The sequence below is a fragment of the Ranitomeya imitator genome, chromosome 2 (assembly GCF_032444005.1).
Source record: "Ranitomeya imitator isolate aRanImi1 chromosome 2, aRanImi1.pri, whole genome shotgun sequence".
NCBI lineage: Eukaryota > Metazoa > Chordata > Amphibia > Anura > Dendrobatidae > Ranitomeya > Ranitomeya imitator.
The window spans coordinates 340048481-340120569 of NC_091283.1; the positions used below are offsets into that span (position 1 = coordinate 340048481).

Sequence of the window (72089 nt, forward strand, 5' to 3'; positions counted from 1 at the left end):
TCCAGATCAGGACTAGCCTCCCTGGCACTCTTCCCTCTAACCCGCTTCCTAACTGTCACTCAGCTTGCTACTTCATCGTCCTGCAGCTCCATCCTACCATCCCCCCCCCCTCATCTATCCCATTGAGCGTCTGCTCAGTGAGCAGAAGACTCCTCTCCATATTGTCTATGGATCTCAGTGTTGCCAGCTGCACATTTAGATTCAGAATCTGGGTTTCCAAATGCACAACGTGTTCACATCTCGCACAGCAGTATGCACCCTCGATCGGCTGCTCAAGGATTGTATACATGTGGCAAGATGTGCACTGGATGGCATTAGCAATAGTGGAGCACAGTTCCTAATGGGGATTGCACCAGACAGAAAAGTTAAATAAAAAAATACAAAGTATTAATAAAAAACAGACAGCAATTCAGTAATTCCTCCCTTGGAAACTCCCTGACTCCAAAGTCACTGAATCACAAGTCACACTTATGCTCAGCTCAAACTCGCCATGTTGAAGATTTATAGATTTTTTTTTCTCTAGTTCCCCTTAACAGCAATTCACCTTGCTGTTCAAATGCTCTTCCAAAAAGCATGTTAGCTTACTGACTGAGCACTCCTCCCATCACCATGTAGTTTTTAATTACATCTATTCACACTTGGTTCCGGCCAACCCATATGTAGGCCTTGCTGACAGAGGTGTCCACATTCACCCAGGCATACAGACATTGGCCTTCGTTAAGTGTTCACATTTGGACAGGGAGGTCAAGGACCCATCAGTTTTAATGAGACCACCTTGACGATGGTTGATGGGCTCACACTATTTGATCAAATTCTGTGTAAAGAGTCTCTCAAATATTTTCCTAATGTTCAAAAGCCATTTTGCTATTCATATTTCATGTATTCCATATTAGACATGCTTTGGCACGATAGAGTGCAACCTTTTTTTGTACATAGGTGGACCAGCTTTATAGTGCCAGGTGACCGCCGCCACCTATTACCGGCCATAGTATTCTCTAAGGGAGAGGCAGACTGGATTATGCTTCAATGCCTCTCCCTCTGCCCACGCACAGAGCCTACCAACCCCGGAATCGTGGAGTCGGGGAGGGAAGAAACCACCAGATCCGAGGCAGGGCTCCCCGCTGCCTAGATCGGCCCGATGGACCCCCGGCATCCCACGACAATCACGTATGCTTCCCTGTCAGGGACAGGAAACCGAACTGATGTGGGAGAGAGGTACCGCCTTTTTCACCTGTATGTTTCCTGTCCCTGAGGGCGGATCCCTCTCTCCATTGTGCAGTCATGGGTGAAAGAGAAAAATAGTAATAAGATTACATTTACCTTCCCGCACTCCCTCGCAGCATCTTGTTCCGATGCCAGCAGCTGCTTTATGCTGGTAAGCAGAGAATGGCAGGGATGTCATGTTCTGCTTGCAAGCCGAAGGACTCACTGCTCTGCACGCCAAAACTGTTCGTGGAGTGCAGAGAGTATTCATTGCTCTTCAGTAGCGTGCAGTGTCAGCCACCGGCTTTCTGTTGTTGCCGGGTAGTCACGTGTGCCGCTACTTAAGAGAAATGAATTTTAACCTCTTTCCATGCCCAGATAGGTGAATATTCATTTCTCTTAAGTAGGGCACACTTGACCGCCGGCAGCAGCAGAAAGGCTCTGGCTGACACTGTGCGCTACTGAAGAGCAATGAATACTCACTTATCTCTGTGCACACAGTTGCGGCGTGCAGAGCAGTGAGTATTCCGGCAGCTGTCCTCTGCTTGTGAGCAGAGCATGATGTCCCTACCATTCCTTGCTTACAAGCATAATGCAACTGCTGGCACCGGAACAAGATGCTGCAAGGGGGTGCCGGGAAGGTAAGTGTAATGATTTGTTTTTTTTTTTTTAATGTTTTCTGATGGGGCCATGCATACCAGAAAGGGTGGGTGGGGCCAATCATAAGGACAAGGGCCAATCATACCAGAATAAGAATGGGGACATGCATACTAGGATGAGATGGGGGCCCTGCATACCAGGATAACGATGGGGCCATGGATACAATGACGAGATGGAGGCCCTGCATACCAGGATAGAGTTGGGGCCATGCACACTAGAACGAGATTTGCCCTGTATACCAGGATAAGGATTGGGGCCATGCATACTAGGACGAAATGGGGGCCATGCATACCAGGATAAAGATGGGGGTCATGCATACTAGGACGAGATGGGGGACCTGCATACACTGATAGGGATGGGCCATGCATACAAGGATTGGAATGAGGGGGCCATGCATACAAGGATAGGAATGAGGGGGCCATGCCTACAAGGATAGGGATGGGGGGCCCTGAATACCAGGATAAGGATGGGAGCCATGCATACTAGGATAAGATGGGGGCCCTGCATACCAGGATAGAGTTGGGGGCCATGCATACCAGGATAGGAATGAGGGCGATCATTCCTGCCAGGATAGGGATGGGAGGGACCATTCCTACCAGGATAGGGATGAGGGGGCTATGCATACCATGATAGGGATGAGGGATCCATGCAAACCAAGAAAGGGATGAGGGGGCCATGCACACCAGGGTAGGGATGGGGGGAACATGTGTATCAGGAAGGGGATGAGGGGACCATATGTACCAGGATAGGGGACATTAAGTAAAAAATTTACCACATTTTTTTGCTTCAATTTTTTTCCTTAATATCCTCCTCTAAAACCTAGGTGTGTCTTTTAGTCCGAAAAATATGGCCTTTCATGCAATAAAATGCAATTTAATTATGCAAAAATCATACAATGCGATTTCCTGGTTTTTATTTTTAGATTCTGTCTCTCACAGTTGAAGCGTACCTACAAAAAGAAATAAAAAATTTACAGACTTCTTAATTCTTTGTAATTGGAAAAACCTTGCAAGATCGGCATACTATCAAATACTTGTTTTCCCCATTGTATATATTTTCTCCAGGTCAGAGCTATTTTTGACAGTCAACAAAATACAATTTTCAAGTAATTCATTCTTTACACTCTAGGTATGATAATGACTTCTCGCTGTTTGGGATTTTTTTTAATGTTTAAAAGGGTTGTTCTCTACTTGGACAATCTGTTCTCAATCCTTATGTCTGGTCCTATTAAAATAAAAATAACTATTCAAACCTTCCATGATGATGCAGTTCCAGCAGTGTCAGCACTTGCGTTCACGAAGCTCATGTGAGTTTGTTATGTCATGTGAGCCCTGCACCCAATCAGCGCTGATGTCACTGTCCCCAACTTCAAATTGAACAATAGGAGGAAGTCAGAGAGCAGCCACAGCTCTAGTTTCCTGTTTATGTTCAATACTTCCGAAGGCTGAGTCAGTGAAGGCGGCACTGATTGTGCGCAGTGCTTGTATACTGTAACAACCTCACAAGTCCAGACACTGCTGAATTGGCACTGGCAAGGGAGCTGAGTATCAGTATTTTTGTTTCAACGAGGCCAAACATAGGGAATGACAAGGTGTTGTCCAAGTAGACAACTGTTTTAAGAAGTTACAATTTTTGGTTAAAATATTTCCAACATTCTGAGCATGAAAAACCCTTCTTCCCTGTCCCACTTCTCTGATGTTTATTAAAGAGTTGAATTCCATGTAAAACATTCCCACATTAGGAACAGGAAAAAGGCTTCTCCCTTGTGTGGGTTTTCTGGTGCGTAACCAAAACGGATTTCTGTCTAAAACATTTCCCACATTCTAAACACGAAAAAGGCTTCTCCCCTGTGTGGGTTTTCTGGTGCGTAACCAAAACGGATTTCTGGTTAAAACATTTCCCACATTCTGAACAAGAAAAAGGCTTCTCCCCTGTGTGGATTCTCTGGTGGCTATTAAGCTGCGCTTTCCGGTTAAAACATTTCCCACATTCTGAACATGAAAAAGGCTTCTCACTTGTGTGGGTTCTCTGATGCTTAATCAAATCCGATTTCTGGTTAAAACATTTCCCACATTCTGAACAGAAAAAAGGCTTCTCCCCTGTATGGGTTTTCTGGTGCGCAACCAAAACTGATTTCTGGTTAAAACATTTCCCACATTCTGAACAAGAAAAAGGCTTCTCCCCTGTGTGGGTTCTTTGGTGCCTAACAAGATCTGATTTCCGATTGAAGCATTTCCCACATTCTGAACACGAAAAAGGCTTCTCCCCTGTGTGGGTTTTCTGGTGCATAACCAAACCTGATTTCTGGTTAAAACATTTCCCACATTCTGAACAAGAAAAAGGCTTCTCCCCTGTGTGGGTTCTTCGGTGCCTAACAAGATCTGATTTCCGATTAAAACATTTCCCACATTCTGAACACGAAAAAGGCTTCTCTTCTGTGTGGGTTCTCAAGTGGCTATCAAGATGCGCCATCAAGATAAAACATTTACCACATTCTGAACATGAAAAAGGCTTCTCCCCTGTGTGGATTCTCTGGTGGCCATTAAGATATGCTTTCCGGTTAAAACATTTCCCACACTCTGAACATGAAAAAGGCTTCTCCCCTGTGTGGATTCTCTGGTGGATATTAAGATGTGCTTTCCAGAAAAAACATTTCCCACATTCTGAACAGGAAAAAGGCTTCTCCCCTGTGTGAGTTCTCTGATGCTTAACAAAATTTGATTTGTGTGTAAAATATTTACCACATTCTGAACATGAAAATGTTTTCTCCCCGCTGTGACTTTTCTGGTGACTAACAAAATTTGACTTCTGGTTAAAACATCTCCCAAACGTGGGACAAGAAAATCTATTCTCTGCTGTGTCAAATTTTTGATGCTTAACAAAATATTCTTTGAGTGGAAAACTATTTCCATATTCTAAAAGTGAAAATGTCTTCTTTACCTTAGGAGCAATTGTTTTTTTAATGCTTATTTTGTGACTTTGATTTTCCTTAGTAGTCAGTAATGAATCAGAAGACAGGACCCGTTTCAAAAGATCATATGATAGATCTTTCCTGTAAAGGGATGATGGTTTATCTGGAGTAATGGCATTGACTTCAATTGTATCCTGTGGGATCTCAGAATTATCCCATTTAAAAACTGAAGATGTCAGCTGTCCCTCTGATCTCCTTCTGCAGTCATCTGTTAAAAATAAAACTAATTAGTTTTCATAAAAAAATCCTTGAATGCTACATATGTTAACATTTCTACGTAAACTGTCCATATCATGACAAGTTATGTTACATACGTAATTATTCACCAAGACAATGTGTGCTTTAAATAGACAAAAACAAATCATATCTCGGCGCTAATGCGATCACCTGACAAACAAACAATGTTAACGTTCATAAACAAGATGCGTTCACATTTTAACCAGAAAAGAGTGACAGAATAAAAATGTTATTGTTACATGGTATTAATTTTCTTTTTTGTTTTCTTGTAGCAACAGAATTAAAAAATAAAAATAGAACAATAAAATTGGTGCGGAGATTTGAATTTTTTGTCTATTTAAAAATGCAATGTGTCTGTACTTGTATCCCTGATGAAAAAGTCATAGAACTTCGAAACGCGTAGAATAAGGCACACTTCTTTATGTGAACACATCCGGACTTTCAGTTATTCAGAGGTGCAGATTATACCCATGCTCACCCATGTGTTTTCCATTGTCTGGTCTTTTTTGGACCTGTGGTTCTGCTGCAGTGGATAATCCTATATGCTATAATAGCAGCTCTTTCTGGTGAGAACAATCTACCGTATATACTCGAGTATAAGCCGAGATTTTCAGCCCATTTTTTTGGGCTGAAAGTCCCCCTCTCGGCTTATACTCGAGTCATATACCCGGGTGTCAGCAGGGGAGGGGGAGCGGGGGCTGTGTAGTCATACTTACCTGCTCCCAGCGCGGTCCCTGCAGTCCCTGGCTTCTTCGGCGCTGCAGATTCTTCCTGCACTGAGCGGTCACATGGCACCGCTCATTACAGAAATGAATAGGCAGCTCCACCCCCATAGGGGAGGAGCCGCATATTCATTGCTGTAAATGATCGGTGCCATGTGACCGCTCAATTACAGGAAGAAGCTGCAGCGCCGGAGAAGCCAGGGACTGCAGGGACCGCGCCGCAGCAGGTAAGGGGAGCGCAGCGCTATAATTACCTGCTCCTCGCTCCGGCTCCGTCTGCAGCGTCCTCTAGCAATGACGCTCAGGTTAGAGGGCGCTGTGACGTAGTCAGTGCGCGCCCTCTGCTGAGCGTCAGTGCTGGAGACGGAGCCGCAGAGGAGCAGGTAATTATTGAAAGCGCCGGCGTCCTGAGAAGAGAGGTGAGTATGTGATTCTTTTTTTTTTTATGGCAGCACCAGCAACATTCTAAGGAGCACCTATGGGGCCATAAAGGTGCAGAGCATATAATGGGCACAGCATTATAAGGAGCACCTATGGGGCCATAAAGGTGCAGAGCATATAAGGGGCACAGCATTATAAGGAGCACCTATGGGGCCATAAAGGTGCAGAGCATATATGGGGCACAGCATTATAAGGAGCACCTATGGGGCCATAAAGGTGCAGAGCATATAAGGGGCACAGCATTATAAGGAGCACCTATGGGGCCATAAAGGTGCAGAGCATATATGGGGCACAGCATTATAAGGAGCACCTATGGGGCCATAAAGGTGCAGAGCATATAAGGGGCACAGCATTATAAGGAGCACCTATGGGGCCATAAAGGTGCAGAGCATATACAGGTCCTTCTCAAAAAATTAGCATATAGTGTTAAATTTCATTATTTACCATAATGTAATGATTACAATTAAACTTTCATATATTATAGATTCATTATCCACCAACTGAAATTTGTCAGGTCTTTTATTGTTTTAATACTGATGATTTTGGCATACAACTCCTGATAACCCAAAAAACCTGTCTCAATAAATTAGCATATCAAGAAAAGGTTCTCTAAACGACCTATTACCCTAATCTTCTGAATCAACTAATTAACTCTAAACACATGCAAAAGATACCTGAGGCTTTTATAAACTCCCTGCCTGGTTCATTACTCAAAACCCCCATCATGGGTAAGACTAGCGACCTGACAGATGTCAAGAAGGCCATCATTGACACCCTCAAGCAAGAGGGTAAGACCCAGAAAGAAATTTCTCAACAAATAGGCTGTTCCCAGAGTGCTGTATCAAGGCACCTCAATGGTAAGTCTGTTGGAAGGAAACAATGTGGCAGAAAACGCTGTACAACGAGAAGAGGAGACCGGACCCTGAGGAAGATTGTGGAGAAGGACCGATTCCAGACCTTGGGGAACCTGAGGAAGCAGTGGACTGAGTCTGGTGTGGAAACATCCAGAGCCACCGTGCACAGGCGTGTGCAGGAAATGGGCTACAGGTGCCGCATTCCCCAGGTAAAGCCACTTTTGAACCATAAACAGAGGCAGAGGCGCCTGACCTGGGCTACAGAGAAGCAGCACTGGACTGTTGCTAAGTGGTCCCAAGTACTTTTTTCTGATGAAAGCAAATTTTGCATGTCATTCGGAAATCAAGGTGCCAGAGTCTGGAGGAAGACTGGGGAGAAGGAAATGCCAAAATGCCTGAAGTCCAGTGTCAAGTACCCACAGTCAGTGATGGTGTGGGGTGCCATGTCAGCTGCTGGTGTTGGTCCACTGTGTTTCATCAAGGGCAGGGTCAATGCAGCTAGCTATCAGGAGATTTTGGAGCACTTCATGCTTCCATCGGCTGAAATGCTTTATGGAGATGAAGATTTCATTTTTCAGCACGACCTGGCACCTGCTCACAGTGCCAAAACCACTGGTAAATGGTTTACTGACCATGGTATTACTGTGCTCAATTGGCCTGCCAACTCTCCTGACCTGAACCCCATAGAGAATCTGTGGGATATTGTGAAGAGAAAGTTGAGAGACGCAAGACCCAACACTCTGGATGAGCTTAAGGCCGCTATTGAAGCATCCTGGGCCTCCATAACATCTCAGCAGTGTCACAGGCTGATTGCCTCCATGCCACGCCGCATTGAAGCAGTCATTTCTGCCAAAGGATTCCTGACCAAGTATTGAGTGCATAACTGAACATTATTATTTGTTGGTTTTTTTGTTTGTTATTAAAAAACACTTTTATTTGATTGGATGGGTGAAATATGCTAATTTATTGAGACAGGTTTTTTGGGTTATCAGGAGTTGTATGCCAAAATCATCAGTATTAAAACAATAAAAGACCTGACAAATTTCAGTTGGTGGATAATTAATCTATAATATATGAAAGTTTAATTGTAATCATTACATTATGGTAAATAATGAAATTTAACACTATATGCTAATTTTTTGAGAAGGACCTGTATGGGGCACAGCATTATAAGGAGCACCTATGGGGCCATAAAGGTGCAGAGCATAAATGGGGCACAGCATTATAAGGAGCACCTATGGGGCCATAATCAAAGGTGCAGAGCATATATGGCACAGCATTATAAGGAGCATCTATGGGGCCATAATCAACGGTGCAGAGCATTCTATATAGCACAGTTGTATATGGAGCATCTATGGGGCAATAATGAACGGTATGGAGCATCTATTTTTATTTTTGAAATTCACCGGTAAATGCTGCATTTTCTACCCTAGGCTTATACTCGAGTCAATAAGTTTTCCCAGTTTTTTGTGGCAAAATTAGGGGGGTCGGCTTATACTCGGGTCGGCTTATACTCGAGTATATACGGTAATTGTATTAACCTTAGTTGTGTTGGATAAGACGCTATTTTGCGCTATTGTCTCCAGAATTATTCATAAGAAGAAATATTACACATTCAAAGAATTTTTTTTATAATACAGTAGTGTAGAGCTGTCAAAGTTTGGATGGAGGAGAATGCTGAGGTCTAGAGGCAAAATGGTGATCACACGATTGTGATATGGCTGGACTACACCACCTACGAAGCAGCCACAGCCGGTGACTGAGAAGAATCTGTGACTTCTCTGCATTTAGTGGTTACTACTCACCCGGGTAGTCATATGTAGGAATCTCCTCTTTACATCGCTCATCACCCCTCACATATGTCTCTGTAGTATTAATATGGGTCAGACCTTCACCCTGAAAAAAAATATTGTAAAAGTTACAGACAGATAGAGAAGTCACATCTATGATCAGCTCTAATCCTGCCATCCGAGCATTACTGCCCTTACTGGCGCATAGGGCCTGATGAGCAGAGGAGGCCGGCAGCAGGCTGCCTTTCCTCTGCGGGTCCCAGCGGCTCAACTGATCATGTGTCATCAGACATACGGCCAGTTAAAATCTGTTGCCTTGCGGGAGATAACAAGCTGGCAACTGATGTCAGTGGGCACGTTGCCGGTGTATGACGTCACTCTCATACAGCGGTACGTGACTCAGATGTATCAAGTGGAGGACATGGCAGGACCTCAGCCAGGTAAGGATATATTATTTTTGTAAAGCCGCAGTGTGAGGCTGCATTATCCTACTATGGGGTACATTATACTACGGAGTGCATTATACTACAATAGGACTGCATTATACTATGAGGAGCATTATACCACTGTGGGGGTGTATTATACTGCTATGTGGCTGCATTATGCAACTATATATGACAATGGGCTGCATTATAGTCTATCCTTAATGCAGCAGCCAGGGTTGTCCATCTGGCTAGTCATTACTCAGATGCATCCGCTCTTCGCCAGTCGTTACACTGGCTGCCCATTCATTACAGGATACAATTCAAAGTACTTGTTCTCACCCACAAAGCTCTCCACAGTGCAGCACCCCCTTACATCTCCTCCCTCATTTCAGTCTATCAGCCTAGCCGACCGCTGCGCTCTGCAAATGACTTTCGACTAACCTCTGCACTAATCCGTACCTCCCACTTCCGACTCCAAGACTTCTCCCGCGCTACGCCAATCCTCTGGAATGCTCTACTCCAAGATCTTAGGACCATCCACAATTTGCATAGTTTTAGGCGCTCTCTCGAAACACATTTGTTCAGAACGGCCTATCACGGTTACTAATCAAAGTCATTTTATGTTTGTGTGTGTGTATCCCATTCACTATTTCCATCTATCCCCCACCCCCTGAAGATGGCTGGACCATCATTGTAAATACACACCTGTACTTTGTATCTCCCCCACCTCATTGTAGATTGTAAGCTCTCACGAGCAGGGTCGTTTTATTTTGCTTTAATTATTGTATTGTTAACATTGTTGCTTATGACTGTTGTGTTTGAAACTGTGTTTCTCATGATTGCATACACCTGGCTATGAAGTTCAAAGCTCAATGAGGGTAGAAAACCAAAAAAAGTGCTTTATTAAGTCAGTAAAAAGTAGGTAGGAGTATTTAAAACAAGAAAATGATAAGGGTGCCCATACTTATGCACCTGTCAAATTTTGTTTGAATGCAGATTGCACATTTTCTGTTAGTACAATGAACCTCATTTCAAGGCAGAAACATTACTGTGTCCAACAGTTATTAGATATATGAAACTGAAATAGCAAACAAAAACAATTTTTATAAAACATTAAGCTTAAGATTAATAGGGGTGCCCAAACATTTTCATATAACTGTATATATGACAATGGAATGCAATATACAGATGTGGAGTTTTTCTATGAGTGGTCAAATGGGACTGTGGAAGGTTCGAGGGTTGGAGGCGGAGCTGGGGTGTTGCCTGGTGAAGTCCCAAGGGGGCCCGAAAGTTTTGCCAGTATGAGGCCCCGAAATTCCTAGTGGCAGCCCTGCCTGCCATCTGCATTGTTCTCATTACATATAAAACATATAATACTGGTGAATAAAACAAGACTGAGCACAAGACCTTCACAGCCGTCTACACATCATAGGCGAGATCTCATGACACCTTCTCTCCATCTACCTGATGATCCTGAGGAACATTGGGATCTTCTTGATTACACTCCTGTGAAAGAAGAGGATGGGGACATCTCTCTGGTGTTGTCCTCTTACTGGATAGATCTGGAGGAAACACATACAGGGACTGAATTCATTCTTTACATACAGATAATTATAAGCCGTGTGAATTTAGTCCTGTCTATTACCTGGTGATGTGAGGGGCTGGGGAACCTCCATCATGAAGTCCTTGTACAGATCTTTGTGTCCTTCTAAATACTCCCACTCCTCCATGGAGAAATAGACAGCGACATCCTGACACCTTACAGGAACCTGAGACATACAATGACAACGTGATCCCCCGAACCTTTCATAGTGTCCCAGCATTCCCAGCAGTGTCACCTCTCCAGACAGCAGCTCAATCATCTTGTAGGCGAGTTCTAGGATCTTCTGGTCATTGATGTCCTCATTTATCAGGGGGTGAGGTGGAGGCCCTGCGATTAAATTCAGGGGTTTTTCGCATTCCTCAGACACAGGGTCCTGGCAGCGCTCACTAGAGGTCTTCTTCACTACTGTGTAATCCTGGTTATGGAGAGACACATTAATAAAGCTCATTACAGACATTTCTGGAGTCCTCACCTCTCCAGTTCTGTCCATCGGTTATTCCCATAGATAAGAATGATGTAATGTGACATCATCAGAATCTCTCACCTCTCCAGTAAGCCGGAAGAGGATCTCTAGGGTGAGGTGTAATATCCTCTCCACCATCTTGTCTCTGTCCATATCCATCTGTGATGAGTAAATCAGGAAAATTCTCCTATATAGAAGATCTTCACTGAGAGGATCCGATATTGTAGAGACCTGAATGAGAAGATGAGCCGATGTAACATCATAAAAATCCTGTGTAATAATACAAATACTGGAGATAATAAGGGAAACATAGGAGATTTATTATTTTACAGTATTTAGTTTTCTGCTTTACATCTATTAATAAATCCTATATATTTTAGGCCACAGACAACAAGCAGTTTCCTCCTCGGAGTCGGCAGCTGAATACGTTTCTCATAGACTCATCTTCCATAACGCTAATTCTCCTCTCATTTACCGACACTGGAATCGGCATTAGCAATACTGCAGGAGATATTCATTACACGTGACAGGAGAAATAACTACTTCATGATGAAGACGACATCTTCATCTTCTACTACGGCACTAGAAACATATTTGTCCAGAGTCCATCACTGACTCCATCACCACCGGCCATCTATATGAATGTTTCCCGTCTTCCCCGCACTGTACTCATCTATCACGTTGGGCTACTTTCACACTAGCAATAATTCCCATAGTCCTATTTCAGACAGGCTGAAGTCACTTCAAATATCCATAACTCACATATTCCTTTATGGAAAAAAATATATCCCAAAGGAAAAACGAAGTGAAGAGAAAGAAATGTAATTAAAAAATATGTTTATTAATAATAATTAAAAAGCTTAACAGTCAGAAGCACAAAGTGTGAATACAAAACAGGGGGGATATTTCATCACCAGACAAAATCTGGGGAGACGGACCTGCTCCGTGTTGGCACAGTTAGATAGAATAATAGTAAAACCTAGAGTATCACATATGGTGGTGTTAAATGGTGACACAAATGTATATATGAGGCTAGGTAACACAATACTGCACAATAATAGTAAATGACTCTAGGCAATCAGAAATTAGCTAATATATATGGCCACTGAAGAGTATTCTCCTAATAAACTGGCACAAAGAAACTGAAATATATCCAGTAGTGCAAATGATTATGCTAACAGACTGGAGAGAAAGATTCATATAAGAAGCCAGGATAAGAGAGGTCCCTACTAATAGGTAGCAAGAGAACTCATACAGGTGGTCACAGGGTTAATTACCTCGATATAGATGAAAGTGCAGAGAAGTGCCTTGTACCAATGGCAGGAGGCAGGTGCGGATCCCCGGCGCAGAACAAGCGCTGTTTCGCCGTAGCTTCTTCCAGTGGGGGCGAGGACAAGTTAACAAGGTATAGTGAGGGTTTAAGTAAGGAGCGTTGTATGACGCCGGATCCGGGGGTGTCACAGGAAGTCTCCTGGCTGCGCGCGCTGAAGTGTCGTCCCACCTTACTAAAGGGACTTCCGGGATAGCGCACCGTGACACGCAGTGGAACGCACTGCGGTCACGTGGGTCGGCGCCTCCCGGAGGTCAGAGGGGGTATACGGACACCGCGCGTGCGCAGTTAGATTTCCAGACAGGCGGACCACGGCTGATAGAAAGGAGACGCGCAGGCGTACTAGGATGCCGAGCGGAAAGTGAATGTGTCATAGACCGCTAAGTGAAAATACAAGGAAAAGAAAGATGCGACTACAGCTGTAATGATCCTAATGACAGGTGTGGAGGCTATGAATTATAAACGAGAAATATGGAGTGAGGGGCGGAGTTTTACAGCCAGATTGTGAGAGGGACAGTGGGCCAAGGGAAAGAGTGGTAAAAAATATTTATGTTGGTGAATAAGTCTCTATATGAAAAAAAGAGGGAAGGGCACCAAAAAAGTAATGTAAGTAAAAATGTGTTAATAGGGGAGATGGTCAGTGGTGGGAAATAAGGTGAAATCAAATGGCATGAATTTCGTACAAAGACTCGGAACAGTATAAAACAATATAGACTGCTGTGACAATGCAGTGGGGGATGAAAAATATATTAATATGCAGATCCATATGACATAGCATAGTACGGTGGGGGATGGAAGTATATTAATACCAGATGTGTATTAAAGCAGTGAGTACTGAGTGTATGAAAAAGATGATTTAATCATGATATAACAAAAAATAATAAGTAGGTAATAAATAATATAATAAAAAGGGGGGGGGGGGGGAGAAAAAGAAACCGATAATAAGGGATGCCTAGATAAACTAATGTATCGTGCTATCTAATAGTGACCAAAAGAAAAAGTGGCAGAAAATACCTGAAAATACAGACAATAGCCTTGCTGTATTATCATACTGTAAAAGGAATTATTCCTACAAAATATATAGTGATAAATGCATCAAAATGTAATGATGGTGTGGAACTAAAAGTGAAGATGCTATACCATATAGCGCTGCACTAACAACTAACGGAAATTGAGGGGAAATTTACTCTATGTCTCTAGAGACAATAACCTTGCTGAATTATCACACTGTAAAAGGAATTATTCCTGAAAAATATATATAGTGGTAAATGTATCAAAATGTAATGATGGTGTAGAGCTAAAGGTGACGATGCTATAGCATATAGTGCTGCACTAACAACTAACGGAGATTGAGGGGAAATTTAATCTATGTCTCTAGAGACCCCTAAAAAAATAAATAAAAGAAAAAAAAGGTATAAATATACACATAGCATATAAAAACATAATATAATTTCAGAAGTCCATTGCTTAAAGTGTAATTTTCAAACTATTTCTTGTGAAGTTGCAGGGCATCCGATGTGCCAGGAAGCCTGAAGACGCCTGTAGTGATCCTATAGTGATCCAGCATAGCCGTGGGAGAAGAAGGAGAAGACACCAGACACAACAACCGGAAAGTGCATCATACAGGTATGTGAATCTAAAAATAAAATGTTATAATTATTATATGTACAATAACAAGATTAAAACTAGGAAGGAAATAAATAAGAGTTAAAAAACAAGAAAACAACACCTTAAAATCTGGTCCCAATTTTGAAGGGGTAGTTACAAGAATGAATTGAAGCCAAAGCTTTCATTGAGGCCACGTGGGGTGATTGTACCAAGTCGGTAAATCCATTTACTTTCAAGTTGTGCTAGAGACTTGGCCAAATCACCGCCACGTGACCCCAAATTGACCTGATCGATAGCTTTAAAGAGAAGTCCTTTCGGGTTACAGTCATGCTTGATTTTAAATCAATTTAACTACCCCTTCAAAATTGGGACCAGTTTTTAAAGGTGTTGTTTTCTTGTTTTTTTAACTCTCTTATTTATTTCCTTCCTGGTTTTAATCTTCTTATTTTACATATAATAATTATAACATTTTATTTTTAGATTCACATACCTGTATGACGCACTTTCCGGTTGTTGTGTCTGGTGTCTTCTCCTTCTTCTCCCACGGCTATGCTGGATCACTATAGGATCACTACAGGCGTCTTCAGGCTTCCTGGCACATCGGATGCCCTGCAACGTCACAAGAAATAGTTTGAAAATTACACTTTAAGCAGTGGACTTCTGAGATTATATTGTTTTTATATGCTATGTGTATATTTATACCTTTTTTTCTTTTCTTTTTTTTTTTTTAGGGGTCTCTAGAGACATAGATTAAATTTCCCCTCAATCTCCGTTAGTTGTTAGTGCAGCACTATATGCTATAGCATCGTCACCTTTAGCTCTACACCATCATTACATTTTGATGCATTTACCACTATATATATTTTTCAGGAATAATTCCTTTTACAGTATGATAATACAGCAAGGTTATTGTCCCTAGAGACAGAGTAAATTTCCCCTCAATTTCCGTTAGTTGTTAGTGCAGCGCTATATGGTATAGCATCTTCACTTTTAGTTCTACACCATCATTACATTTTGATGCATTTATCACTATATATTTTGTAGGAATAATTCCTTTTACAGTATGATAATACAGCAAGGCTATTGTCTGTATTCTCAGGTATTTTCTGCCACTTTTTCTTTTGGTCACTATTAGATAGCACGATACATTAGTTTATCTAGGCATCCCTTATTATCGGTTTCTTTCCCCCCCCCCTTTTTTTATTATATTATTTATTACCTACTTATTATTCTTTGTTATATCATGATTAAATCATCTTTTTCATACACTCAGTACTCACTGCTTTAATACACATCTGGTATTAATATACTTCCATCCCCCACCGTACTATGCTATGTCATATGGATCTGCATATTAATATATTTTTCATCCCCCACTGCATTGTCACAGCAGTCTATATTGTTTTATACTGTTCCGAGTCTTTGTACGAAATTCATGCCATTTGACTTCACCTTATTTCCCACCACTGACCATCTCCCCTATTAACACATTTTTACTTACATTACTCTTTTGGTGCCCTTCCCTCTTTTTTTCATACAGAGACTTATTCACCAACATAAATATTTTTTACCACTCTTTCCCTTGGCCCACTGTCCCTCTCACAATCTGGCTGTAAAACTCCGCCCCTCACTCCATATTTCTCGTTTATAATTCATAGCCTCCACACCTGTCATTAGGATCATTACAGCTGTAGTCGCATCTTTCTTTTCCTTGTATTTTCACTTAGCGGTCTATGACACATTCCCTTTCCGCTCTGCATCCTAGTACGCCTGCGCGTCTCCTTTCTATCAGCCGTGGTCCGCCTGTCTGGAAATCTAACTGCGCACGCGCGGTGTCCGCATACCCCCTCTGACCTCCGGGAGGCGCCGACCCACGTGACCGCAGTGCGTTCCACTGCGTGTCACGGTGCGCAATCCCGGAAGTCCCTTTAGTAAGGTGGGACGGCACTTCAGCGCACGCAGCCAGAAGACTTCCTGTGACACCCCTGGATCCGGCGTCATACAACGCTCCTTACTTAAACCCTCACTATACCTTAACTTGTCCTCGCCCCCACTGGAAGAAGCTACGGCGAAACAGCGCTTGTCGGGCGCCGGGGATCCGCACCTGCCTCCTGCCATTGGTACAAGGCACTTCTCTGCACTTTCATCTATATCGAGGTAATTAACCCTGTGACCACCTGTATGAGTTCTCTTGCTACCTATTAGTAGGGACCTCTCTTATCCTGGCTTCTTATATGAATCTTTCTCTCCAGTCTGTTAGCATAATCATTTGCACTACTGGATATATTTCAGTTTCTTTGTGCCAGTTTATTAGGAGAATACTCTTCACAGTGGCCATATATATTAGTTAATTTCTGATTGCCTAGAGTCATTTACTATTATTGTGCAGTATTGTGTTACCTAGCCTCATATATACATTTGTGTCACCATTAATGTGATATAAATATTTCTATCATGTAGATCTCACTTGCATGTATATTCCTTTAAATCACATATACTTACACAAAGCAAATATATATATATATATCTATCTACTCAGCTACTTTATAATCAATTGCTTAAAATGGCTGACATAAACTAATATAAGCCAGACAGACTGATCGGTGTTTTCCACCCAAAAAGCAGAAGAACTCCAGATGTATTAAGTGCTGATGAGTTGTCTCAACTGAGTCCTGGTCAGATGCCTCAACTTTGCCCTACATACCGAGAGCTACATTTTAGTTGCATAATCAGCAGTCATATGCGCATTAATCACAATATTCCATATATATCAGATAACCAATAACTGAATTGTATGTTAATTAACTAACCGCCCAAACCACACCTTTCTATATGCTATTATAAAAACTATGTATCAGGAAATAAATGTCCAGTCTTGGATTGAATGTCAAGCTGTCACCACGTGTCAGACTCATTCTTTAAGGGCTCAGAAATAATTGGGAGCGGCCGCAGCACACACGGGTAGATTTATCCAACCCAAATTTCCATATCAAATGGCGCCCAATGGCTCAGACGAAGATATCACAGGAGGGGATCCGGCTGACCGCACAGACGAGGGTGCGGGCCACGGCCTTGGCCCACGGGACGGAGACTGCAGCTCCATCAGAGTAAGGTAAGAAAATTCTATCATCTTACCTGAATGTCCCCTGTGCCCAGTCCGGGTCTGTACCTTTAGCCGGTCAGGTGTGGTCACCACCGCATTCCCAGGTAGTGTAAAAAGTCCGAGCCTGAACCTAAACCCTGGGATATAAGTCGAGGTGTCTCCTGTGTGCCGTGTATATGTTCTGTGTTTGTGTAACATCCGGGAGAAGCAAGGAACAGTGACTGTTTGTGGTTGCTGGGTAACAGACCGCAGGAGGTCAAATCGCTCGATAAGTTATTGCAGGATTCCCGTGCATAGGAGGGATAGTTAATCCCGGGGCAGCTGACCCCAGGCTCCAGGCACGGGTAGTGATAACTTAGAGGGCTACTGCAGATTCCCGTAGTGCCGACTATCTAGTTAGATAGGTTGGAACGGGGTGGTAGAAATCCCACCTGTTGTGTTTCTCACTCAGGTGGCCCGGGCATAGGTGTGCTCAGTGCGATTGGCAGTAGTCTATTTCCCAAAGCTTCCTACACGTGTCACAAAATAATAATAAAGAGGGTGTCGAATCTCCTGGATGTCAATGTTCTTTGTCTGTTAATGTCACGTACTGTCGCTTAACTGCGTAGAATCGAAAAAGAAGTTTTTTTTTCTCTTCTCTCTCCCCGTCTGTTCTCTATTTAGAACTTCCCCTCCTCCATGCAGTTAGGAGAAATATATGCATTGTAAATCACACGGTCAGAACCGTTTTTTTTTTTTGTCTTTTTTTTTCTATTTTTTTTTGTTGCTAAGTTTTCTGTTTTTGCATACATATGACATTTATTTGAAGAGGTGAAACTAAATGATATCTATCATTTTTGCTGTGACATACGTGATTTTTGGTATAACAGCAGCTGCTGATAAAAAGGGGAAGTGTGTCTCTGACTGCATTTGAGCGCAGCGTACAGAAAAAAAAAAAAAAAGGGAGGGGGGAGAGGAGAAGCAGTTTTAATTTTATTTTCTGTTTTTTTGTTGCATTTTTTAAGTTTTTAGACTTTTAAGTTTTTCAAAGTCTCTTATCTTTTCTGCCTCTTCATTTTTTTGTTTAAAAGGGGTTTTTATGTATTTATTTTTCTTCCTCCTCTGTGAAGATCCTGAGTTTTGTATCGTGTACCCAGTTTTTTTATGGTTCTTTTATGTTTTGATTTCAACATCTTGCATCAATTTTTTGAAAGCTCCCTTTTTCTTCTACTTTTCGTGTTTTTATATACTTACCTACTTGAGATTTTTATTGTTGTGTTTTTTATTTCTCTTTTTGCAATGGGGAATAATTTGGCCAAGCAACAGGAGAGCCTTTTGCTTCCTGATGAGAAAACGGCTCCTCAAATAGTAGCGGAGCATGAAGGTGTCAGATATGTGAAGAATTACAGGCAGCTCATGAAAGTATGTGAAATCCATCAGGGAGGCAGACTTAGAGCTGCAGAGTGGCATGATGTCTTAAAAAGAAAGAAAGAAAGGAAAGCTAGTTGATACTAACTTGCTGCCCACTGCAACAGCATGGTATAAGGTGGCTACAGACTTACAACGTCTAGGGAGCACTGAAAGATATGTGAAGGAGTCAGGAAGTGATTTTTATGTGTACAAAGTAGGGAAAGGTGTTAAACCATCAGCACCTCCCCCATATGGGGATGAAAAATATTGGGTGTGTGCAGTCTGCACCCAGCAGAATCCATTGTACAGGGAGACTTGCTCAGCATGTGGTGCGCCCCGCCCAAACTTGGTACAGGGAGATGGCACTGTTACTCTGACAATGCCGGCACGGGCTGCATCAAAGAAGAAGGAATTCTCTTCTTGTCTTTCTCCTCCATCTTTTTCCTCTCCGTCTTCTGCACTGCCCTCTCCTCCTCCTCTTTCATCTCCACCTCTTTTTCCTCCTCTTTCTCTTCCCCACCCTCCTACACCACACCCACCTCCTTCTTCTTCACCTCCTCCTCCTACACCACACCCACCTCCTTCACACTTTTCATCTCCTTCTCTCTCTCTCTCTCTCTCAAGCACTCCCCCCTTCCTCTAACTCACCCATCTTTTCCTTACTCTGTGACACACTCTCCTTCTCCTGATCTGCTGCCTGTCAGGCAGGTGCCGAGCCCAGGCAGTGTGGTGTCTCTGTATCCAGTGCTCACAGCACAAGGCACATTCTATGTTCCCAATACGGCCCAGCCTCTGACAGTCATGGTATCGGGGGAGGAGGGTGGAGATCCCCCAGTAGAAGGCACCCCCCAAGCCACAGCAGGCTTCCCCCAGGCAAACCCGGCAGCAGGCAGCTCAGGTCCGGGGACGGGGGGGGGGGGGGGGGAGACAGGCATCACCATCAGATGGTGATCAGTATCCCCGGTCAGAGCAGCCAACATTCACACCACAATGGAACTATAATCCTCCACAGCCTCAGCAGGGTGGGGACACATCCTCTCACAAAAAGACAATATCCAAGACCGCTTATCAGCCACTGCAGGACCCCAGTGCACTCTATCACAACTATTCCTCTGATGAGGATGAAGAGGGGACTTCATACATGCTACCCAGTACTAGAAAGAAAAACCCACGGGCACCTAGGAGACAGGGGCAGATAGAAGCACCACCATTACACTATGTGCACTTCACCCCAAGTCAGGTGACCAGTATCCTCAACAATCTTCCAGATCCAGAGATGCACCCCATGCCATTCTACAGAAGAATGCAGCAGAACCAGCGCACATATGCAGCCACCTGGAATGATCTGTGGGCAGTGATGGAGATAAAGGCAGGTGATGCCTTCTGGCCAATCATGAAAGAACACTTCAAGCTTTCAGCAGACTTAGACGTACATGCCTGGGAGTCAGGGCCGAAGATGATTGGCCCACTCTGAGTTGTTCAAAGGCAGGCTGGCCGGACAGGCCCTCAGCTTACATGACATGAGTCAGGAGAAGACAGAGACTGTGGAGAAGTTTCATGGCAGAGTAATGCAGGTTTTCCAGGACCTGGGCTTCACCATTCATGATCAGATACACAGGCAGATGTTGGCACAGGCCTTTGTGCATGGACTCAGAGAACCAATCAAGAAAGCCACTGATAGTGGCTAGACCCGAGTACAGGTCAATAGCAATGGACACCCTGCTCACCGTAGCCAAAGGGATTGAGTCCCAACCAGGAGTGCAGAAGAAAACACCCCTTATGGCGGCCATAGACTCTGAAGAGCCACCGCAATACCGAGACAGAAGGAACGTCAGATGTTTCAACTGCGGCAAATTGGGTCATTATCAGAGCCGGTGCAGAGCTCCACCACAACCCAAGACCCTACCCAGAGGAGCAAGCCGAGGAGCAGACAAGGTGGACAGTGAAGCGCCCCATCCATAGGACAGGGGCAAGCCAGGTCCGCAAGACACCACGCTCCTGACATGCAAAACCCCTTCAGCAGGACCAACCCCTCAAATTACCCTGAAAGTGGATGGCGTTGTCAGGTCTTTTCTTGTGGACACTGGTGCAGCCAGAAGTGTGATGAGACATGTGGAACTCCCTGACCCTACCTGCCTATCAGAATCCTCTGTGTCTTGCGTAGGCATCGACAGTCAAGTCAGAAATTCTCAGCTTACAAAGCCTCTGAGCGTGTGCACTCAGCCAGGACACTCTATCCTATCCCAGTTTGTGGTGTCAAGAACCTGCCCACTCAACCTACTGGGGGCAGACCTACAGAAACTAAAAGCAACCATAGTGTTCCAGGAAGATGGGACCGTGACCCTTTCTTCACCTCTGACCCAGGAAGAGTCAGTCATGCTGGCAGCCTTACAGGAACCTCAAACAACCCATGAAGGCCTACCCAAGGAGGTACTGGACGTAGTACCAGAAAGTCTTTGGTCTAAGGGACCCCAAGATGTGGGAAAACTTCAAGTTGCCCCGGTGCGGGTATCACTCAAGCCAGGTACCCCATATCCTCGTAAGGCCCAGTATCCCTTATCCATCGCACAGAGTCAAGCCGTCTCAGACCAATTGAAGGTGTTCCTGGAAATAGGGGTCGTTGTCCCCTGCACCTCTCCTTGCAATACGCCGCTTTTCCCTGTCAAGAAAAAGACTGTAAAAGGAGAGCCAGCCAAGTTCAGAATGGTACATGACCCAAGAGCGGTGAATGACGCTACAGTATTTGAAACTCCAATTGTGCCAAATCCACACACCCTGCTCTCAAATGTGCCTTCCACAGCAACAGTGTTCACGGTGATCGACCTGGCAAATGCTTTCTTCAGTGTTCCCCTCCATCCAGATGACCAGTTCCTGTTTGCCTTCACGCATCAGGGGGCACAGTACACATGGGCGGTGATGCCCCAGGGGGCCCAGAACAGCCCCTCGCAATTCACCAAAGCAATGTCCACAGTTCTCGCCAACTGGATCACAGAACATGCAGAAGTGACCCTGCTACAATACGTGGATGATCTACTCCTTTGTGCAGTTGACTTTGACACGTGTAAAGCACATTCCGTGTCTCTCCTACTCTACCTGGCGAAACAACACTGCAAGGTCTCGAAGAACAAAGATCAGTGGTGTCTGAAGCGAGTTACGTTCCTTGGGCACTGCATTGCTCACCAGACTAAACACCTGACAGATGACCGGAAGACCACAGTGGAGAGGATGGCTCCCCCAACATCTCCAAAGGCACTACAAGCTTTTCTTGGTCTCGTATCGTACTGCAGAACCTGGATCCCTGATGCCTCAGTCCTAATGCAACCTCTGTATGACTGCGTTAACGTAACCCCGTTCCTGCTAGCAGATGTGGCCTTCAGTTCGTTCAAGAAGCTAAAAGACTCAGTAGTCTCAGCGCCAGCGCTAGGCCTACCTGACTACGAGAAGCCATTCCGTCTCTACCTGATGGAGAAAGAAGGCCATGCTACTGGAGTCCTGACACAGACTCACGGGGGAAGACAGAGACCTCTAGGCTATTTTTCAGCTCGCCTGGATCCAGTCGCAAGGGGAGCCCCCTCCTGCATGAGAGCAGTATTTGCAGCACACGCCCTCCTGGACAAAACAGCTGACATCATTCTTGGACATCCACTGGAAATCCTGGCTCCACATGACATCTCAGAAATTCTCAATCAAACCCAGCCAAAACATCTCTCCACAGCAAGACATCTTCATCTACAGTGCTCACTACTACTGCCTGACAACGTCACCATCTCCAGATGTACAGTCCTCAATCCGGCCACTCTACTCCCACTCCCAAGGGGGGATACAGATATGGACCCTCCAGATCAAAATCTGCATGATACCTTCCACAAGGATCTGGATTTGCTCCGACCAGATGATCATGATTGTTTCAGCATCATGCAACAGGAAACAGCAGGACTACCCAATGTGGCAGAAGAGCCACTGGCCAACCCAGAGTTGATCCTCTATGTAGATGGCTCCAGATTTGCAGATGATGAAGGAAGATTTCACACGGGATGTGCAGTGGCCAGCAATCAAGAAATCCTGTGGTCCAGGAGTCTGCCACCTAGCCTGTCAGCCCAAGAAGCAGAACTGATAGCGCTGACGAAGGCTTGCCAGATTGCAGAAGGCAAAACTGCAAACATTTACACCGATTCAAGGTATTCGCATGGCATAGCACACGACTTCGGACCCATCTGGGCTGCAAGAGACTTCATCACAGCAAGTGGAACAACCGTAAAGCATCATGGAGCTATTAAAGACCTACTGAGCGCACTCCAACTCCCAAAAATGGTGGCAGTACTGAAGGTCAAAGCACATGGAAAACTGAACACAGTAGAGGCACAGGGCAACAACATGGCAGATCTGGCAGCCAAAGAAGCCGCCAAAGGAAGACAGTATGGAGAAATGGGAGAGGTCGTAGAGCCGGACGGCTACTACGTGGCAACTGAGGACAAGACACCAGATGAGATGACGTCTTGGGATCTATTCAAGAAGTTGCAAGAACAAGCCCCAAAGGAGGAGGAGAATTGGATGCGGAAGGGTGCAACACATCAAGAAGGAAGAGTATACTCAATGGACTACAAACCCTGTTTACCCCGAAGCATGTACCCTATGGTGGTCCAGTGGGCACATGGGCCCACGCACAGATCAAAGACACAGATGAATGATCTGATTGGTGCTTACTGGTTCGCTCCAGGGATCTCCACCCTGGCAGCCGGGTTCGCTGGCGGCTGTCTGGCCTGCGGGGGGTGCGGCCCTGGAGGAGTGGAGAGGGTTCCCGCACATCGTCTCGCCAGACCGCTGTACCCCTTCCAGAGGATCCAGATAGACCACATCCAGATGCCGCCAAGTGGAGGATTCGAATATGCCCTTGTGGTCGTGTTTTCAGGATGGCCAGAAGCTTTCCCAGTGAGGAATCAGTCAGCAAAGACTACTGCAAAGAAGCTACTCTCAGAGATCGTGTGCAGATACGGGGTCCCAGAAGTGATAGTGATCAGGGGCACGCATTCACAGCAAACCTCACAAGGGAGATCTGGTCAGCAGTAGGGTCAGATTTAGGCCTACACACTCCCTACCACCCCCAGAGTAGCGGGAAAGTAGAAAGACTGAATGGGACACTCAAAAACAGGATGTTAAAAGTTGCCCAAGAGACACGCAAACCATGGCATGAAACACTCCCCATCGCACTGTTTAGTGTCAGGCACACTCCCCGGGGCCCAGAAAAGTTGTCACCTCATGAGATTCTGTTTGGGTCCAGCCCTCGGTTAGGGGTATTCTTCCCCCAGCAGTTGACAATGCAATATGATACTTTGTCTGCTTATGTAATTGAACTCACCAAGAAACTTGCTAACATCCATTCTCGAGTTTTCTCTTCATTACCAGATCCAGGATTGGTACCCGGTTCACACTCCCTGAAACCAGGAGACTGGGTGTTGGTGAAGAAGTTTGTGAGGAGAACGTTCGACCCCAGATTTGATGGTCCCTTCCAAGTGCTGCTGACGACACCAACCTCTGTGAAACTAGAGGGAAGGCCCACTTGGATCCACGCATCGCACTGCAAGAAGGCTCCCGTACCAGAAGATACGCCTAAGCCAGAATGATCCTGATGATGGAAAAGACAGTCAAGGAAATAACAAACCTGATGCCGCATCTCCTATCCGAATTCAGATTCACCCACCTGATGGCTCCTCCAATCCTGATGACGACGAATATGTGGAACTGATCGCACAGAGTCGCCAATATGAGACCATGCATGTTTCTACCCCCGTTTAGGGACAGATCTCCTGATCGCTCATTGCGAAAGACTGTACGGTGTGAAGGTGTAGACACTAGGTTTGCGTCGGATCGCCGGCAGCACAAAAGAGTTGCAGCGCTTTGGGACAGGAGGCTAGGCTTAGGGCAAGTGATATCTAAGGGGGGCTTGTGATAGAAATATTTATATCATGTAGATCTCACTTGCATGTATATTCCTTTAAATCACATATACTTACACAAAGCAAATATATATATCTATCTACTCAGCTACTTTATAATCAATTGCTTAAAATGGCTGACATAAACTAATATAAGCCAGACAGACTGATCGGTGTTTTCCACCCAAAAAGCAGAAGAACTCCAGATGTATTAAGTGCTGATGAGTTGTCTCAACTGAGTCCTGGTCAGATGCCTCAACTTTGCCCTACATACCGAGAGCTACATTTTAGTTGCATAATCAGCAGTCATATGCGCATTAATCACAATATTCCATATATATCAGATAACCAATAACTGAATTGTATGTTAATTAACTAACCGCCCAAACCACACCTTTCTATATGCTATTATAAAAACTATGTATCAGGAAATAAATGTCCAGTCTTGGATTGAATGTCAAGCTGTCACCACGTGTCAGACTCATTCTTTAAGGGCTCAGAAATAATTGGGAGCGGCCGCAGCACACACGGGTAGATTTATCCAACCCAAATTTCCATATCATTAACACCACCATATGTGATACTCTAGGTTTTACTATTATTCTATTTAACTGTGCCAACACGGAGCAGGTCCGTCTCCCCAGATTTTGTCTGGTGATGAAATATCCCCCGTTTTTTATTCACACTTTGTGCTTCTGACTGTTAAGCTTTTTAATTATTGTTAATAAACATTATATTTTTTAATTACATTTCTTTCTCTTCACTTCGTTTTTCCTTTGGGATATATTTTTTCCATAAAGGAATATATGCGAGTTACTTTCACACTAGCGTTGTTTGCTGTACGTCGCAATGCGTCATTTTGGAGAAAAAACGCATCCTGCAAATGTGCTTGCAGGATGCGTTTTTTCTCCATAGACTTGCATTAGTGACGCATTGAGACGTATGGCCACATGTCGCATCCATCGTGTGACGGATGCGTCGTGTTTTGGCAGACCGTGGGCACAAAAAAAGTTGCATGTAACTCCGCCCCCTCCTCCCCAGACCTTACAATGGGGCAGCGGATGCATTGTAAAACTGCATCCGCTGCCCCCCGTTGTTCATTTTTTTTCGCAGTTTGCGTCGGTACATCGGGCCGACGCTAGTGTGAAAGTAGCCTTAGATCTCAGGTCTGATTCACACACAGAAGTTTGAGGCTTTTAGAAAAGCTTGTTTGTAAGAACCAAGACAAGAGATATTTGATGCCAAAGTCTCTATGTACAGTGTTTTTTTCAATCTGCATATGATTTTTTTTAGCATTTTCCAGTAGGCTTCCATATATTAAATGAAAAACAACAAAAACACCGGATTACTTACCGGTAATGCTCTTTTATAGAGCCATGACAGCACCCACTGAGAGAGGGGATCCGCCCCTAGGAACAGGAAACCCTACGGAAAGATAAAAGGGGCGGTCCCCCTCGCTCCCACAGTTTGGGTTACAGAGATTACGAGGAACCACCCACCAGTTTTAGTAGGCAATTCCATATCATCATTTATCTTAACTTAATTACGTATAACTACAAGAACCAATCACCCTTAACAGTGCTCATATGCAAACTAATATATTTGGGAGGGAAGTGAAGGGGTGCTGTCGTGGCTCTATAAAAGAGCATTACCGGTAAGTAATCCAGTGTTTTCTCTTTGCCACGACAGCACCCACTGAGAGACTTTCAGAGATAGTTATTTGGGGGGGATTATCGTGTTAAGAACTGATCTACCGAAACACAAGTCAGTGGAGGCAGATAGATCCAGTCTATAGTGACTATAGAAGGTAGTAGGAGAAGACCAGGTTGCGGCCTTACATATGAGTTCTATTGGAACTTCTGCTCGTTCAGCCCAAGATGATGCTATCGGTGGAATGTGCCTTTACAGTCTCAGGTGGATTCTCCCCTTTGGACGAATAGGCCAGATATATCGCCTCCCGAATCCATCGGGATAATGTGCCTTTTGTAACACCAGCTCCTTTTCTTTGACCCTGGAAGGAAACAAAGAGAGCCCTGCTCTTCCTCCAGGCGCTAGTTCTATCTAGATAAGCTATAACAGCCCTTCTCACATCTAATGTATGGTACCTTTCCTCTTCCTGATTTGTAGGGTTATTATAGAAAGAAGGAAGAAGAATTTCTTGAGATCTGTGAAATTTAGTACACATTTTAGGTAGGTAGGAAGGGTCTGTTTCCAGGACAATTCTATCTGGAAATACTGACAGAAAAGAAGGATCTACTGATAATGCCTGTATGTCACTTACCCTTCTTGCCGACACTAAAGCAACAAGAAGAGCAGTTTTGAGGGAAACGTGTTTAATGTGAGACGAGTGTAATGGCTCAAATGGGTGACTTGTCAAGGCTTCAAGGACTAAAGTAACATCCCAAGGAGGTATGTGGGAAATTTGAACTGGTTCTGATCTCTGGCAGGCTGAAATAAATCTGGCTATCCACCTATTACCTGCAACATTGTGACTATACAAGGCCCCTAGAGCAGAAACTTGTACTTTTAAAGTACTAACTGAAAGGCCTAAATCACGTCCTTTCTGGAGAAATTCTAAAATAGTAGAGACAGGAATTTCACTCGACAAGGCCGATGGATAGAGACTTAGAAATTTCTTCCACACTCTCACATATATAGATGTAGTGGATTTTTTCCTACTTGACAATAAGGTATTAATCACTTTATCAGAGAAGCCTCTTAGTTTTAACAGCTGCCTCTCAAATTCCAGGCTGTCAACCGTAGACCCTTCACATGAGGGTGGTTGCTGTAGCACCCCTAATCAAGGGTATAGAGGATATCAACTTGTCTCTAGAGAGACCTCCTTTTAGCTCTTCCTCCAAGTCATTTCGGCAGACTAACATGGACCTAGCAGTGCAAGTAGCCGATATAGCCGGTCTAAAAGCTCCTGTACACGACTCCCAGGCTCTTTTTAAGAGAGAAGTAGCAATAGTACACACGGCACTCAGGGCTTCTTGGCGGTGCTCAAGTTAGGTATCCAACCCGTCAAATGTAAGTAATAAATTACTTGGCACTCAGGAGATTTTGTTGCAAGATAAGAAATCAGTTTATTCAGTGCATCCAGTTCCAACTTTTTAAACGTTTTCGGTCTTAACAACAGACCTTCATCAGAAATAGCCTGGAGGAACCCTGCGACCTCTGCAGCTCAGCGCCGTTGTCATCTGAGAACCCAGCGCTACTGCCCCTGCGAGCATCTTGCCCCGTACAGCGCTCTCTCCTCTCCTCCTCCTCCAGACTCTCAGGCGCTTTCTGGTCCCGGTACCTACCTGACGCTGGCTCCTCTGATTGCCTTCATATATTCTATTACGTCTTCCAGTATTCCATAAAAACTATTTCTGATGAAGGTCTGTTGTTAAGACCGAAAACGTTTAAAAAGTTGGAACTGGATGCACTGAATAAACTGATTTCTTATCTTGCAACAAAATCTCCTGAGTGCCAAGTAATTTATTACTTTCTTTTTAAGAGAGAGTCGGCTTTACGGTCCAGTGGGTCTTGCAATGAACCCGAATCTTCCACAGGCAGCAAGGATTTTTTGGATGTGGATGCCACTGCTGCGTCTACTTTCGGAGCTTTTGACCTTGCTGCGAACTCTTCATCATTGAAGGGATAACGCCTTTTTGAGGATGGCGGTAATCCCCTTTGCCCCTGGCTTTCCCATTCCTTTTTGCCTAGATTTTTTACTGCTGCTATTACCGGAAAGGAGGGTCTTTTCCTTTCTGATAGACCAGCAAACATTATGTCTTGCTGCGTTCTGGGGATCTTAGAATCCTCGATGCCCATGGTGTTGCAAACGGACTTCACAAGGTTATCAATACTATCTGTGGGAAAGCATGTATCCTGATCCTCATCTGAGGAAAGATATTCCTGGGACATATCAGAGTTTGCATTATCCATCTCAGAATACTGGTCAGATATAGGGGAAACGTATCCTCTCTTATCCTTAGTATGCGGTGCCCTGTCTGAACTATGCAGGGCTCGTAATTCCTCCCTAATCATAACTCTAATGTCTTCTGATTTTACTGAGGCTTCTTCTCGTAAAGTAGAATCAATGCACTGATTACAAAGTCTCTTTTTGTGACCATCCAGAAGGGCCTGGAGACATAACGCACACTGCCTGTGTTTCGTTTTTTCAGTTCTTTTTGCCTAGGGTGTATAGAGGGAGAGGGAACAATAATCAGCTTAATAGGGTAGATGCACACTCACCCCAGTGAAGCTCTCTGCTAAGGTACCGGCTGACGAGGAGGAGACTGAGGCACAGGCTGAGGAGTAGCTCGGTCCGGCTTGCTCTTCCTAGAAGATCCACTCTGCTTAGAGCGGCTGCTGCTGGCATGGCTGCGTGGCGTGGTTGCGGTGACTACGATGGAAGACATCGCTGGGTCCTGCGCAGAATCCATATTGGACACCGGAGTGTTAGCGCCGGCGTCCTTTTCACATGGGGGCCGCCATTTTCTTCCTGTTGAACCTGGAAGTGCTAATCACCTCCGGGTCGTGGCCATACTCTATGCGCCTGTGCTGCCTCCGGTATCAGCGCAGGCGCCGTCTACCTCCTTCATGTTCCCGGAAGCTTTTACTTCCGGGGAAAAAACACACTGGGGCTCCACGCTGCATGTGCGCCCACCGGGGACGGCGCGACGCTACTACCTGAGCGCTTGCTCCCCGCAGACGACCCGAATGGATCCTTGTGAGCCAGACAACTCCTCCAGCTCTGGAGCCCTTGCCATCCTCAAAGGTAAACTGCGCAAGTGGCATCCAGGCTGGGCATCCTCTTCTCTCCGCGTGGATTCCCGTAGGAACAGGAAACCAAACTGTGGGAGCGAGGGGGACCGCCCCTTTTATCTCTCCGTAGGGTTTCCTGTTCCTAGGGGCGGATCCCCTCTCTCAGTGGGTGCTGTCGTGGCAAAGAGAACACAGGTATTTAAAAGTAAAAAAATAAAACTGAAGATGGCAGAACTATGGGAATATTATACTGTGTGGGGTCCCATACTATGAGAGTAATACATGTTTCCTTGGTTCCCGTCTTTCATAGTTGGGTCTTTTGTATCTATCAGCGGAAAAGGAACAAAACCTCCACCCGCAGAGCCGCACTCCACATAGAGAATAATGGAGCCTTCAGCACCGACCTCCACCCACAGAGCCGCACTCCACATAGAGAATAATGGGGCCTCCAGCACCGACCTCCACCCGCAGAGCCGCACTCCACATAGAGAATAATGTGGCCTCCAGCACCGACCTCCACCCACAGAGCCGCACTCCACATAGAGAATAATGGAGCCTCCAGCACCGACCTCCACCCGCAGAGCCGCACTCCACATAGAGAATAATGGAGCCTCCAGCACCGACCTCCACCCACAGAGCCGCACTCCACATAGAGAATAATGGGGCCTCCAGCACCGACCTCCACCCGCAGAGCCGCACTCCACAGAGAATAATGGAGCCTCCAGCACCGACCTCCACCCGCAGAGCCGCACTCCACATAGAGAATAATGGAGCCTCCAGCACCGACTTCCACCCGCAGAGCCGCACTCCACATAGAGAATAATGGAGCCTTCAGCACCGACCTCCACCCGCAGAGCCGCACTCCACATAGAGAATAATGGGGCCTCCAGCACCGACCTCCACCCGCAGAGCCGCACTCCACATAGAGAATAATGTGGCCTCCAGCACCGACCTCCACCCACAGAGCCGAACTCCACATAGAGAATAATGGAGCCTCCAGCACCGACCTCCACCCGCAGAGCCGCACTCCACATAGAGAATAATGGAGCCTCCAGCACCGACCTCCACCCACAGAGCCGCACTCCACATAGAGAATAATGGGGCCTCCAGCACCGACCTCCACCCGCAGAGCCGCACTCCACATAGAGAATAATGGAGCCTCCGGCACCGACCTCCACCCGCAGAGCCGCACTCCACATAAAGAATAATGGAGCCTCCGGCACCGACCTCCACCCGCAGAGCCGCACTCCAGATAGAGAATAATGGAGCCTCCGGCACCGACCTCCACCCGCAGAGCCGCCCTCCACATTGAGAATAATGGAGCCTCCAGCACCGACCTCCACCCGCAGAGCCACACTCCACATTGAGAATAATGGAGCCTCCGGCACCGACCTCCACCCGCAGAGCCGCACTCCACATAGAGAATAATGTGGCCTCCAGCACCGACCTCCACCAGCAGAGCCGCACTCCACATAGAGAATAATGGAACCTCCAGCACCGACCTCCACCCGCAGAGCCGCACTCCACATAGAGAATAATGAAGCCTCCAGCACCGACCTCCACCCGCAGAGCCGCACTCCACATAGAGAATGGAGCCTCCAGCACCGACCTCCACCCACAGAGCCGCACTCCACATAGAGAATAATGGAGCCTCCAGCACCGACCTCCACCCGCAGAGCCGCACTCCACATAGAGAATAATGGAGCCTCCAGCACCGACCTCCACCCGCAGAGCCGCACTCCACATAGAGAATAATGGAGCCTCCAGCACCGACCTCCACCCACAGAGCCGCACTCCACATAGAGAATAATGGGGCCTCCAGCACCGACCTCCACCCGCAGAGCCGCACTCCACATAGAGAATAATGGAGCCTCCGGCACCGACCTCCACCCGCAGAGCCGCACTCCACATAAAGAATAATGGAGCCTCCGGCACCGACCTCCACCCGCAGAGCCGCCCTCCACATTGAGAATAATGGAGCCTCCGGCACCGACCTCCACCCGCAGAGCCGCACTCCACATAAAGAATAATGGAGCCTCCGGCACCGACCTCCACCCGCAGAGCCGCACTCCAGATAGAGAATAATGGAGCCTCCGGCACCGACCTCCACCCGCAGAGCCGCCCTCCACATTGAGAATAATGGAGCCTCCGGCACCGACCTCCACCCGCAGAGCCACACTCCACATTGAGAATAATGGAGCCTCCGGCACCGACCTCCAGCCGCAGAGCCACACTCCACATAGAGAATAATGGAGCCTCCGGCACCGACCTCCACCCGCAGAGCCGCACTCCACATAGAGAATAATGGAGCCTCCGGCACCGACCTCCACCCGCAGAGCCGCCCTCCACATTGAGAATAATGGAGCCTCCAGCACCGACCTCCACCCGCAGAGCCACACTCCACATAGAGAATAATGGAGCCTCCGGCACCGACCTCCACCCGCAGAGCCGCACTCCACATAAAGAATAATGGAGCCTCCGGCACCGACCTCCACCCGCAGAGCCGCACTCCAGATAGAGAATAATGGAGCCTCCGGCACCGACCTCCACCAGCAGAGCCACACTCCACATTGAGAATAATGGAGCCTCCGGCACCGACCTCCAGCCGCAGAGCCACACTCCACATAGAGAATAATGGAGCCTCCGGCACCGACCTCCACCCGCAGAGCCGCACTCCACATAGAGAATAATGGAGCCTCCGGCACCGACCTCCACCCGCAGAGCCGCCCTCCACATAAAGAATAATGGAGCCTCCGGCACCGACCTCCACCCGCAGAGCCGCACTCCAGATAGAGAATAATGGAGCCTCCGGCACCGACCTCCACCCGCAGAGCCACACTCCACATTGAGAATAATGGAGCCTCCGGCACCGACCTCCAGCCGCAGAGCCACACTCCACATAGAGAATAATGGAGCCTCCGGCACCGACCTCCACCCGCAGAGCCGCACTCCACATAGAGAATAATGGAGCCTCCGGCACCGACCTCCACCCGCAGAGCCGCCCTCCACATTGAGAATAATGGAGCCTCCGGCACCGACCTCCACCCGCAGAGCCGCACTCCACATAGAGAATAATGGAGCCTCCGGCACCGACCTCCACCCGCAGAGCCGCACTCCACATAGAGAATAATGGAGCCTCCGGCACCGACCTCCACCCGCAGAGCCGCACTCCACATAGAGAATAATGGAGCCTCCGGCACCGACCTCCACCCGCAGAGCCGCACTCCACATAGAGAATAATGGAGCCTCCGGCACCGACCTCCACCCGCAGAGCCGCACTCCACATAGAGAATAATGGAGCCTCCGGCACCGACCTCCACCCGCAGAGCCGCACTCCACATAGAGAATAATGGAGCCTCCGGCACCGACCTCCACCCGCAGAGCCGCACTCCACATAGAGAATAATGGAGCCTCCGGCACCGACCTCCACCCGCAGAGCCGCACTCCACATAGAGAATAATGGAGCCTCCGGCACCGACCTCCACCCGCAGAGCCGCACTCCAGATAGAGAATAATGGAGCCTCCGGCACCGACCTCCACCCGCAGAGCCGCCCTCCACATTGAGAATAATGGAGCCTCCGGCACCGACCTCCACCCGCAGAGCCACACTCCACATTGAGAATAATGGAGCCTCCGGCACCGACCTCCAGCCGCAGAGCCACACTCCACATAGAGAATAATGGAGCCTCCGGCACCGACCTCCACCCGCAGAGCCGCACTCCACATAGAGAATAATGGAGCCTCCGGCACCGACCTCCACCCGCAGAGCCGCCCTCCACATTGAGAATAATGGAGCCTCCAGCACCGACCTCCACCCGCAGAGCCACACTCCACATAGAGAATAATGGAGCCTCCGGCACCGACCTCCACCCGCAGAGCCGCACTCCACATAAAGAATAATGGAGCCTCCGGCACCGACCTCCACCCGCAGAGCCGCACTCCAGATAGAGAATAATGGAGCCTCCGGCACCGACCTCCACCCGCAGAGCCACACTCCACATTGAGAATAATGGAGCCTCCGGCACCGACCTCCAGCCGCAGAGCCACACTCCACATAGAGAATAATGGAGCCTCCGGCACCGACCTCCACCCGCAGAGCCGCACTCCACATAGAGAATAATGGAGCCTCCGGCACCGACCTCCACCCGCAGAGCCGCCCTCCACATAAAGAATAATGGAGCCTCCGGCACCGACCTCCACCCGCAGAGCCGCACTCCAGATAGAGAATAATGGAGCCTCCGGCACCGACCTCCACCCGCAGAGCCACACTCCACATTGAGAATAATGGAGCCTCCGGCACCGACCTCCAGCCGCAGAGCCACACTCCACATAGAGAATAATGGAGCCTCCGGCACCGACCTCCACCCGCAGAGCCGCACTCCACATAAAGAATAATGGAGCCTCCGGCACCGACCTCCACCCGCAGAGCCGCACTCCAGATAGAGAATAATGGAGCCTCCGGCACCGACCTCCACCCGCAGAGCCACACTCCACATTGAGAATAATGGAGCCTCCGGCACCGACCTCCAGCCGCAGAGCCACACTCCACATAGAGAATAATGGAGCCTCCGGCACCGACCTCCACCCGCAGAGCCGCACTCCACATAGAGAATAATGGAGCCTCCGGCACCGACCTCCACCCGCAGAGCCGCCCTCCACATAAAGAATAATGGAGCCTCCGGCACCGACCTCCACCCGCAGAGCCGCACTCCAGATAGAGAATAATGGAGCCTCCGGCACCGACCTCCACCCGCAGAGCCACACTCCACATTGAGAATAATGGAGCCTCCGGCACCAACCTCCACCCGCAGAGCCGCACTCCACATAAAGAATAATGGAGCCTCCGGCACCGACCTCCACCCGCAGAGCCGCACTCCAGATAGAGAATAATGGAGCCTCCGGCACCGACCTCCACCCGCAGAGCCACACTCCACATTGAGAATAATGGAGCCTCCGGCACCGACCTCCAGCCGCAGAGCCACACTCCACATAGAGAATAATGGAGCCTCCGGCACCGACCTCCACCCGCAGAGCCGCACTCCACATAGAGAATAATGGAGCCTCCGGCACCGACCTCCACCCGCAGAGCCGCCCTCCACATAAAGAATAATGGAGCCTCCGGCACCGACCTCCACCCGCAGAGCCGCACTCCAGATAGAGAATAATGGAGCCTCCGGCACCGACCTCCACCCGCAGAGCCACACTCCACATTGAGAATAATGGAGCCTCCGGCACCGACCTCCAGCCGCAGAGCCACACTCCACATAGAGAATAATGGAGCCTCCGGCACCGACCTCCACCCGCAGAGCCGCACTCCACATAGAGAATAATGGAGCCTCCGGCACCGACCTCCACCCGCAGAGCCGCCCTCCACATAAAGAATAATGGAGCCTCCGGCACCGACCTCCACCCGCAGAGCCGCACTCCAGATAGAGAATAATGGAGCCTCCGGCACCGACCTCCACCCGCAGAGCCACACTCCACATTGAGAATAATGGAGCCTCCGGCACCGACCTCCAGCCGCAGAGCCACACTCCACATAGAGAATAATGGAGCCTCCGGCACCGACCTCCACCCGCAGAGCCGCACTCCACATAAAGAATAATGGAGCCTCCGGCACCGACCTCCACCCGCAGAGCCGCACTCCAGATAGAGAATAATGGAGCCTCCGGCACCGACCTCCACCCGCAGAGCCACACTCCACATTGAGAATAATGGAGCCTCCGGCACCGACCTCCAGCCGCAGAGCCACACTCCACATAGAGAATAATGGAGCCTCCGGCACCGACCTCCACCCGCAGAGCCGCACTCCACATAGAGAATAATGGAGCCTCCGGCACCGACCTCCACCCGCAGAGCCGCCCTCCACATAAAGAATAATGGAGCCTCCGGCACCGACCTCCACCCGCAGAGCCGCACTCCAGATAGAGAATAATGGAGCCTCCGGCACCGACCTCCACCCGCAGAGCCACACTCCACATTGAGAATAATGGAGCCTCCGGCACCGACCTCCAGCCGCAGAGCCACACTCCACATAGAGAATAATGGAGCCTCCGGCACCGACCTCCACCCGCAGAGCCGCACTCCACATAGAGAATAATGGAGCCTCCGGCACCGACCTCCACCCGCAGAGCCGCCCTCCACATTGAGAATAATGGAGCCTCCGGCACCGACCTCCACCCGCAGAGCCGCACTCCACATAGAGAATAATGGAGCCTCCGGCACCGACCTCCACCCGCAGAGCCGCACTCCACATAGAGAATAATGGAGCCTCCGGCACCGACCTCCACCCGCAGAGCCGCACTCCACATAGAGAATAATGGAGCCTCCAGCACCGACCTCCACCCGCAGAGCCGCACTCCACATAGAGAATAATGGAGCCTCCAGCACCGACCTCCACCTGCAGAGCCGCACTCCACATAGAGAATAATGGAGCCTCCAGCACCGACCTCCACCCACAGAGCCGCACTCCACATAGAGAATAATGGGGCCTCCAGCACCGACCTCCACCCGCAGAGCCGCACTCCACATAGAGAATAATGAAGCCTCCAGCACCGACCTCCACCTGCAGAGCCGCACTCCACATATATGGCTGCTCTGTGCGCACAGGACCTGTGATGAGGTCACAGGAGGGGAGGAGTCAGGGGTCACATGATCAGGGGCCTCAGTGAGTGTATGGTTGTGGCTAAATCCAAGTCGGCTCAGGACCTGGTCCCTCTGCCGACTTGGATTTAGCCGGCTCAGTATAGAGAAAGCTAAATCCCAGTCGGCTATAGGACCAGGTCCTTCTGTGCACTGGGATTTCGCTTTCTCACACACAGTCGCTATTTCCCGGTTGCAGAGGGACCAGGTCCTTTAGTGACTTGGATTTATCCTGCTCTATATAAGAAAGCTAAATCCCAGTAGATAGAAGGCCCCTTACTGTATATAGATAGATATATATGAATACTGTCATGTGGTTTTTTTGAGCCGCAGACTAAATATGACATCTGATCACACATTTATTTATATGTGACAATTATACGCAAGAATTTTCCCCTTAATCCCAATGTGTACAATATTCTGCGCCAATCTCATCCGCGTCCCGTTTTATTTACTGGTGATCATTTTTGTAGATTACACGACCACAGATTTTTTTCCATGCATGCACCTAGGAGTGTTTTAACCCTCGGGCGATTTTCCGTTTTTTAACATTTTTTTTCCTTCCCATAACTTATTTTTCCATCCACATCGCCGTTGGGATTTTTTTTTTTATTTTGGCGGGACGTTATTATTGATACCATTTTGGCGCGGATACCATGTTTTGATCACCTCTTATTTCATTTTATTGCAATGTTGCGGCGACAAAAAAAACCGTAATTATGGCGTTTCGAGTTTACTTCTCGTTATGCCGTTTACCAATCAGATTATTTTATATTTTGATTGGTCAGACCTTTCTGAACACATCAATTCCCAATTTATTTATTTTTTTTTAATGGAGCAAAAGCGATATTTTTTTTTTCTTATATTTTTATGATATATGACGTAACTTGTAGATCACACAACCACAGATTTTTTTTCCATGCATGCACCTAGGAGTGATTTAACTCTCCGGCGATTTTCATTTTTTTAATATTTTTTTTCCTGCCCATAACTTATTTTTCCATCCACATCGCCTTTGGGATTTTTTTTTATTTTGGCGGGACGTTCTTATTGATACCATTTTGGCGCGGATACCATGTTTTGATCACCTCTTATTTTATTACAATGTTGAGGCAACCAAAAAAAAGTCATTATGGCGTTTCGAGTTTTTTTCTCTTTGTGCCGTTTACTGATCAGATTATTTTACATTTTGATTGGTCAGACCTTTCTGAACACGTCAATTCCAAATTTCCAATTTTTTTTTTTTTTAAATGGAGCAAAAGTGATATTTTTTTTTTTATATATTTTTATGATATATGATGCAACTACATCATGCGTTGTGAAGGGGTCAATTCTATAACTATTGGCCAAATGGACCAGGTCCTTCTGCCGACTTGGATTTAGCCTGCTCTCTGTGAGAAAGCTAAATCCCGGTCGGCTAAAGGACCAGGTCCCTGTGAGTGTTTTAATACTAGATCTAGTAGGTTAAAGGACCAGGTCCCTGTGAGTGTTTTAATACTAGATCTAGTAGGTTAAAGGACCAGGTCCTTCTGCCAACTTGAATTTAGCCTGCTCTCTGTGAGAAAGCTAAATCCCGGTCGGCTAAAGGACCAGGTCCCTGTGAGTGTTTTAACCCTCGTCAGGCTGCATCATTTTTCAACGTTAACAGGCTGCAGAGGTACAATTGTACCTTCATATATATTTTATTGAAATTTGGCCATTATATTCTGGACCAAAACTGCAGATATGTCACGAAATTTCAGTCCTCTACGGCTTTTCGAAAAAAAAAAGTTATTGCAATTTTAAAACGGAATAGTTACAATTGTACCTACTCAGCCGGACGAAGGTTAATACTAGATCTAGTAGGTTAAAGGACCAGGTCCTTCTGCCAACTTGAATTTAGCCTGCTCTCTGTTAGAAAGCTAAATCCCGGTCGGCTAAAGGACCAGGTCCCTGTGAGTGTTTTAACACTGGATCTAGCAGGCTAAGGGACCAGGTCCTTCTGCCAACTTGGATTTAGCCTGCTCTCTGTGAGAAAGCTAAATCCCAGTTGGCTAAAGGACCAGATCCCTGTGAGTGTTTTAATACTAGATCTAGTAGGTTAAAGGACCAGGTCCTTCTGCCAACTTGAATTTAGCCTGCTCTCTGTGAGAAAGCTAAATCCCAGTCGGCTAAAGGACCAGGTCCCTGTGAGTGTTTTAATACTAGATCTAGTAGGTTAAAGCAGGGGTCCCCAACTCCAGTCCTCAAGGCCCACCAACATGTCATGTTTTTAGGATTTCCTTAGTCTTGCCCAGGTAATAATTGCATCACCTGTGCAATGCAAAGGAAATCCTGAAAACATGACCTGTTGGTGGGCCTTGAGGACTGGAGTTGGGGACCCCTGGGTTAAAGGACCAGGTCCTTCTGCCAACTTGAATTTAGCCTGCTCTCTGTGAGAAAGCTAAATTCCGGTCGGCTAAAGGACCAGGTCCCTGTGAGTGTTTTAACACTGGATCTAGCAGGCTAAGGGACCAGGTCCTTCTGCCAACTTGGATTTAGCCTGCTCTCTGTGAGAAAGCTAAATCCCAGTTGGCTAAAGGACCAGGTCCCTGTGAGTGTTTTAATACTATAGGAGGCTAAAGGACCAGGTCCTTCTGCCAACTTGAATTTAGCCTGCTCTCTGTGAGAAAGCTAAATCCCGGTCGGCTAAAGGACCAGGTCCCTGTGAGTGTTTTAACACTAAATCTAGCAGGCCAAGGGACCAGGTCCTTCTGCCAACTTGGATTTAGCCTGCTCTCTGTGAGAAAGCTAAATCCCAGTTGGCTAAATGACCAGGTCACTGTGAGTGTTTTAATACTAGATCTAGCAGACTAAAGGACCAGGTCCTTCTGCCAGCTTGAATTTAGCCTGCTCTCTGTGAGAAAGCTAAATCACGGTCGGCTAAAGGACCAGGTCCCTGTGAGTGTGTGAGTGTTTTAATACTAGACCTAGCAGGCTAAAGGACCAGGTCCTTCTTTCAACTTGGATTTATCCTGGTCTCTGTGAGAAAACTAAATCCCAGTTGGCTAAAGGACCAGGTGCCTGTGAGTGTTTTAATACTATAGGAGGCTAAAGGACCAGGTCCTTCTGCCAGCTTGAATTTAGCCTGCTCTCTGTGAGAAAGCTAAATCCCATTCGGCTAAGGCCTCTTTCTCACTTCCTTTTCTTGCAATCCGTCGCAATCCGTCATTTTGGGCAAAAACGGATCCTGCAAATGTTCTCGCAGGATGCGTTTTTTTAACTATAAACTTGTATTAGCGACGGATTGCCACACGTCGCGTCCGTCGTGCTACGGATCCGTCGTGTTTTGGTGGACCGTCGTCACAAAAAAAATGTTCAATGTAACGTGTTTTTGTACATCTCGTCCGCCATTTTCGACCGCGCATGTGCGGCTGAAACTCCGCCCCCTCCTCCCCAGACTGCAGAATGGGCAGCGGATGCGTCGAAAAACTGTATCCGCTGCCCACGTCGTGCAAAACTTTCACAACGTCCGTCGGTACGTCGGCCCGACGCATTGCGACGAAAGATGATCTACTAGATCTAGCAGGCTAAAGGACCAGGTCCTTCTGCCAACTTGAATTTAGCCTGCTCACTGTGAGAAAGCTAAATCCAAGTGGGATAAAGGACCAGGTCTCTTGAAGTGGTTTAATACCAGACTTAGGCTAGGGTCACATTGCGTTATGTGACCGCGATTAATTGACTATGTTACACCGCGGCATAACGCGGTGTAACGTAGTCCGTTAACGCCGCCATAGCCTGTAATGGCGAACGCATCGCTAGCGCACGCCCACATTGGGCGTGCGCTAGCGATGTGCCGTCATTTGAGTGTCGGACCGCGAACACTGCTTGCAGCGTTCGCAGTCCGTTCCTCGCTAGCGCAGATCGGGGATCTGCGCTAGCGGGATCGGCTAATGCGATCCCTTTTGGGACATTGCGTTAGCGCAGTCCATAGCGCTATTCGCTAAACGGACTGCCCTAACGCAATGTGACCCTAGCCTTAGTAAGCTAAGCTTAGTAAGCTAAAACACCAGGTCCTTCTGCCCACTTAGATTTAGCTTGCTGTATGTAACAAATTCTAGTGGGCAATGCAGTCCAACAGTGATTCACCATCTGATGCACTGTAATGATTCCACTGGTTCACTGTCGGACTTCCGTACTGTAGTGCCCCTGTGTCACGCAGGGGGCAGTCCGGCAATCCAACCTACTACAATGTTTCCGCCAGGTTATGCATATTGCCGGTCACTGTGCTCCTTGAGTTCACCTCAAGTGACAGTTGACAGCTCAGAGGGTTCTGAGATAACCGCAAACTGTAATCTCCAGTGACCTCACAGGTGGTGGCTTCCATGCCACCCTTAGGCCGTGGTCACACTCGGCGTAAGACAATACGGTCCGTAATTTACGGCCGTAATACGCAGAAAATTGCCCAAAATAGTGGTCCGTATCTCCTCCGTAGGCAGGGTGTATCAGCGTATTTTGCGCATGGCATCCTCCGTATGTAATCCGTATGGCATCCGTACTGCGAGATTTTCTTGCAGGCTTGCAAAACCGACCTATGGACATACAATGGATCCATGTGCTCAAAAAATCGTAACAACATATATACTGTCTATACATTATATATATATATATATATATATATAATGTCAGTAGACACATACAGTGGGGCAAAAAAGTATTTAGTCAGTCAGCAATAGTGCAAGTTCCACCACTTAAAAAGATGAGAGGCGTCTGTAATTTACATCATAGGTAGACCTCAACTATGGGAGACAAACTGAGAAAAAAAAATCCAGAAAATCACATTGTCTGTTTTTTTATCATTTTTTTGCATATTATGGTGGAAAATAAGTATTTGGTCAGAAACAAAGTTTCATCTCAATACTTTGTAATATATCTTTTGTTGGCAATGACAGAGGTCAAACGTTTTCTGTAAGTCTTCACAAGGTTGCCACACACTGTTGTTGGTATGTTGGCCCATTCCTCCATGCAGATCTCCTCTAGAGCAGTGATGTTTTTGGCTTTTCGCTTGGCAACACGGACTTTCAACTCCCTCCAAAGGTTTTCTATAGGGTTGAGATCTGGAGACTGGCTAGGCCACTCCAGGACCTTGAAATGCTTCTTACGAAGCCACTCCTTCGTTGCCCTGGCGGTGTGCTTTGGATCATTGTCATGTTGAAAGACCCAGCCATGTTTCATCTTCAATGCCCTTGCTGATGGAAGGAGGTTTGCACTCAAAATCTCACGATACATGGCCCCATTCATTCTTTCATGTACCGGATCAGTCGTCCTGGCCCCTTTGCAGAGAAACAGCCCCAAAGCATGATGTTTCCACCACCATGCTTTACAGTAGGTATGGTGTTTGATGGATGCAACTCAGTATTCTTTTTCCTCCAAACACGACAAGTTGTGTTTCTACCAAACAGTTCCAGTTTGGTTTCATCAGACCATAGGACATTCTCCCAAAACTCCTCTGGATCATCCAAATGCTCTCTAGCAAACTTCAGACGGGCCCGGACATGTACTGGCTTAAGCAGTGGGACACGTCTGGCACTGCAGGATCTGAGTCCATGGTGGCGCAGTGTGTTACTTATGGTAGGCCTTGTTACATTGGTCCCAGCTCTCTGCAGTTCATTCACTAGGTCCCCCCGCGTGGTTCTGGGATTTTTGCTCACCGTTCTTGTGATCATTCTGACCCCACGGGGTGGGATTTTGCATGGAGCCCCAGATCGAGGGAGATTATCAGTGGTCTTGTATGTCTTCCATTTTCTAATTATTGCTCCCACTGTTGATTTCTTCACTCCAAGCTGGTTGGCTATTGCAGATTCAGTCTTCCCAGCCTGGTGCAGGGCTACAATTTTGTTTCTGGTGTCCTTTGACAGCTCTTTGGTCTTCATCATAGTGGAGTTTGGAGTCAGACTGTTTGAGGGTGTGCACAGGTATCTTTTTATACTGATAACAAGTTTAAACAGGTGCCATTACTACAGGTAATGAGTGGAGGAAAGAGGAGACTCTTAAAGAAGAAGTTACAGGTCTGTGAGAGCCAGAAATCTTGATTGTTTGTTTCTGACCAAATACTTATTTTCCACCATAATATGCAAATAAAATGTTAAAAAAACAGACAATGTGATTTTCTGGATTTTTTTTCTCAGTTTGTCTCCCATAGTTGAGGTCTACCTATGATGTAAATTACAGACGCCTCTCATCTTTTTAAGTGGTGGAACTTGCACTATTGCTGACTGACTAAATACTTTTTTGCCCCACTGTATATGTATATATATTAATATTTCATCCAGCGCGAGATAGCAAAAGCCGGCAATTGAATTATCGGCTTTAAAGCTATCTCCTTCCTAAGCCCGACATGATATGAGACATGGTTTACATACAATGAATGAACAAAACGCACCAACCCATTTCCTCAGGTTACCAATGGGCCACATTCCAAGCTCAATATAAACATATTGACCATAACGTAATAAACCCTAGTACGAAGTGTATTCTTTAAGACAAAATCTTTATTTAACATACATAAAACAACATATAAATATTAAAACAGTGCCTCACAATCAGATGAAATACTACACCAAGGTGAACAGCGAACATCACAGGTATATAATCTTAAGTGTATTTTATAGTTACCTAGAAATCATCGGATAGATATTTCCTATTTCATATCTCCACCAGAGTAGTAAAGCCAGTGACTGAGGGCAGATAGTCCATGGTTATTGGCCCCCTCCCTGGCTAAAAACATCTGCCCCCAGAAAAGGCACATCTGGAAGATGCGCCTATTCTGGCACTTGGCCACTCTCTTCCCATTCCCGTGTAGCAGTGGGATATGGGGTAATGAAGGGTTAATGTCACCTTGCTATTGTAAGGTGACATTAAGCCAGATTAATAATGGAGAGGCGTCAATTATGACACCTATCCATTATTAATCCAATTGTATGAAATGGTTAAAACACACACATTATTACAAAGTCTTTTAATGAAATACAAACACAGGTTGTTGGAATATTTTATTATCCTGGTAATCCACCTGAAGACCCTCACTCTGTAACAAAGGAAAAATAAAAAACAACAATATCTCATACCTTCCGATGATCTGTCACGTCCCACGATGTAAATCCATCCGAAGGGGTTAAAATATTTTACAGGCAGGAGCTCTGCTATAATGCAGCTGTGCTCCTGCCTGTAAAACCCCAGCGAATGAATGGAAAGTAGGTCAATGACCTGTAGTTACCTTCATTCGCGGTGATGCGCCCTCTGCTGGTTGTCCTCATATGACCTCGAGGCTGGGAGAATATTCTGAAAAGTTCCCACGCTCGAGGTCATATGAGGACAACCAGCAGAAGTGTCTATCAGCCATAGGCCGGCGTCACACTCAGCGTAAGACAATGCGGTCCGTATATTATGGCCGTAATACGCTGAAATGTCCCCAAAATAGTGGTCCATAGCTCCTCCGTAGGCAGGGTGTTTCAGCGTTTTTTGCGCATGGCAACCTCCGTATGTAATCCGTATGGCATCTGTACTGCGTGTTTTTCTCACAGGCTTGCAAAACCGACATACGGCTATACAGGGGATCCATGTTTAAAAAACAAACAAAAAACATATATACTGTCTATATATATGTCAGTAGACACATACAGTATATGTATATATATAAATATTTCATACAGCGCGAGATAGCTTTAAAGCCGGTAATTCAGTCACCGGCTTTTGCTATCTCCTTCCTAAATCCGACATGATGAGACATGGTTTACATACAGTAAACCATCTCATATCCCCATTTTTTTGCATATTCCACACTACTAATGTTAGTAGTGTGTATATGCAAAATTTGGCCGTTCATATGAGGGCGCCCTCTGCTGGTTGTCCTCATATGAACTCGAGCCTGGGAGCTTTCTAGGAAAGTTCCCACGCTCCAGGAACAGCCAGCAGAGGGCGCCTCACCGCGAATGAAGGTAAATATACAGTGGGGCAAAAAAGTATTTAGTCAGTCAGCAATAGTGCAAGTTCCACCACTTAAAAAGATGAGAGGCGTCTGTAATTTACATCATAGGTAGACCTCAACTATGGGAGACAAACTGAGAAAAAAAAATCCAGAAAATCACATTGTCTGTTTTTTTATCATTTTTTTGCATATTATGGTGGAAAATAAGTATTTGGTCAGAAACAAAGTTTCATCTCAATACTTTGTAATATATCTTTTGTTGGCAATGACAGAGGTCAAACGTTTTCTGTAAGTCTTCACAAGGTTGCCACACACTGTTGTTGGTATGTTGGCCCATTCCTCCATGCAGATCTCCTCTAGAGCAGTGATGTTTTTGGCTTTTCGCTTGGCAACACGGACTTTCAACTCCCTCCAAAGGTTTTCTATAGGGTTGAGATCTGGAGACTGGCTAGGCCACTCCAGGACCTTGAAATGCTTCTTACGAAGCCACTCCTTCGTTGCCCTGGCGGTGTGCTTTGGATCATTGTCATGTTGAAAGACCCAGCCATGTTTCATCTTCAATGCCCTTGCTGATGGAAGGAGGTTTGCACTCAAAATCTCACGATACATGGCCCCATTCATTCTTTCATGTACCGGATCAGTCGTCCTGGCCCCTTTGCAGAGAAACAGCCCCAAAGCATGATGTTTCCACCACCATGCTTTACCGTAGGTATGGTGTTTGATGGATGCAACTCAGTATTCTTTTTCCTCCAAACACGACAAGTTGTGTTTCTACCAAACAGTTCCAGTTTGGTTTCATCAGACCATAGGACATTCTCCCAAAACTCCTCTGGATCATCCAAATGCTCTCTAGCAAACTTCAGACGGGCCCGGACATGTACTGGCTTAAGCAGTGGGACACGTCTGGCACTGCAGGATCTGAGTCCATGGTGGCGCAGTGTGTTACTTATGGTAGGCCTTGTTACATTGGTCCCAGCTCTCTGCAGTTCATTCACTAGGTCCCCCCGCGTGGTTCTGGGATTTTTGCTCACCGTTCTTGTGATCATTCTGACCCCACGGGGTGGGATTTTGCATGGAGCCCCAGATCGAGGGAGATTATCAGTGGTCTTGTATGTCTTCCATTTTCTAATTATTGCTCCCACTGTTGATTTCTTCACTCCAAGCTGGTTGGCTATTGCAGATTCAGTCTTCCCAGCCTGGTGCAGGGCTACAATTTTGTTTCTGGTGTCCTTTGACAGCTCTTTGGTCTTCATCATAGTGGAGTTTGGAGTCAGACTGTTTGAGGGTGTGCACAGGTATCTTTTTATACTGATAACAAGTTTAAACAGGTGCCATTACTACAGGTAATGAGTGGAGGAAAGAGGAGACTCTTAAAGAAGAAGTTACAGGTCTGTGAGAGCCAGAAATCTTGATTGTTTGTTTCTGACCAAATACTTATTCTCCACCATAATATGCAAATAAAATGTTAAAAAAACAGACAATGTGATTTTCTGGATTTTTTTTTCTCAGTTTGTCTCCCATAGTTGAGGTCTACCTATGATGTAAATTACAGACGCCTCTCATCTTTTTAAGTGGTGGAACTTGCACTATTGCTGACTGACTAAATACTTTTTTGCCCCACTGTAGGTCATTGACCTACTTTACCTTCATTCCCCGGGGTTTTGCAGGCAGGAGCAGCGCTGCATTAGCAGAGCTCCTGACTGCAAAATGTTTTAACCCCTTCAGATGGATTTACATCGTGGGACCTTACAGATCTTCGGAAGGTATGTATATTGTTGGTTTATTATTTTTACTTTGTTACAGAGCGAGGGTCTTCAGATGGATTGAGCGTAGAATAAATTATTACAACAACCTTTGTTTTTATTTCAATGAAATAATTTTTAATAATGTGTGTTTTTTTAACCCTTTACTAGTATTGGATTAATAATGGATAGGTGTCATAATTGACGCCTCTCCATTATTAATTTGGCTTAATGTCACCTTACAATAGCAAGGTGGCATTAACCCTTCATTACCCCATATCCCACCGCTACACGGGAATGGGAAGAGAGTGGCCAAGTGCCAGAATAGGCGCATCTTCCAGATGTGCCTTTTCTGGGGTGGCTGGGGTCAGATGTTTTTAGCCAGGGGGGGGGGGGGGCAATAACCATGGTCCCTCTCCAGGCTATTAATATCTGCCCTCAGTCACTGGCTTTCCCACTCTGGCGGAGAAAATTGCATGGGGGCCCACAACAATTTTTTCCGCAATTTTACCCTTTAATTTAATAGATAGAGCCCCCAAATTTTACACCAAGACACTTCTTACATTACTAAAGAGGAATATGTAATAAAAGAAGAGATATGAGATGGTTTACTGTATGTAACCATGTCTCATATCATGTCGGGTTGGGGAAGGAGATAGGAAAAGCCGGCAATTGAATTACCGGCTTTTCTGCTATCTAGCGCTGCATGAAATATATATATATATATATATATATATATATATATATATTAATATATGTGTCTCACTGACATATATATATATCCCTATACTATGTATAGACATTTATTTTAGCTATTCTATTCTAACCTGTCAGTGTGATTTAACTGTACACCGCACTGAATTGCCGGCTTTTCTATAGAACACCGCTGCGTCTTTCTCGCAAGACACACTGTTGGTCCGTGTGTAATCCGTATTTTTCTCGCCCCCATAGACTTTCATTGGCGATTTTTTTTTTTTTTTGCGCAATACGCTGACAAACGCAGCATGCTGCGATTTTCTACGGCCGTAAAAGACCGTATAATACGGATCTATAAAATACGGCAGATAGGAGCTGGGCCATAGAGAATCATTGTACCGTGTGCAATCCGTATTTTCTACTCCTCTCATACATCCGTAAAACTCGCTAGTGTGATGCCGGCCTAACTCTCGACTCTGCCCTGTCCATCAAACCGCACATCCAAAATCTTGCAACCTCCTGTCGCCTCCAACTCAAACATGTTGCCAGAATCCGTCCCTTCCTCTGCCCTCAATCTACTAAAACGCTTGTGCATGCCCTCATCATCTCTCGCCTCGACTACTGCAACACCCTCATCTGTGGCCTCCCTGCTAACTCTCTTGCCCCACTCCAGTCTGTCCTCAACTCTGCTGCCTGGCTAATCCACCTCTCTCCTCCCCTCTGCAAATCCCTCCACTGGCTCCCAATTCCCCAACGAATCCAGTTCAAACTACTAACACTGACCTACAAAGCCATCCACAACCTGTACCCTCCCTATATCTCTGAACTATTCTCCCAATATCTTCCCTCACGTAATCTTCGATCCTCCCAAGACCTCCTACTCTCCTCCACACTTATTCATTCCTCACACAACCGCCTCCAAGATTTCTCCCCAATATCCCCCATCCTCTGGAATTCAACACCTCAACACGTCTGATTAGCCACTAGTGCCACCACCCTCGGATCCTTCAGACAGAACCTGAAAACCCATCTCTTCAGGAAAGCCTACAGCCTGCAATAACCATTCTGCCGCCTCCCCACCACCAGAGCTGCTGCACCCCCGACCTTCTGTCTCTTTCCCATTATCCCATAGAACATAAATCCGCAAGGACAGGGTCCTCTCCCCTCTGTACCCGTCTGTCATTGTAAATTTGTTCACTGTAAATGATATCTATAACCCTGTATGTAACCCCTTTCTCATTGACAGCACCATGGAATTAATGATGCTATATAAATAATAATTCATGCCAGGCTGCCCAGAGGCAAAGACAAACTGTCCTCTGTGGGACGTGTATGGTCTATGTCCTCCCTGCTATGCTCCAGTGATGCCTGTGAGTGCCACCCTGTTGTGTTCACGACATGGTGAAGTGTTGTTCCACAGAACTACTCACCCGTGCGTGCTGCAGCTGAAACTCCAGTATTGCTTCTGCTCGCACAGCCTCTACAGCGTATGCAACTTTTGAGTTCCACCTTGTTGATATGTCGCATATGAGGCGCTGAGCGAGAAGGCAAAAGTGACGCTGCAGTGCAGACCGTCGAGCAGCTGCAGGGTGTGAACGCCATAATCATGCACAGACGACCTCTCACATATGGGTAATTTTTAAGAAAGATGCACCACTAAACTTGACACATGTGCCAGGCAAGGGATGTGGTCAAACCAGCTACGCCTAGAGGTGCTACCAGATTTCGCCTGTTATTGCACACCACCAGGCCTGGATTTAGGTCCAGCAGCACCAACCACTCATCAGTCTCGTTTATTCCTTGTCCACAGCTCTTGAGCAGTATGGAACTTGTCCCCCAAAATGATGAGTTTGAGAACAGCCTACTGTCTTTTCCCCCTGGCTGTGTTGAAGTTGCTGGTGCAAGTCTTACTGCTAGGTGATGGAGTAAGCGGAGTAGGCCACATGGGCAGAGCAATGTCCAACAATAGATGTAGGACATGCGCTAGAACGCCTTCCTCCTCTGTCCCAGCTGCAACATTTACACAGTGTGCAGATAGGGAGATGTAACGTCACTGCCCATACTTACTGGTCCACGTATCGGTAGTTATCTGGACCTTGCCACTGATGGCGTTGCACAGTGCACACCTGATTTTGGTTGCAACATGTGTGTGCTGGGCAGGGATGGCCAACTTGAAACATTAGTGGTGGATGGGAACCACGTACTTAGCAACAGCCACCACCATCATTTATTTAAAATGTTTTTTCTCCATCAGCTGGAATGGCAGTGTTTCAAAGGCCAGGAATTGGTAAATGCGGTTATTCAGGACCAGGGCCTGTGGGCGGGTAGTGGGGTATTTCCTCTTTCTCTATGGGGTTTGTGTGATGGAGAGATGAACACTTCAATGGGACAGGGTGGAGATGCTTGGTGACACTGCTGGTGCTGTCACATCCTGTCTTTGCGGGTAGGCTGTTGTTCGTGAGCTGGATGAAGAGGTCAAGACAGCAGCAGAAGAGGGAGCAGGAGGAAAGCTCACATCTGTCATGTTTTTTTTTAAAGTTGTCTACTCTACTGCTGCTCGTACTTAGAACTCAGATGCAGGTGGTGCTCAGGTTAAGAAAATGTTAAAAAAAAAAAAAAATTCAGAAGAGACTGCTTCATGACTTTGGGCTGATACTGCTTGGCCGATTTGCAAAGGGGTGAGGTGGTAGAAAGATGCCCACGGTCCTCAGGTGAAAACTGCGCTTTCAGCAGTGGACCCAGTGGAAGGAACTAGAGGCGCTCTCAGCCATCATAGATGAGGAGGGTGAGGTTTTATTGTCCTGTGATTTAGGTCTGATCCAGGGTTGTGAAGTATCCAGGAGGTCTGAGGGAAACATTCCTTAATTGATGGAGCAAGATAAATACATGCGACACATTCATTCCAGCTGTGTCACAGGTCGTCAGAATTTTGAAAACCATTAGTACAAAAAAAAATAAAAAAGTATGTAAATATTGCCTAACATTCCAGAGATACATTATTCCTCTGGAAAATATGTCACAGCCTGTCCCATCAGTGGTGGCAGCAGCACCCTCAGAGGAAGCCAGCTTATGTCTTTTACAGAAAAAACAATTATGGATTTTAAAAAAACACCCAAGTGCGGGTCCGGTCTACTGGTGAGGACGTCCCTACAGATAGTTTCCCCAATAACCTGCAATGTGTAAACTCAGCCTGATACAGATCCAACTCCTTACTCTCCACTAATGTCACCCCGCGCTTAAGAATTATAGAAATGAAAATTCAACTCATAGCTGTCAAACAATTTTATTACAAGTCAAATAGTTAGAAATAAAAGAGATATATAAATATATGCATAAATACAAATGAATAAGTTGTGTTTTAGAAATCAAAACAATAAATTAAACATTAAAGACAGATTAATGATAAAAAAGCAAAACACATTTTGTACCAATGTCCCCTGTGCTTTAGCTGCAAAAATTGTATTGTGGTGCTTAAAGGGAACCTGTCACCCCCAAAATCAAGGGTGAGCTAAGCCCACCAGCATCAGGGGCTTATCTACAGCATTCTGTAATGCATTCTGTAATGCTGTAGATAAGCCCCCGATGTATCCTAAACAAATGAGAAAAAGAGGTTAGATTATACTCACCCACGGACAGTCCCAGTCCTGTCCAATGGGCATCGCGGTCCGGTCCAGCACCTCCTATCTTCATCAGATGACGTCTTCTTCTTGTCTTCTCACTGCGGCTCCAGCACAAAGCACTGCAGTGCGCAGGGGCCGGGGAGGCGGAGGGACCCGATGGGGCCGGGGAGGCGGAGGGACCCGACGGGGCCGGGGAGGCGGAGGGACCCGACGGGGCCGGGGCCCCATCCTGCATTCACATGCAGCCCCATGCAAACATCACCCCCTTCTCCCCAGGCAGACCCCCTCCAGCATGCACATGTAGCCCCATGCAAGCCCCCTCAAGCATGCACATGCAGCCCCATGCAAGCATCAACCCCTTCTCTCCAGGCAGACCCCCGTCCAGCATGCACATGCAGCCCCATGCAACATCACCCCTTTCTCCCCAGGCAGACTCCCACTTACCTGATCTGTGACTATGGAGAACGACCCAAAACACTCCAAATCTTGCACAAAATCCTCGAAATCCGCCATGAGATCCACAGCTTCCTCCTGTCTGCTCTGCTCTATGGAGGAAGAGGCAAATCCTGCACAACACACTCAAAATCTACATCCTGCACGGAATCCCGCCATGACATCCACAGCTTCCTCATGTCTGCTCTGTCTGCTCTATGGAGGAAGAAGCGCCGCCCCTTCCGGTCACATGGGCACGACGTCAGCAGAGGTCCAAGTTAGCCGACTTGGATTTAGCCTCTACCCTCAGTGTATGCAGGACTCTGCTGTGCTGGTTGTCATGGTGCTGGATGAGGGGAAGTTTATGTGTGGGGTCAGGAGGGGTTTACAGTGTGGATGTAGCTGAGCTGTGTGTGTACGAGGTGTACGGAGCAGAGCCGTGTGTGTACGAGGTGTACGGAGCAGAGCTGTGTGTGTACGAGGTGTACGGAGCAGAGCTGTGTGTGTACGAGGTGTACGGAGCAGAGCCGTGTGTGTACGAGGTGTACGGAGCGGAGCCGTGTGTGTACGAGGTGTACTGAGCAGAGCCGTGTGTGTACGGAGCAGAGCCGTGTGTGTACGAGGTGTACTGAGCAGAGCCGTGTGTGTACGAGGTGTACTGAGCAGAGCCGTGTGTGTACGAGGTGTACTGAGCAGAGCCGTGTGTGTACGAGGTGTACTGAGCGGAGCCGTGTGTGTACGAGGTGTACTGAGCGGAGCCGTGTGTGTACGAGGTGTACTGAGCGGAGCCGTGTGTGTACGAGGTGGACGGAGCGGAGCCGTGTGTGTACGAGGTGTACTGAGCAGAGCCGTGTGTGTACGAGGTGTACTGAGCAGAGCCGTGTGTGTACGAGGTGTACTGAGCAGAGCCGTGTGTGTACGAGGTGTACTGAGCAGAGCCGTGTGTGTACGAGGTGTACTGAGCAGAGCCGTGTGTGTACGAGGTGTACTGAGCAGAGCCGTGTGTGTACGAGGTGTACTGAGCAGAGCCGTGTGTGTACGAGGTGTACTGAGCAGAGCCGTGTGTGTACGAGGTGTACTGAGCAGAGCCGTGTGTGTACGAGGTGTACTGAGCAGAGCCGTGTGTGTACGAGGTGTACTGAGCAGAGCCGTGTGTGTACGAGGTGTACTGAGCAGAGCCGTGTGTGTACGAGGTGTACTGAGCAGAGCCGTGTGTGTACGAGGTGTACTGAGCAGAGCCGTGTGTGTACGAGGTGTACTGAGCAGAGCCGTGTGTGTACGAGGTGTACTGAGCAGAGCCGTGTGTGTACGAGGTGTACTGAGCAGAGCCGTGTGTGTACGAGGTGTACTGAGCAGAGCCGTGTGTGTACGAGGTGTACTGAGCAGAGCCGTGTGTGTACGAGGTGTACTGAGCAGAGCCGTGTGTGTACGAGGTGTACGGAGCAGAGCCGTGTGTGTACGAGGTGGACGGAGCAGAGCCGTGTGTGTACGAGGTGGACGGAGCAGAGCCGTGTGTGTACGAGGTGTACTGAGCAGAGCCGTGTGTGTATAAGGTGTACTGAGCAGAGCCGTGTGTGTACGAGGTGTACGGAGCGGAGCTGTGTGTGTACGAGGTGGACGGAGCGGAGCTGTGTGTGTACGAGGTGTACGGAGCGGAGCTGTGTGTGTACGAGGTGGACGGAGCGGAGCTGTGTGTGTACGAGGTGGACGGAGCGGAGCTGTGTGTGTACGAGGTGGATGGAGCGGAGCTGTGTGTGTACGAGGTGTACGGAGCAAGCTGTGTGTGTACGAGGTGTACGGAGCGGAGCTGTGTGTGTACGAGGTGGACGGAGCGGAGCTGTGTGTGTACGAGGTGGACGGAGCAGAGCTGTGTGTGTACGAGGTGTACGGAGCAGAGCTGTGTGTGTACGAGGTGTACGGAGCAGAGCCGTGTGTGTAAGAGGTGTACGGAGCAGAGCTGTGTGTGTACGAGGTGGACGGAGCAGAGCCGTGTGTCTATAGAGCTTTACTGCAGTGACTTCAGTTGTTCCTTGTCTTTCTCCTTCAGTTTTGCCTTCAGTCTGTGAAATGCAGCTCGATGGGATTGAGATCTGGTGGTGACTCGGCCATTGCAGAATATTCCACTTCTCTGCTTTCGCACTATGTTTTGGGTCATTGTTCATCTGAATTGTGAAACACCGTCCAATCATCCTTACTGCACTTGGTTCAATCTGAACAGAAGGTATTGCCCTCTACACTCCAAAATTCATTCATCCAGCTGCTTCTGTCTTCAATCACATCATCAATGAACACTATTGGCCTAGCACCATTGGAATCCATGCATGCCTGCGCCATCACAACACGTGATGCCTATGCTGTGTGAGCGGTCATGTGGTCCCGCTCATTACAGTGAGGAATATGCGCATATTCCTCACTGTAATGAGCGGTACCGCGTGACCGCTCACACAGCACGGGCTGCAGCCGCTGACAGGAGACATCGCTGGAGCTGAGTGTCGGTGAGTATTTCATGGGGGGCGGGGGCGCACAGGGGATGGGAGGCGGGAGGGGACGCACAAACTTTATTTTTAAGGGAAAATAAAAATAAAAAGATTTTTCATTCCTTCTTTCCAGCGAACGCTGCTGGGAAGAAGGGATGAATACCGGCTTCAGCACCGCACGCAGGGGACAGCGCTTAACTGTAGCGCTGTCTCCTGCACGGTCCGTGTGGTCCTCAGTCGGCACATGGCTGCCGCACCTGTGCCACACTGATGTGCTACGTGAGCACACGGACACGGATAATTCTCCGGTACCGGAATTATCTGGACGTCTGAAAGAGGCCTTAGACAGTATGTGCTGTGCTTAAGCACTACTTGTTGTATAGATCTAATATATAAAGCTGAATGTGTGTGTGTGTGTGTGTGTGTGTATGTCCGGGATTGGCATCTGCACCGTCGCAGCTACAGCCACAAAATTTTGCACAGTCACACGTCTGGACCCCGAGAGCGTCATAGGCTATGTTGTGAGGCGAAATTTTAACCCCGCGCATTCCAATTCACCAAACAATTTTGCCCCTATCTACACAATGGGGAAAAAAGTGAAAGGAAAAGTGTTGGAGGCGTCGCAGCTACAGCCACAAAATTTTGCACAGTCACATGTCTGGACCCTGAGAGCATCATAGGCTATGTTGTGAGGTGAAATTTTAACCCCGTGCTTTCCAATTCACCAAACAATTTTGTCCCTATCTACGTAATGGGGAAAAAGTGAAAGGAAAAGTGTTGGAGGCGTCGCAGCTACAGCCACAAAATTTTGCACAGTCACACGTCTGGACCCCGAGAGCGTCATAGGCTATGTTGTGAGGTGAAATTTTAACCCCACGCTTTCCAATTCACCAAACAATTTTGCCCCTATCTACATAATGGGGAAAAGTGAAAGGAAAAGTGTTGGAGGCTAATTGACAGCTGCCAGATGTGAACAAGAGGGACTTCAAGAATGAGAGCAATAGCGCCAAAGAGTATATACCGTACAGTTGCTAAGGTGGGGCCCCGACATGGGATACTCACCACACACAGGGATATGAACACACACACAAAATGCGCCACACACTACCACGTGCTTGAACACATATTACCCTCACCACACATTTCACCACACACACCAACCTCGCTGCATAAAAGTCGAAACACAAAAGTTGCCGCTCAAAACTCGCCACGCGCAAAACTCGCCACATGCAAAAACTAGGCTCACGCAAAACTTGCCACAAGTGCAAAACTCACCTCATGGAAAACTCGCCACATGCAAAACTTGCACACGCGGAAAAATTGCCACATGCACAAAAGTTGCAACACATGCAAAAGTTGCCTCACACAAAACTTGCACATACTCAAAAGGCACCACACATAAAACTCGCCACACGCAAAACTTGGCATGCGCAAAACTTGCTGCACACAACTTGCTACACTAACCTGTCACATGCAACTCGACACACAAAAATTTGCTACATGCATGTCCCCACACAAAACTCATCTCACAAAAGTCGCTACATGCATGTCGCCACACGCAACTCAACACACACAACTTGACAAACGAAACTCGCCCTAAAACACACACAAGTCTGGTATTATCCTTCAAAAATAAAAATCTGATTAATAAGCAGACAAACTACAAGAGCAACAAATGTACCATATAGGAAATACGGCAGCTGTCAGTCACATGACCTGTCTATTATGTGTATGTGTGAGCTAATATATACAGCCAGGGGGAGGGCTTCCTGTTGGCTGGGGATTTATCAGGCTGCCAATTTAGCTTACAAACACTGAGGTAAAAATACTGAGCAAATAACGTGTGAACGAGGTCTAATACAGGAGGAGATGACAAACAGGTATATACTATATACAGGGGAGATGACACACAGATATATACTATATACAGGAGAGATGACACACAGGTATATACTATATACAGGAGGAGATGACATACAGGTATATGTTATATATAGAAGATGACATACAGGTATATACTATATACAGGAGGAGATTACACACAGATATATACTATATACAGGGGAGATGACACACAGGTATATACTATATACAGGAGGAGATGACATACAGGTATATACTATATATAGAAGGAGATGACATACAGGTATATACTATATATAGGAGATGATGACATACAGGTATATACTATATATAGGGGAGATGACACACAGCAGGTATATACTATATACAGGTGAGATGACATACAGGTATATACTATATACAGGAGATGACATACAGGTGTATACTATATATAAGGGAGATGACAAACATGTATATACTGAGGTGAAAATGAGAGGTGTGAGGTGAAAATGAAAAGGTGTGAGTGCAAAATGAGAGGAGTGAGGGAAAATAGTGAAGTGATCGGAAAATGACAGATGTGAGGTCGAAATGACAAGTGTTAGGGGGGAATGAGAGGAGTGAGGGAGAAAATGAGAGGTGTGAGGGAGAAAATTAGAGATGTGAGGGGGAAAATGAAAGATGTGATTGGGAAAATGAGAGGCGTGATGGGAAAATAAGAGAAGTGAGGTGCTATAACTAACCACAGATATTTACTATGCCCAGGCAACGCCGGGCTCTTCAGCTAGTTTGATATAAAACATGTAGAACAGAGTAGCTACATAATACAATATATGGGGAGCTCTAACAAGGGGAAAATAATAACTCACCTACTGGGCTACGTGGAGGTAAAAACCAGATGGACTGAAAATCAGAGAGAGATGATCAGCATGTCAGCATCCATGAGGTCAAAATGGCTGCTGGAGAAGAAGGGGCAAGGCTAATACAAAGGCTGATTGGAAACTATAGAAGCCTTGAGCAATAATTAACACCTTAACGGCCTCTGTTACGCCTTTTAACGGCGGTGGTTGAGGGTACTTAAACCACAGCGCCATTATTTAACGGCACTGTGGAAAAAGTATATAGCTCCCCCCAGAGTAGGATTTTCTCCAGGGTCTCAGCTGCCGGAGGTAGCAGAGACCACAGAGGATATGATTTGATGATTCAAGTCTGTTTTTACCGACCCCCGAGTTGCGATCGCCATTATTAACCGTATAACGGAGACCGCAAAAAAAAGCGCTATTTGCCATTTAATTTCTCTGTCCTCCGATGTGGTCTCCGATCGCCCCTTATACTTACCACTGTCTCCCGGTGTCCCTGGATCATCCTGCTTTCCCCCACAGCCTCTGGCATCTTCTTCCGGTAAGAAAATAGTGGGCGTATGCGCAGTGCACCTGCCGAGATCTCCCGACCACCACCCAGCAACAACAGGAAGACTTTTCCTATTGGTTCATTTTGGTCACAATGATAGACCCTATCAAAATAAAAAAAAAGTAAATAACCCCCCCCTTCATCACCCCCTTAGTTAGGGAAAAACAATAAAATAAAATGTATTTATTTCCATTTTCCAACTAGGGTTACAGTTGGGCTAAAGTGAGTTGGGCTAAAGTTAGGGTTAGAGTTGGGATTAGGGTTATGGTTTGGATTAGGGTTGGGACTAGGGTTAAGGTTAGGGTTGGTATTAGGGTTCGGTTTGGTATTAGGGTTAGGTTTGGGATTAGGGTTATGGTTAGGGGTGTGTTGGGATTAGGGTTGGGATTAGAGTTAGGAGTGTGTTGTGTTTAGGGTTGTGATTAGGGTTATGGTTAGGGGTGTGTTGGGATTAGGGTTGGGATTAGAGTTAGGAGTGTGTTGTGTTTAGGGTTGTGATTAGGGTTATGGTTAGGGTTGTGATTAGGGTTAGGGGTGTGTTGGGGTTAGGGTTGGGATTAGGGTTAGGGGTGTGCTGGGGTTAGGGTTTTCATTATGATTATGGTTAGGATTGGGATTAGGGTTAGAGAAGTGTTGGGGTTAGCATTAGAATTGGGGGGTTTCCACTGTTTAGGTACATCAGGGGGTCTCCTAACGTGACATGGAGCCACCATCGATTCCAGCCAATTTGGCGTTCAAAAAATCAAATGGTGCTTCCTCCATTCTGAGCTAAGCCTTGCGCCCAAACAGTGGTTTACCCCCACATCAACATCAACTTTTGGGCTCCAATTTCTCCTGTTACCCTTGGGAAAATAAAAAATTGCAGGCTAAAAAATCATTTTTGTGGAAAAATAAATGATTTTTATTTTAACGGCTCTGCGTTATAAACTTCTGTGAAGCAGTTGGGCGTTCAAAGTGCTCACTACATATCTAGATAAGGTCCTTGGGGGTCTAGTTTCCAAAATGGGGTCACTTGTGGGGGATTTCTACTGTTTAGGCACATCAAGGGCTCTCCAAACGCTACATGACACCCGCAGACCATTCCATCAAACTCTGCATTCCAAAACATCACTACTTCCCTTCTGAGCCCCGATGTGTGCCCAAACAGTAGTTTTCTCCCAAATATGGGGTATCGGCGTTCTCAGGACAAATTGAACAACAACTTTTTGGGTCCAATTTCTCCTGTTACCCTTGAGAAAATAAAAATTGCAGGCTAAAAATCATTTTTGTGGAAAAAAAATGATTTTTTATTTTCACGGCTCTGCATTATAAACTTCTGTGAAGCACTTGGGAGTTCAAAGTTCACACAACACATCTAGTTAAGATTCTTGGGGGTCTAGTTTCCAAAATGGGGTCACTTGCGTGCGATTTCTACTGTTTAGGCACATCAGGGGCTTTGCAAATGCAACATGACGCCCGCCGACCATTCTATCAAAGTCTGCATTCCAAAACGGCGCTCTTTCCATTCCGAGCTCTACCATGCGCCCAAACAACGGTCCCCCCACATATGGGGTATCACCGTACTCAGGACAAATTGCACAACAGCTTTTATAGTCCAATTTCTCCTGTTACTGTTGTGAAAATAAAAATTTGGGGGTGAAAATATCATTTTTGTAGAAAAAATATCATTTTTTATTTTCACGGCTCTACGTTATAAACGTCTGTGAAGCATTTGGAGGTTCATAGTACTCACCACACACCTAGATAAGCTCCTTGGGGGTTCTAGCTTCCAAAATCAGGTCAATTGTGGGGGGGTTCTACTGTTTAAGTACATCAGGGGCTCTGCAAATGCAACATGACACCCGCAGACCATTCCATCAAAGTCTGCATTTTAAAGCATCATTACTTCCTTTCCGAGCCCCGATGTGGGCCCAAACAGTGGTCCTCCCACGTATGGGGTATCAGCGTACTCAGGACACACTGGACAGCAACTTTCTGGGTCCAATTTCTCCTGTTACCCTTGCGAAAATAAAAAAATGTGGGCTAAAAAAATATTTTTGAGGAAATTTTTTTTTTTTATTTTCACGGCTCTGCGTTATAAACTTCTGTGAAGCACTTGGGGGTTCAAAGTGCTCTACACACATCTAGATAAGTTTCTTAAGGGGTCTAGTGTCACTTGTGGGGTTTCCACTGTTTAGGCACATCAGGGGCTCTCCAAACGCGACAATTCCAGCTAATTCTGCATTGAAAAAGTCAAACGGCACTCCTTCTCTGCCTTGCGCCAAAACAGTGGTTTACCCCCACATATGGAGTATCAGCATATTCGGGAGAAATTGCACAACAAATTTTGTGGTTCATTTTTTCTATTTACACTTCTGAAAATAAAACAAAATTGGTTCTGATGTAAAATGTTTGCAAAAAAAAAGTTAAATGTTAATTTTTTCCTTCCACATTGCTTCAGTTCCTGTGATTCACGTAAAGGGTTTATAAACTTCTTGAATGTGGTGTTGAGCACCTTGAGGGGTGTAGTTTTTAGAATGGTATAATTTTGGAGTATTTTCTGTCATATACATCCATCAAAGTGATTTTAAATGTGAGATGTCCTTAACCCCTTTCTGCCAATGGACATACTATTCCTTCCATGTGGGGTGGGCCCTACTACCCAAGGACGGAATAGTACGTCCAGCGCGATCGGCCGCGCTCACGGCGTATCGCAGCTGACATCCGGCACTATGTGCCAGGAGCAGTCACGGACCGCTCCCAGCACATTAACCCCCGGCACACCGCGATCAAACATGATCGCGGTGTGTCGGGGGTACAGGGACGCATCGCGTTGCTGCGAGAGTCTCCTCCCCTCCCTCCCTGCTCCAGACCCGGATCCAAGATGGCCGCGGCATCCGAGTCCTGCAGGGAGGGAGGTGGCTTCACAGAGCCTGCTCAGAGCAGGCTCTGTGAAGCCTGCAGTGCTGCAAGTCAGATCACCGATCTGTGATGTCCCCACCTGGGACAAAGTAAAAAAGTTAAATAAAAATTCCACACGTGTAAAAAAAATTTTAAAAAAAATTCCTAAATAATGAAAAAAAAAAAAAATTATTCCCATAAATTCATTTCTTTATCTAAATAATTAAAAAAACAATAAAAGTACCCATATTTAGTATCGCCGCGTCCGTAACGACCCCACCTATAAAACTATATCACTAGTTAACCCCTTCAGTAAACACCGTAAGAAAAAAAAACGAGGCAAAAAACAACGCTTTATTATCATACCGCAGAACAAAAAGTGGAATAACACACGATCAAAAACACAAATATAAATAACCATGGTACTGCTGAAAGCGTCATCTTGTCCCGCAAAAAACGAGCCGCCATACAGCATCATCAGCAAAAAAATAAAAAAGTTATAGTCCTCAGAATAAAGCGATGCAAAAATAATTATTTTTTCTATAAAATAGTTTTTATCATATAAAAGCGCCAAAACATAAAAAAAATATAAATGAGGTATCGCTGTAATCGTACTGACCCGAAAAATAAAACTGCTTTATCCATTTTACCAAACGCGGAACGGTATAAACGCCTCCCCAAAAAGAAATTCATGAATAGCTGGTTTTTGGTCATTCTGCCTCACAAAAATTGGAATAAAAAGCGATCAAAAAATGTCACGTGCCCGAAAATGTTACCAATAAATACGTCAACTCGTCCCGCAAAAAACAAGACCTCACATGACTCTGTGGACCAAAATATGGAAAAATTATAGCTCTCAAAATGTGGTAACGCAAAAAATATTTTTTGCAATAAAAAGCGTCTTTTAGTGTGCGACGGCAGCCAATCATAAAAATCCGCTAAAAAACCCACTATAAAACTAAATCAAACCCCCCTTCATCACCCCCTTAGTTAGGGAAAAATTAAAAAAATTAAAAAATGTATTTATTTCCATTCTCCCATTAGGGCTAGGGTTAGGGCTAGGGTTTGGCTAGGGTTAGGGCTAGGGTTAGGGCTAGGGTTAGGGTTGGGGCTAGGGTTAGGGTTGGGGCTAGGGTTAAGGCTACAGTTAGGGTTGGGGCTAAAGTTAGGGTTAGGGTTTGGATTACATTTACAGTTGGGAATAGGGTTGGGATTAGGATTAGGGGTGTGTCTGGGTTAGAGGTGTGGTTAGGGTTACCATTGGGATTAGGGTTAGGGGTGTGTTTGGATTAGGGTTTCACTTATAATTGGGAGGTTTCCAATGTTTAGGCACATCAGGGGCTCTCCAAACGCGACATGGCGTCCGATCTCAATTCCAGCCAATTCTGCGTTGAAAATGTAAAACAGTGCTCCTTCCCTTCCGAGCTCTCCCATGTGCCCAAACAGGGGTTTACCCCAACATATGTGGTATCAGCGTACTCAGGGCAAATTGGACAACAACTTTTGGGGTCCAATTTCTCCTGTTACCCTTGGGAAAATACAAAACTGGGGTCTAAAAAATAATTTTTGTGGGGGAAAAAAAAAGGATTTTTTATTTTCACAGCTCTGCGATATAAACTGTAGTGAAACACTTTGGGGTTCAAAGTTCTCACAACACATCTAGAACAGTTCCTTGGGGGGTCTAGTTTCCAATATGGGGTCACTTGTGGGGGGGTTTCTACTGTTTAGGTACATTAGGGGCTCTGCAAACGCAATGTGACGCCTGCAGACCAATCCATCTAAGTCTGCATTCCAAATGGCGCTCCTTCCCTTCCGAGCCCTCCCATGTGCCCAAACGGTGGTTTCCCCCCCCCCCACATATGGGGTATCAGCGCACTCAGGACAAATTGGACAACAACTTTTGGGGTCCAATTTCTCCTGTTACCCTCACGAAAATACAAAACTGGGGGCTAAAAAATAATTTTTGTGGGAAAAAATGTTTGTTTTATTTGTGCGGCTCTGCATTATAAACTTCTGTGAAGCCCTTGGTGGGTCAAAGTGCTCACCACACATCTAGATAAGTTCCTTAGTGGGTCTACTTTCCAAAATGGTGTCACTTGTGGGGGGTTTCAATGTTTAGGCACATCAGTGGCTCTCCAAACGCAACATGGCGTCCCATCTCAATTCCTGTCAATTTTGCATTGAAAAGTCAAACGGCGCTCCTTCCCTTCCGAGCTCTCCCATGCGCCCAAATAGTGGTTTACCCCCACATATGGGGTATCAGCACACTCAGGACAAATTGGACAACAACTTTTGGGGTCCAATTTCTTCTCTTACCCTTGGGAAAATAAAAAATTGGGGGCGAAAAGATAATTTTAAAAAAAAATGATTTTTTATTTTTACGGTTCTGCATTATAAACTTCTGTGAAGCACTTGGTGGGTCAAAGTGCTCACTACACCTCTAGATAAGTTCCTCAGGGGGTCTACTTTCCAAAATGGTGTCACTTGTGGGGGGTTTCAATGTTTAGGCACATCAGTGGCCCTCCAAACGCAACATGGTGTGCCATCTCAATTCCTGTCAATTTTGCATGGAAAAGTCAAACGGCGCTCCTTCCCTTCTGAGCTCTCCCATGCGCCCAAACAGTGGTTTACCCCCACATGTCGGGTATCGGCGTACTCAGGACAAATTGTACAACAATGTTTGGGGTCCATTTTCTCCTGTTACCCTTGGTAAAATAAAACAAATTGGAGCTGAAGTAAATTTTTTGTGAAAAAAAGTTAAATGTTCATTTTTATTTAAACATTCCAAAAATTCCTGTGAAACACCTGAAGGGTTAATAAACTTCTTGAATGTGGTTTTGAGCACCTTGAGGGGTACAGTTTTTAGAATGGTGTCACACTTGGGTATTTTCTATCATATAGACCCCTCAAAATGACTTCAAATGAGATGTGGTCCCTAAAAAAAATGGTGTTGTAAAAATGAAAAATTGCTGGTTAACTTTTAACCCTTATAACTCCCTAACAAAAAAAAAATTTTGTTCCAAAACTGTGCTGATGTAAAGTAGACATGTGGGCAATGTTACTTATTAAGTATTTTGTGTGACATATCAAAATTCAAAGTTGGAAAATTGCAAAATTTTCAAAATTTTCGCCAAATTTCCGTTTTTTCCACAAATAAACACAGGTAATATCAAAGAAGTTTTACCACTATCATGAAGTACAATATGTCTCGAGAAAACAATGTCAGAATCACCGGGATTGGTTGAAGCGTTCCAGAGTTATAACCTCATAAAGGGACAGTGGTTAGAATTGTAAAAATTGGCCCGCTCCATAACGTGCAAACCACCCTTGAGGGTAAAGGGGTTAAAAAAATGGTTTTGTAAATTTTGTTGTAAAAATTAGAAATAGCTGGTCAACTTTTAACCCTTATAACTTCTTAACAAAAACAAAATTTTATTTCCAAAATTGTGCTGATGTAAAGTAGACATGTGGAAAATGTTGTTCATTAAGTATTTTGTGTGGCATATCTCTGATTTAAAAATTCAAAGTTTGAAAATTGCAAAATGTTAAACATTTTTGCCATATTTCCATTTTTTTCATAAATAAACGCAAGTAATATTGAAGGAATTTTAATTCCAGAGTTATAACCTCAAAAAGGGACATTGGTCAGAATTGTAAAAATTGGCCTGGTCATTAAGCTGCAACTTGGCTTCATCTCTAAGGGGTTAAATGAAACAGGAAGTAAAGCGGTAATGAGAACATTGTCAACATATGGCACTGTTGGATAAGTTATCACAATACAGTGATTCAATGTTATCAATACACTACAATTCAATATTACAAAGCATTGCAAACTGATTATATGTATTTGTATAAAGGCATGACACTCCCCATCTGGCAGCCAGGGGATGCCAAATAAACTTTAACTAGAGAGCAATAGAATAAGTTCAGAGACTGGTCTAAGAAACAGTTTTCTGCTTTCCTTGGGAATCTTGATCTCCACTTTCCGAACCTCTCTTTCTTGACTTGGGAAGACTTTGGTTAGAAATCCTAGAGACGACTCGTTCCTTTTAGACTGAGTGTTCTTCACTAGGACAACATTTCCAGGTTCCATGTTTGGCTTACTAGCTTGCCATTTGTCTCTTGTCTGTAACATAGAAAGGTATTGTTTTTTCCACTTGTTCCAGAAAAGGTCTTCTAGCATTTGGACTTTCTTCCACTGGGATTTGTACAAGTCTTTGGTAGTAAACTCTCCAAGTGTCGGCATGCTTACATTAAATCTCTGGGTGAGGAGAGTTGAGGCAGTAAGCAGCGATGAGTTTCAGGATCATTGGATACGGCAATCAGTGGTCTAGCATTTATATTGGCTACTACCTTGGCCATGAAGGTAGTGAGTCTCATGGGTGAGCTTTGAAGGACCTAGTTGTAGAAAGATGGAATCGAGGATTCTGCGAGCAATGCCGATTATGCGCTCTTACACGCCTCCCATATGATATGAGTGAGGTAGATTGAAGGTCCATGTGTATCCTAGTTCGGAAAGACATCTTTCTACTCGGTTTTAACATCCAGGTTTGAGGAAATCTTTATTTCACCAAATTCTCCAACAACGTTAGATCTTGTGTCCTAGCGGATATGCTTTATATATATCCTTTGAGAGAAATAAATAGTCTGAAGGCATTTATAAAGCTGAATGTGTCCATTGCCTTAACGACTTTTATGTGTACAGCTCTAATACTCAAACGTGAATAAGATAGGCCGGTTAGTTCATTCATTTTCGGCTTCCTTAAGAAGCTGTGATTTAAGAAGGCAAGGCGCTTTAGTGCAGGCTCTTTGTTGTTAGGAAGACAAGGTCTCTGTGGCTTGAATGGTAGCGGAGCCATCCAGCTGTTGTTTTCATCCTTGTGAAATCCTTGATCCATTTTCTCCAGGAAGGTCTAATCTTCAATGGAATGGGCTAATTTATAATCTTCCTTAGTCCTTTGGAAGACAGCACACCCTTTGTGATCTTTGTCTCTGTTTCACAGGTACTCCATGGCATTCCTGTCTTCCCTGTCGCTCATGCGTGCCGAGTTGACGAGCTTCTGCTTTACAAGGAATTTGTTGGGACATGGTAGGAAAAAGGATGGACGCCCACTGTTATGACCTGGTGGTTAGGAGCACCCGGTACGACCTGATAGTTAAACTCACACAGGACAAGCTCTGGGATGTGGGAGCTCTGCTGACCGCAGGCCCTAATCCTATCACAACAACTAGAAATAGCCGTGGAGCGTTCCTGACTCTCCCTAGACGCCTCTTCACAGCCTAAGAGCTAGCTAGCCCTAGAGAAAGAAAATAAAGCCTACCTAGCCTCAGAGAAATTCCCCAAAGGAAAAGGCAGCCCCCCACATATATTGACTGTGTGTAAAGATGAAAGGCACAAACGCAAAAATGAAACAGGTTTCAGCAAAGGGAGGCCAGACTTACTAAACAGACAGAGGATAGGAAAGCTATCTTTGCGGTCAGCACAAAAAACTACAAAAGACCACGCAGAGTGTGCAAAAAGACCTCCGCACCGACTAACGGTGCGGAGATGCCACTCTGCCTCCCAGAGCTTCCAGCTAGCAAGACAAAATCATGATAACCAGCTGGACAAGGAAACAATGAACAAATAATAACTATCAGGAACTTAGCTTCTGCTGGAGAAGACAGGTCACCAGAAAGATCCAAGAGTGAACTGAACCAATGCAGGAACATTGACAGCTGGCATGGAGTAACGATCTGAGTGGAGTTAAATCTTGCAGCCAACCAAAGGATAAACCACGTCACCTGTGTAAGGAACCTCAGAAGCAGCAGCTTCACTCACAGCCAACAGAGGGAGTCCATGGACAGAACTCGCCGAAGTACCATTCACGACCACAGGAGGGAGTTCGACAACAGAATTCACAACAGTACCCCCCCCTTGAGGAGGGGTCACCGAACCCTCACCAGAGCCCCCAGGCCGATCAGGATGAGCCAAATGAAAGGCACAAACTAGATCGGCAGCATGAACATCAGAGGCAAAAACCCAGGAATTATCTTCCTGACCATAACCCTTCCACTTGACCAGGTACTGGAGTTTCCGTCTCGAAACACGAGAATCCAAAATCTTCTCCACCACATACTCCAACTCCCCCTCGACCAACACCGGGGCAGGAGGATCAACGGAGGGAACCATAGGCGCCACATATCTCCGCAACAACGACCTATGGAACACATTATGGATGGCAAAAGAAGCTGGAAGGTCCAAACGAAATGACACAGGATTAAGAACTTCAGAAATCTTATATGGCCCAATGAAATGAGGCTTAAACTTAGGAGAGGAAACCTTCATAGGAACATGACGAGATGACAACCAAACCAAATCCCCAACACGAAGTCGGGGACCAACACAGCGCCGGCGGTTAGCGAAACGTTGAGCCTTCTCCTGGGACAATGTCAAATTGTCCACCACATGAGTCCAAATCTGCTGCAACCTGTCCACCACCGTATCCACACCAGGACAGTCCGAAGGCTCAACCTGCCCTGAAGAGAAACGAGGATGGAAACCAGAATTACAGAAAAAAGGAGAAACTAAAGTAGCCGAGCTGGCCCGATTATTAAGGGCGAACTCAGCCAAAGGCAAGAAGGACACCCAATCATCCTGATCAGCAGAAACAAAGCATCTCAGATATGTTTCCAAAGTCTGATTAGTTCGTTCGGTTTGGCCATTAGTCTGAGGATGGAAAGCCGAAGAAAAAGACAACTCAATGCCCATCTTAGCACAAAAGGACCGCCAAAACCTCGAAACAAACTGGGAACCTCTGTCCGAGACGATGTTCTCTGGAATGCCATGCAAACGAACCACATGCTGGAAAAACAATGGCACCAAATCAGAGGAGAAAGGCAATTTAGACAAGGGTACCAAATGGACCATCTTAGAGAAGCGATCACAAACCACCCAAATGACTGACATCCTTTGAGAAACAGGGAGATCAGAAATAAAATCCATGGAAATATGCGTCCAGGGCCTCTTCGGGACTGGCAAGGGCAAAAGCAACCCACTGGCACGAGAACAGCAGGGCTTAGCCCGAGCACAAGTCCCACAGGACTGCACAAACGAACGCACATCCCGTGACAAAGAAGGCCACCAAAAGGATCTAGCCACCAAATCTCTGGTACCAAAGATTCCAGGATGACCAGCCAACACCGAACAATGAACCTCAGAGATAACTCTACTAGTCCATCTATCAGGGACAAACAGTTTCTCCGCTGGACAATGGTCAGGTCTATCAGCCTGAAACTTCTGCAGCACGCGCCGCAAATCAGGGGAGATGGCAGACAAAATTACCCCCTCTTTAAGAATACCCGCCGGCTCCGGAACACCCGGAGAGTCAGGCACAAAACTCCTTGACAGGGCATCAGCCTTCACATTCTTAGATCCCGGAAGGTATGAAACCACAAAATCAAAACGGGAGAAAAAGAGCGACCATCGAGCCTGTCTCGGATTCAACCGTTTGGCAGACTCGAGATAAGTCAAATTCTTGTTATCGGTCAAGACCACCACACGATGTTTAGCTCCTTCCAGCCAATGTTGCCACTCCTCGAATGCCCACTTCATGGCCAACAACTCTCGATTGCCAACATCATAATTGCGCTCAGCAGGTGAGAATTTTCTAGAAAAGAAGGCACATGGTTTCATCACTGAGCCATCAGAACTTCTTTGCGACAAAACAGCCCCTGCTCCAATCTCAGAAGCATCAACCTCGACCTGAAACGGGAGCGAAACATCTGGCTGGCACAACACAGGGGCAGAAGAAAAACGACGCTTCAACTCTTGAAAAGCCTCTACAGCCACAGAGGACCAATTGACCACATCCGCACCTTTCTTGGTCAAATCAGTCAACGGTTTAGCAATACTAGAAAAATTAGCGATGAAGCGACGGTAAAAATTAGCAAAGCCCAGGAACTTCTGCAGGCTCTTCACAGATGTCGGCTGAGTCCAATCATAAATGGCCTGAACTTTAACAGGGTCCATCTCGATAGTAGAAGGGGAAAAAATGAAACCCAAAAATGAAAGCTTCTGAACTCCAAAGAGACACTTTGACCCCTTCACAAACAAGGAATTCGCACGAAGGACCTGGAACACCATTCTGACCTGCTTCACATGAGACTCCCAATCATCCGAAAAGACCAAAATGTCATCCAAATATACAATCATGAATCTATCCAGGTACTCTCGGAAGATGTCATGCATAAAGGACTGAAACACAGATGGAGCATTAGAAAGCCCGAATGGCATAACCAGGTACTCAAAATGGCCCTCGGGCGTATTAAATGCTGTTTTCCATTCATCGCCCTGTTTAATTTGCACAAGATTATACGCCCCTCGAAGATCTATCTTGGTGAACCAACTAGCCCCCTTAATCTGAGCAAACAAATCAGACAGCAGCGGCAAAGGATACTGAAATTTGACTGTGATCTTATTAAGAAGGCGGTAATCAATACAAGGTCTCAAAGAACCATCCTTCTTGGCCACAAAAAAGAACCCTGCTCCCAATGGTGACGACGACGGGCGAATATGACCCTTCTCCAAGGATTCCTTTATATAACTCCGCATAGCGGCGTGCTCTGGCACAGATAAATTAAACAGACGGCCCTTAGGAAACTTACTACCAGGAATCAAATTAATAGCACAATCGCAATCCCTATGAGGAGGTAGGGCACCGGATTTGGGCTCTTCAAATACATCCCAGTAATCTGATAAAAACTCAGGGACTTCAGAAGGAGTGGAAGGCGAAATTGACAACAATGGAACATCACCATGTACCCCCTGACAACCCCAGCCGGACACAGACATAGATTTCCAATCCAACACTGGATTATGCACCTGTAGCCATGGCAACCCCAAAACGACCACATCATGCAGGTTATGCAACACCAAAAAGCGAATATCCTCCTGATGTGCAGGAGCCATGCACATGGTCAATTGAGTCCAGTACTGAGGCTTATTCTTGGCCAAAGGCGTAGCATCAATTCCTCTCAATGGAATAGGATACTGCAAGGGCTCCAAGAAAAAGCCACAGCGCCTGGCAAACTCCAAGTCCATCAAATTCAGGGCAGCGCCTGAATCCACGAATGCCATAACAGAATAGGACGACAGAGAGCAAATCAGAGTAACGGACAAAAGAAATTTAGACTGTACCGTACCAATGGTGGCAGACCTAGCGAACCGCTTAGTGCGCTTAGGACAATCGGAGATAGCATGAGTAGATTCACCACAGTAAAAACACAGCCCATTCTGACGTCTGTGTTCTTGCCGTTCAGCTCTGGTCAAAGTCCTATCACACTGCATAGGCTCAGGCCTATGCTCAGAGAATACCGCCAGATGGTGCACAGCTTTGCGCTCACGCAAGCGCCTATCGATCTGAATGGCCAAGGACATAGACTCATTCAGACCAGCAGGTGTGGGAAATCCCACCATGACATCCTTAAGGGCTTCAGAAAGACCCTTTCTGAAAATTGCCGCCAGGGCACACTCATTCCACTGAGTAAGCACAGACCACTTTCTAAACTTCTGACAGTACACCTCCGCTTCATCCTGACCCTGACACAAAGCCAGCAAGATTTTCTCTGCCTGATCCACTGAATTTGGTTCATCATAAAGCAATCCAAGCTCCAGAAAAAAAACGCATCAACATCACGCAATGCAGGATCTCCTGGCGCAAGGGAAAATGCCCAGTCTTGAGGGTCACTACGCAATAAAGAAATAATGATTTTTACTTGTTGAACGGGGTCACCAGAGGAGCGGGGTTTCAAAGCTAGAAACAGTTTACAATTATTTTTGAAATTCAAGAACTTAGATCTATCCCCAGAAAATAAATCAGGAATAGGAATTCTAGGCTCTAACATAGGATTCTGAACCACAAAATCTTGAATGTTTTGCACCCTTGCAGTGAGATGATCCACACAAGAGGACAGACCTTGAATGTCCATATCTACACCTGTGTCCTGAACCACCCAAAGGTTTAGGGGAAAAGAAAGACAAAACACAGTGCAAAGAAAAAAAAATGGTCTCAGAACTTCTCTTATCCCTCTATTGAGATGCATTAATACTTTGGGCCAGCTGTACTGTTATGACCTGGTGGTTAGGAGCACCCGGTACAACCTGATAGTTAAACTCACACAGGACAAGCTCTGGGATGTGGGAGCTCTGCTGACCGCAGGCCCTAATCCTATCACAACAACTAGAAATAGCCGTGGAGCGTTCCTGACTCTCCCTAGACGCCTCTTCACAGCCTAAGAGCTAGCTAGCCCTAGAGAAAGAAAATAAAGCCTACCTAGCCTCAGAGAAATTCCCCAAAGGAAAAGGCAGCCCCCCACATATATTGACTGTGAGTAAAGATGAAAGTCACAAACACAGAAATGAAACAGTTTTCAGCAAAGGGAGGCCAAACTTACTAAACAGACAGAGGATAGGAAAGGTATCTTTGCGGTCAGCACAAAAAACTACAAAAGACCACGCAGAGTGTGCAAAAAGACCTCCGCACCGACTAACGGTGCGGAGATGCCACTCTGCCTCCCAGAGCTTCCAGCTAGCAAGACAAAATCATGATAACCAGCTGGACAAGGAAACAATGAACAAATAATAACTATCAGGAACTTAGCTTCTGCTGGAGAAGACAGGTCACTAGAAAGATCCAAGAGCGAACTGAACCAATGCAGGAACATTGACAGCTGGCATGGAGTAACGATCTGAGCGGAGTTAAATAGAGCAGCCAACCAAAGGATAAACCACGTCACCTGTGTAAGGAACCTCAGAAGCAGCAGCTTCACTCACAGCCACCAGAGGGAGTCCATGGACAGAACTCGCCGAAGTACCATTCACGACCACAGGAGGGAGTTCGACAACAGAATTCACAACAGCCCACTCTCTAACGTGTTCATGTAGAAAGAGTTCATGTTGTTTGGTTTGTGAGCATTTCCTAGGCAAACATTCTCTATGATGACCCATCCCAGGTCTAGCTTCTAAGCGTAGAGAGTTTTGAGGACCAATTATCTGCTTCCTCACCTTGTGGACTCTGATAATATCTCTCCCCAGCAAAAGGACCAACTTGGCTTGAGGATTGAGTGCGGGAATTAGCAGCGCTATTGTTCTGTCTCCGCCATCTAGTTTGTTACCCGATTATCTGTTTGCATAATTGCAGTTTTCTCAGCCAGTATACAGGACCTGATATATTCATACCTTTATTTATCTGTGATGCTTTGGCTCCCTCTAGCGGTCAGAGTTATGTTGGCAGTCCTATTTTCTGTTTCTGGTATTTTCCATGTTTGATTCTCCTCCTCCTTTGCAATGCATTTTGGTAGCTCAGCTTCCATTTCCCTCCATTGTTCCTTTCACTTTCTTCAGTTTGCCTTCAAGGAAAGACGCTTCACTTCATCCCCCTTGCGATTGCATTGCCGGTATGTCTTTATGTTTTCTCTAGATAATCCCTGCTCTATATTAGCCTAACTTAACCAGTTGTACTTCTAGTTCAGTTACTAGCTTTCTAAATGTTATGCATAATGTACATCACGTGTAGTATGTATCTGTTCTATACCATGCACTGATTCTATGTATATCATTGTTCACAGTTTCACCGCATCAATATACCACTATGTTTAATAAAGCACAGACTCAACCACAGTCTCCTTATTGGACCCCGGTATAGCGGTTTAGCTGAGCTGTGTGAAGTTGGCACCCCATGTTCTCAAAAGATGAATAAAAATACACCATTAGTTTGTGCTGGTTTGTGCCGCAAAAATGAACGTTTGCGCCGCTTTGGTTCCAGAGATATTGCGCGTTATATTTTTATGAAGCTCCGCCCACTTTCCACCCCATGTTCTTAAATTTTAAAAATGAATATACCATTCGTTTGTGCTGCGTTTGTGCTGGTTTGTGCTGCAAAAATAAACGTTTGCACCGCTTTGGTTTCCGAGATATTGTGCGCTCAATTTGCTGAAACTCCGCCCACTTTCCACCCCATGTTCTTAAATTTTAAAAATGAATACACCATTCGTTTGTGCTGCGTTTGTGCTGGTTTGTGCTGCAAAAATAAACGTTTGCACCGCTTTGGTTTCCGAGATATTGTGCGCTCAATTTGCTGAAACTCTGCCCACTTTCCACCCCATGTTCTTAAATTTTAAAAATGAATACACCATTCGTTTGTGCTGCGTTTGTGCTGGTTTGTGCTGCAAAAATAAACGTTTGCACCGCTTTGGTTTCCGAGATATTGTGCGCTCAATTTGTTGAAACTCCACCCACTTTCCACCCCATGTTCTTAAATTTTAAAAATGAATACACCATTCGTTTGTGCTGCATTTGTGCTGGTTTGTGCTGCAAAAATAAACGTTTGCACCGCTTTGGTTTCCGAGATATTGTGCGCTCAATTTGTTGAAACTCCACCCACTTTCCACCCCATGTTCTTAAATTTTAAAAATGAATACACCATTCGTTTGTGCTGCGTTTGTGCTGGTTTGTGCTGCAAAAATAAACGTTTGCACCGCTTTGGTTTCCGAGATATCGTGCGCTCAATTTGCTGAAACTCCGCCCACTTTCCACCCCATGTTCTTAAATTTTAAAAATAAATACACCATTCGTTTGTGCTGCGTTTGTGCTGGTTTGTGCTGCAAAAATAAACGTTTGCACCGCTTTGGTTTCCGAGATATTGTGCGCTCAATTTGCTGAAACTCCGCCCACTTTCCACTCCATGTTCTTAAAGGGAACCTGTCACCCCGTTTTTTGAGATTGAGCTATAAATACTGTTAAATAGGGCCTGCGCTGTGCGTTACTATAGTGTATGTAGTGTACCCTGATTCCCCATGTATGCTGAGAAATACATTACCAAAGTCGCCGTTTTCGCCTGTCAATCAGGCTGGTCTGGTCAGGTGGGCGTGTTCACAGCGC

General features: G+C 46.1%; 1 protein-coding gene across 2 annotated transcripts; it reads right to left on the reverse strand.

The window, feature by feature from the left end:
- Positions 1-2766: 2766 nt before the first annotated feature.
- On the reverse strand, positions 2767-36106 carry LOC138663669 (oocyte zinc finger protein XlCOF6-like). Of its 2 annotated transcripts, XM_069749956.1 has the most exons (7): positions 36047-36106; positions 11451-11600; positions 11142-11321; positions 10949-11072; positions 10768-10865; positions 8894-8984; positions 2767-5042 (listed from the first exon to the last, which is right to left on the reverse strand). In XM_069749956.1, exons 1-7 carry the CDS (start codon positions 36071-36073, stop codon positions 3601-3603), a joined length of 2112 nt encoding a protein of 703 aa, XP_069606057.1. In that variant the 5' UTR covers positions 36074-36106; the 3' UTR covers positions 2767-3600. The 2 variants fall into 2 exon arrangements, with proteins under 2 accessions (XP_069606057.1, XP_069606056.1); XM_069749955.1 differs by having other exon boundaries at positions 10949-11321.
- Positions 36107-72089: the final 35983 nt, after the last annotated feature.

Bases quoted from the DNA above. Each gene is read 5' to 3' on its own strand.
- LOC138663669 (XM_069749955.1), bottom strand. From the start codon at position 36,073: ATGTGGAGTGCGGCTCTGCAGGTGGAG. The intron at 10,866-10,948 runs GTAATAGACAGG...TGTTTCCTCCAG, and splicing joins CCAGCCCCTCACATCACCAG to ATCTATCCAGTAAGAGGACA. The intron at 8,985-10,767 runs GTAGATGGAGAG...ATTTTTTTTCAG, and splicing joins ATGTTCCTCAGGATCATCAG to GGTGAAGGTCTGACCCATAT.